This window comes from Lagopus leucura, unplaced genomic scaffold (genome assembly GCF_019238085.1).
Source record: "Lagopus leucura isolate 7727_CA_CO unplaced genomic scaffold, USGS_WTPT01 Super-Scaffold_100004, whole genome shotgun sequence".
In the NCBI taxonomy this organism is placed as follows: Eukaryota; Metazoa; Chordata; class Aves; order Galliformes; family Phasianidae; genus Lagopus; species Lagopus leucura.
The window spans coordinates 31934054-32006142 of record NW_024962264.1 but is presented as its reverse complement, the minus strand read 5'-3'; the positions used below and the strand labels follow the sequence as shown (position 1 = coordinate 32006142).

The 72089-nt window shown below is 35.3% G+C and overlaps 1 long non-coding RNA gene across 1 annotated transcript; it reads left to right on the top strand.

The window, feature by feature from the left end:
• Positions 1-39824: 39824 nt before the first annotated feature.
• Positions 39825-49702, top strand: LOC122180072. Its single transcript, XR_006178909.1, has 5 exons — positions 39825-39902; positions 42037-42146; positions 47841-48010; positions 48741-48823; positions 49586-49702. It is a non-coding gene; the product is annotated as an uncharacterized LOC122180072 (long non-coding RNA).
• Positions 49703-72089: the final 22387 nt, after the last annotated feature.

Sequence of the window (72089 nt, the reverse complement as noted above, 5' to 3'; positions counted from 1 at the left end):
CTTTCTGTACAATTCCAAATGTATTTTCCTTTTGTAGATGTGAAAAATTTTATTTCTACTACACACAGAAAACTGAGGAGTTCAGAAAACATCACGGAGGAGCCTCCTGTTGACAGAATCACAGTATTTTATAGCCAAGCTTACATTTACAAGCAGGAGTATAACAGAGGTCACAGCCCTGCTTCATGTCATGTGGCAACTGAACAAAGTTGAACACACACAGGGAGACATGGAGATGGCCAGCTGGCATGGGGGTAAGCACTGCAAAATCATTTGGCCCACCCACTTAGTGCATTAAAACCAGTAAAGACAAAGGTAACAGTAGCTTTATAGAAAGGTCAGACCATAAATAATTAATCAATTGGATAAACACATTTATATCAGAAAAGCAGAGGCTGCAGGCCAAGCTTTACCTTGAATAAAAATTTTTAGAGTGTGTGCTGTTTCCAAATTAATACAAAACATACAACTCTGAAGGTACCCAAACCGTTTGTTGTTTCATGCAACTAGCTACATGAGAAGGTTTTCTTAGGAGGCATGCTGTATTTCAGTTTACAGCTATGTTTGTACCATGGAAACAACTATGATACATGTCACAGTTCCCCTTAGGAACTCCATTCAGCAGTATTTTATTAAATGTGGTAAACATGATAATGAGTCTATTAGCAAATGTGAAAATTGCCTGTGTTGCTCACTTTAGCAATTGTATATGAGATTTAAGGGAATTTAGAGCATAATGTGCTTTTCTTTTCTTTATTCCCAGTAATTTGTCTTGTTGGTTTTTTTTTTGTTGTTGGAGAAAGCCATGTAATTTTTTTAATTATCATTCAAAAAAATAATCTTACTTTTACACTTTAACAGTAATATGCATTCATGATTTGCATAACCTAACTTAAGCTAGGTCAGTAGCTCAGAAATGTCAAAGCTCTAAATAAAACAGTTAATATATTCAAAATGTTTTTTTCCTCTTAATTATGAAAATTATATCATTATATTAATTAAATATCATCAAGGACAGTTATGGAAAGACTGATTCTTAAAGTTCAGTTAAAATATTCAATGATACATTTAATTTTACAATTCACTTTAATAATTTGAAATTTATATCACGTAAAGGCTACCTTTCCCTTTCCTATACAACTTCTTTGTTTCTTTATAGAGACAGCTATGCTTTACTAGGTTGAGATCAAAGGTAAAGAAGGGGCCAAGAAGAACTGATCTTTTTATACTGACAAGCTCAGAGATGACAGGAAAAAGTTTAACTAAATTGTTCCCCATGAGTTAAAAGGAGGCAACCAAAGCCAATGTCCAATTGTCCTTCTAATCCCTGCCTAAGGAAGTTACATGGTTCACAAATCAAATTACTGGGACTGCATGGGCCCCAGGAGGAGACAAGCTAAGATTAAAATTAGGGATTCCAATATGAACACATACAAACAAATCCAATTTTCTTCTTATCCATGTGAGTTCAGATGGATTCATTAATAAAAAGGTATTCTCTTAGACATTTTCACATTTTTAAGGGGCTATGATTTGACAACTCATAAAAAGAAAGAAACCAAACATACAAAAAACAAAAGTAAGAAAAAAAAAAAACCTCAAAATTTAAGCTGTTTTGGAGAAAAAACTTTATTAGCCAGCCCTTATTATGAAGCTTTACTGAAAAAGTTTAATACTTCTTAATGTAGTATACAACTAACCTTTATGGGCAGCAATGTAACATCAAAGCTAGAAATTAACTGTTATTCCGGAAAAGACTGGAGATTCATAAGATAGCAAGAATAGTGACTATCGTACTGAATGGGAAAAACGTGTTTTTCTAGAACTATAAAAGAAAGCTGCAAGTCTCAGAACATGATCCAACCTTTGTGAAGACAGGGAATTAGGAAAATCTTGAGTTCCTTAAGTCCTACAAAATATTTTTTGACAAAGCACAACAGGCAGTATTTGATCCCAGCCTGACTGACCTTTCAGACACCAGGCATCTTATATGATTATAGAAGGACTGTCCATGCTGGAGAGACGGGTCTCACTGGACCTGCACTGCTGTATTTTCTGCAGCTGCTCTGTAAATCCTGCTCATCAGATTTGCTGCATATTGCACACTCAGAGGCTCCTGGGATTTTAAAATAACTCTACACAAAGAACTGAAGTTTGATGCTCCAATATTCCAGGCTGAGTCAGGCAGACTGCCAGCTACTTGTAATTTTGATCAGAAAATATTTTTTTTTTTTTTTTTTTTAGAAAGAGAACAAATTAATTTTCTGGTTCTGTCTGAGGTTTACACACAATTTCAAATAGATTCTTTTTTAATCTTTTCTCAGCTTCCACCTGGTTTTGCTAAAATTCCTAATGTTTTACTTCATATTTTCACTCGCTTTATCTCTTTTAAATTGCAGGTATGGTTTCGTTCCTGGCAAGCTACACACAGCTACTGAAGCATGTTACCAATTAGAGAAGTTCACTATTTGGCTGCAAAAAAAAATAAAAATAAAAAGTACAGCAGATCTCCACATCAGGTGAAAACTGGTCATTACGTAGCTGACTCTTGGCTCTCCAGACATATCCCAGTGAGCATTTTGTCATAGCATATTGTTAGGAAAGAAAATCTTCTACAGGAGCATCAAACTGTCATAGACTATAGTCACCAGTCCTTCATGAAAAATAATTCCTATCTTCAAAGAGAACTCTAAACTGAAAGGACACATCAACCAAGGATATTCCAATAACAGTTTTAATTTTCCTCTCTTGATCTCTCTCTTGGGAGCTCTCAACTTTTCCCTGTCTAACTCCATTCCTCCCTGAGACCTCAGATTTTCTTTGCTGCAACCCAATTTCATGCCGCATATTTCTAAGACAAAAAACAAACAAACAGGGCTACACCTGTTTTACAGCTGGAGTATATTTCATCCTCATTAACATATATCAGATATAATTAAAGTTTTCAACAGCATGGGAAATGAATGTGAATGGAACCCATATGTTTAATGTAAAACTCAGTGTTTTGTTTACATACTTTGCAAATTAGAGCACTTTGTTTTTTCCTTAGCTGCTGGTAGGTTATCTCAATAATCATCATGCATGATACCTATTATTTGTCATTATATAAAATTAAATTATCACATCTAATCAACTTGGAGGTTTTCTCTGCAAGAACTTCACATCACGTGAGAACAATTATGTATTAAAAATCTATATAGATTTTAATGATAATAATGTTTAATTACTAGTCAATTCAGAATGAATAATGAACAAACTGAATCCTCTACTTGTACATTAAAAGCCAACTCCGCAAAGAAGCACGGTAGGATGGGGACCACAGGGCCATTAGGAATAGAAAATCTTTAAGACAAATGATAAGCAAGAATGTTTCAACACAGTTAGGTATTTCCCAAAATAACATTAATTAATATGAGAGAATCCAGTTCTCTTCTTTAAAAGTTGGATGCTTAAAGAAAATGTTTGTTCCCTACCTAACCAAATATTCAAGATTCAAAAGGAACTACTAGATCATGTACTTTAGGTGGCAATTCGTCTTGCTGTACTTTTGTACATTTCTCCATTATAATGATATTTTTTAAATTTATAAAATACAGTTTAAATTAGACATCAGAGGTAAATTACATATCTAAGTGTAGCTTATAGACATCTTACTGCACACACAGTTGAAGATATATTTATTGGTAATATATTTTCTTATTTTATTAAAATACTCCTTTATATCTGGGCTGCCTTGTACTTTCTGTCATACAAAATTATTTTAAGTTCAACAAATCTATATTGTTTGCAGCAATTTCTTTAATATTCACAACGGAGAACATCAACAGGTCAAAGAAATGATTTTCCCTATTAGCATGAAATTTCACATATACTTGAAAAAAGCTCCGAACTTAAGGCGTTTTGACCTCTCTCAAGAGATCTGTAAGTTCTTGCATTCATCACCGAGAGGGTTACATGTTTCTCAAGCGCCCCTTCTCTGGAAGCACTCAAGGTCAGGCTGGATGGGGCTTTGAGAAGCTTGGTCTACAGCACGGGGGCAGGAATTAGATGGTCTTAAAAGTCCCTCCCAACCCAAATTCTATTGGTTCTATTATTCTATGTTCAACTCCAGAAACAGCCACATCTCCAGACACTGAAAGAATGGACAGTTTTGCAGTTCATGTGATTAACATTATGTAAAAACTTCATAGCTAAATTCCCAGTAGTAAAGCCGAGCAGGATTTTTATGTGTGTACTTACTGGCATTTTAGTAACACTGGGTATTTTTCTTTCCATTAAAAAGTAGGCACTTTCACATAAAAGATGTTTCACCATCAGAAATGAATATCATTCCTGAATTTAGGATACCCTGTAAGTCTCATCCCAGTTTAAATCTGCCTCAATACCACTTTAAACAACTTCTCTTTCAGTTCTGCCTCTGCAAGACAAAAGTAGTAGCTCTAAATAACAGAAGTAGATAAATGCCTTAATATTTTCCACGTACCTAGCTGGCACTTTGATGAATATCCTGAAAGAGACCAAAAGCAAATGTGTAGTTCTGTATTTTGTTCAAGCCATAAAGATTAAAGTGTTTCACAGTGAATAATGAAAAGTAAGAATAGTAGGGAACTGCCTAGAGTATGTGTGAACATGTAATTAAAGACTACCTTAATGCAAAAGGCAGATGAATTAGGACTGCAAATCCACTTACTGTTACCACTCCTAACATCAGAGAACTTTTCAGATTAATGCCCTTTTAATGTATTTCCAAGTTATGATGTAGAAGCTTATATATACATATATATAAGCATTGAAATAACTATATATCAAGGAGAATTTAAATACATAACAACAGTAAGAAATCAAGACTGGATAAGAAATCTCTTTTGTACTAGAAATTAAGTTCAAAACAATAATGAATTTATTAATAAGGCTTTAACGAGAAAGAGAGATTTTGCTTTCCAAGTTAAAAATTAAATAAATGGATTGCAATTGTATGATTTATGTCTTCAAATGGGCAGAAGCATATATCCTTCATGAGCAAATAATTTTTTGTGGTAACCAGAGGGCAGATAGATTGCAATTAAAGTATTAATCTCATACCAGTAATTGTGCAGGGTAAATAGCACAATTTAGAACAACAAAACTATAAAAGAATTGACAAAGTAATAGGCTTTTAACTTATTTTATTGCTTACTCTCCCTATGGGGGGTTGGAACTAGATGAAGTTTAAAGTCCAACCTAAGATATTTAATGATTTAAATATTCATTATCAAAAGGAAAAAAAAAATAATAATCCAACCATTATCTTAAAACCGGTCCAACCAACTCAGTCAAGAGCTGCATTTATTACAACCTTTAACATAGTGGTCATATTCCTCTTTTTTTCTCACCATTATTACAATATTCTACTCAGCTATTGCCCTCTGCTCTGCATTCTCTCCGGGAGCATCTCCCTACCCTTCTGGTGATCCACTGCCACTCCTCAGCCCCACTGCTGGTTAGCGCAGACAGCTGCATGCATGTAGGCATCATGAGGCATAGGCATCCTTGCATCACTGGTGTTGTGGTGACATCTTTAAAAAAAACAAACAAACCCAAAAGCTTAAACAGTATGCTATGGCCTAGGTAAATACTCAATCTTCCTGAAAAGCTACTCATGCTGTTTCTTCCCTCTTCTTACAGATAACAGATTTTGCCGCATAACAGGATGCACACTGGAACTGTACTTCAGCTGCTGTTAATTCAGCTCAGTTAATTCAAAGCCCCAGTGAAGGAAAGGAACAAAGGGTAAAACAAATAAAAGTAATGAACTGGTTGCTCAGTTGGTGTAATTGCACTGGCTTCAATAGAATGACACTAATTTCCAGCAGCTGCAGTTCTGGTTCTTTATTTTTATTTATTTTACCTTCTGTTCTTAATTTCCTACCGTACCATTTGTTTGTTATTTTCATGTTCCATGTTGGCTTCATTTGGAGTATAAATCCCTCGAGGAATGACTTTCTTGTTTGTTTTTGTTCTTATTTTCTTCTTCTTTTTTTTTTTTTTTTGGCAAAACAATGCAAGGTTAGGACAAAAAACAAAAGCTTTCCATTATATGATAAGTATTTCGTAGGTAAAGGGAGAGTACAGAACTGGAATGCAAAAATATATTGAAATCCAGCTCCCCGAGTATTTTTTATCTCGGACAATATTTGGTTTCATTTACAAAGTTAATTATCCTATTTCATGTGACTTAAGAATGTTTTTGGGGGAAGGAGCTCCTTGTAAATGTGATTAGTTAATAGACGTGTTTCTCAGTAAGTATCATTTAAATTGACCCTTCCCCTTCCCAGCCAACTCTTTGCAGAAGATTGGGATGAACAACAAGACAAGTGTTCTTGTAAGACTCTCTGTTACCTTAGCTACTTGTAGCACAAAGTACTGGTATTAAAAAATACAAATTTATTATCCTCTTCCACTTCAGAGCAATTTTCTACTTTTCAAAAGAAGGTGTTCTGAAATAACTGATAGTTATTTTTTAACTGGTGTACAAACTTTGGTGATCTTCTCTTCTTGTATATGGATATATAGAAAACCAAGGGAAGGTCAACCAGACCATTATTATTTCCTGAAAACGTTTTGCAGAGAAGACCCTAATTCAAGTTCTCAAGTTTAAACCTGTTTAAATTTTTAGAAAAAAAATGCACTTAGTTCTTTCAGCTCCAGTTGCACAAAATATCTACTTCTAGGCCTCAAGTCTGTTACAGTCAAACTAGCTGCATTTAGTGGGTTCTGTAACAGAAGTTGCAATCATCCTCTACAAAGTTAATTTATTATCAAAGTGGTATTATTCAATTTTTTAAATGAGGTATTAAATACAAATAACTAAGCATTTCTACATCTCAGTCCTACAGCTAGACTCGTTAAACAAATCTGCTCATAGCTATCAAAATAACTTATTTTCAGATAAGTGGAAATATCAAAATAGCCCTGTTTAAAAACAAATAAACAAACAGATTTTAACAAACTCTCAATCAGTGCATTGCTTACATTCAAAGATTTTGCCAATGGTTATTTCTGCACACCATTTTTGTATAAATAAAACAAACATTTTCCCACTAGATTCCCATTTCCTTATGTAGAAATGCCATTACATGTTATTTTTTATTTTACTGAATATCATCTTGCTAATTTATATTCATTGGCAGCGTGGGTAGAACAAAGTGTAAAAAATAGTTTTGTGGAAGTAAGACTGAATGCAAAGGAGTCTGGTTCTACAGTGGACTCATACAACAGAAATTAGGTTATCTGAACAGTGGGTATAAATTAGATCTTTGACAGAAGAATATTACCATTATTTTCACATGCATATGTAATTTCTGGGGTTTTGCATTAAAATTTATGGATAACGTAAGAAGCATGAAATGTTGCAAAATTCACCCCATCTAATGCTTATAAGGATTAGAAAGTATAATATGTCAGAAAGCACTCTGAATATGGAAGTTAAAATGGAAGTTGTAAAATTTGGCCTCAGGACGATTACAGAGCCAGCAGCTAAGAACTTTAGCTCAGTAGTAAATCAGGAGAGGACTAACAGTGAAGGGACTCAGAGCTCAGTGCTGTCTATAGCATTGTTCTTGGATTTCAAGAGCTTTTACTTCGAAGTCTTTAGGGTAGATAAATTTGTTCAAACAAAATCACCAGGGAGGTTTTTTACTACTTTTTACTATCAGACAGGAAGAAAAGTCTAATTTTTTCAGTACAGATCCAGTTTATGTTTCTTCTGAAATGCCTTTATATACAGATATCTAAATATATTTAGTATAACTGTTTCTGACATAAAATGACTATAATTTTCTGAAAGGTATTTCTTTTATCTCCATTATTTTTTGTTGGAGGTTTTAACGTATTTCTAATGATAGCAGTCACTAAAGTCTTATTCTTAAAATCTGTGATAAGGCAGACAAAGCCCTCCTAAGTGACTATAGATCTGGTAAAGCAGGAGACAGGAACCTTATGCAAGACCTTTAAATAAAAGTTAATTGGACAGAAAATACAACCTTTACTGCGTTTCATATTTATTTTTTATTTTTCATCAGAAAAAAAAAAAACCACAAATCATGCAGGTACCTAAAAAGCCTTTAAAGAAACAAGCAATTTTTTTTCTTCTTTGCCCATTAACAATTCAGATTTTACATCAATAATAAAATGGACTTTACTGACCAAGGTTTACAGAAGACTCTTCAGCATAAGCACAAGTTATGAAGTGCTTTTTTTTTCAATTGTAAAAATAAAACTTCAAAAAATAATAAATGTTTAGTGATAAACATATTAAGATAAATCTTAATATTCCAGTGTTGGTATTGTTAAATTCAAAACCACTCTACTATAATTAAAGGCTGAAGAGTTCATTTGGAAGTTATAAATTCCACTGTCAGCAGCATTTCCTTATATTTATTTTTTACTTTTCCTAAAATGTATGAAACAAAAATAAAACAAAAATAAAACTTAAAAATAATTTGTTCTACATAACTTACTAAACTATAAATTCCTATCACACATATAAAGTCTACTAGTATATATCTTAACGTGTGAATTTCAGAATTGCTAATAATTAATTCTCACTGACACTACTAATTATTTCATACTGTCAGGTAAGAACTGAAGGTATAAATTAGGGCAAAGTAAGAACTTATCCCATTAGACTCAGTCTGGTCAGACAATCAGCACTTATTTATAGACTCCTCCATTAGTGGTGTCACTTCATTTATAGACTAATATAGTGAGGGGAAATAAAGATCCCATGTTGTATCAAGTCTACATAGAGTACAAATTGAAATTCCAGATGTATTGATAATGCCATTATAGTTAAGTTATGTTGTGGGGAAAAAAAGCAAAAAAAAAGCAAAAAAAAAAAAAAAGGAAAAAGAAAAAGAGTTCATTATTTCTATGCCATATATTTCCATTAATCTTTATAATACAGCTGAGGTATGAATATTTCTATGTAACTTTACCAGGCAAGGCAAGAGTCTCCAGATATTGAAGCTTTCTGATGTTTTAGGAAAAAAAGTCTGTTATTTTCCTGTAATGATGTAATTGTGGGAACCTTGAATGTGCCTTTATCTATCTATCTATGAATGTGTTTCAAGTGCCTCCAGTGCAAAATAAAAATTACATTTATTTCCATAAAGTCACTGTTATACTTCTTTAGTACAAGCCATGTTCCTTGTACTGCTAATAACTTAAATATATTATTCATAAGTAGACAGAGGTTTTTTTAATGAAAAATTCTTATTGTTTAATGACACCGAGCGAATAAAGGATGAAACCTCAGACAGAGGGCTCTTTTCTATTGCACATATTGTGTACTTAACCAACACTGCATGACATAAATACCTTTCAGTTTTTTTAGAAGGAACAGAAGAAGACTGTTGAACTTCAAGGGGTAGATTTTGTTACGTATCAGTATTGCAAATAAATAAATGTGTATATATATATATATATTCTGCCTGTACAACAGTGACATATGAACAAATATTTAAAACTTTCAGAATTTTAAAACTTATGTTTATAATTGCTGTTTATATTTTTTACCATATCTAATTTGAAATCTACATTCAATCAGAAATCAATATACTTTTGAAAATGATGTTGAAACAAAATAAATGAAGCAAATGAAAAACACAGACAAAAACTACATTTTTTGAATTCTGAATACATTCTTTAAAAACGTGATTAAAAAAATAACTGAATGCAAAGAGTGCTATAATTAAGCAACAACAACAACTAAACAACAATAGGAAAGCATCTACAAATATATCTTTTCCCTCTCTTTCAGATAGAATGTGAAAACCCTTCAACAAATATATCTGCATTTGTACAACAGTTTCAAATTATGAACTGCATTCCCTAAGTATTACATTGTATTCTGTGGTGGTATAAAATTATTTTTTTATTAGCCTGGTATGTGTACTAGTCAAATGAGAACTATTTGGTCAACCACACATAGAGGACTGTTTACCCATGATTAATATAGAACATATTAATCATGGGTGAGCAGTACGTGTAGACAGATAAGGGGCTGACTGCAAGCCCCAAGTTTACCTCCACGCTCTGTAAACTGTCTCCAGTCAACCACACAAACATTTCCTCCAAACACAAAGAGACGGAAAGACAGATCATCCCCGAATACTAAACAAACCAGCTTTTGAAGATAGCTTGTCAAATTTAAAGTAGTTCCTTCCACTAGAGTTTCCAGTTTTGTTGACCTTAGAGCTGCTTGACTGGGACAGAGAATGCAAACTGTTTTTTGTTCTTTCAGTGACTATATAAAGCAGAAGTGACTAAGGACCACAATCCTCAAGTACTCTGGAAACAGTTGCATTTTATTTTAAATCAATAGACTTTCAAAATAATTGCTGAAAGTACACATACACACACACACCAAAAAAAACAAAAACAAAAAACAAAAAAAAAAAAACCCCACACATAAAAAAGAAAATACCTTGAAAACTGGGGAAAGAAAAAAAAAAAAAAAAAAAAAAGTAGGCAAAGGTATAATACCCTTGTCTATTACTGTCAGCATCTGCTGTAGATACAGATGAATGGAAATTAGTCTGTAGTGCAGGAGAAAGAAAACCTTCACTGACTGAAATAACTGTTGCAAGGTGTACATCCTATAAGATTGCCTCTCGCAAGACTGCCTGGAACACTTACTGTGTGTTAATTCCACATGAAAAATGGTTCGCATTTCTCACATGAATATTTGTAAGATCACAGAACCATTAAGATTGGAAAAGACCACTGAGATTGTCTTGGCCAGTGGTCAAACTATTCCCACCATGCCCACCAACCATGACTCTCAGTGCCCCATCTACTCTGCTCTTGAACACTTCCAGGGACAGTGACCCCACCACCTCTTTAAGCAGCCTGTTCCAATACATTATCACTCTTTCTGAGAAGTTTTTCCTAATATCCAATCTGAATCTCCTCTGGTGCAACTTAAACCTTACATGAAAGACATTCACCTCATCTTAGGAAGTCTTTCCTGCTGTTAGCCAGTTTTGCTCCACAGGGCAGATTCAGAGGTGCAAGTAAGTTTTTCTAACCACCATGAATGCTAGGTTCTAGATGTGGTACTTTGAAATACCTCTAAAAAGACCATTTTATTTCAAATTTAAATGTAAAAGCATTATATTCCCATTTCTGCAGTGCCTGGGAAATTGTCCAAATAAAACCTAGAGTTGTACTATCCACATTTTGCAAACACTTCTCAATGTACTATTCTTTTTTTTTCCACAGTTCTTGTAGCCAAATAATTCATGACGGAATTAGAAACAGTGACATCCAGAAAAAAAATAAGATTTTGACATGTCTAAGTTTTCTAGCAGGAGAGAGTGAAGAAGAAGGAGAGCATTCTGTCAAACGTTTTTCTTCCTGCAGAAACATCTTTTCCATCACCCTACAGCTTAAATGGCATTGACACAGTAAAAACCAAATTTTGCACCTTTGTTCACCTTTAAGTAGGTGAGCCAATAAAGAAAGAAATATACACGTCCCTTGTAAGTCATACGAAACTGTTCAGCTATAAAATACTAGCATTCCTCTCCCTTAGCCCTAGACATAATCCCTTCTCTTTAGTGTGAAGCTTGGATCATTTCTAATTCTTTTTTCATCTCAGTTCCTTTCCCTCTAATGTGCCACCCAAGCAGGCTTTTTCAGTAGACCTAGTATATGTTTGGGTCACAGAAAATGAAAATTAATCCCTCTGCTTTACATGATATTGACAGCATAGGAATATGCTGAATTATTGCTCTCCTTTGAATTTTTCTTATTATTAGTCAAGACAGCTGGTGTTTGGACTTCTTCAGAGGTTTCAAAAGAGAATAATCACAGTCTCAGTCTCACTCCCATTTGAGCTAATGAAATACTTGCCACAGTTTCAATAGTATCCCAGGCCTTAAGGGAAAATTTTCAGAGTATCTAGATTTAGCTTTTGAAGTTCTGTGCAGTTCAATTCATAAGTTGAGTCACTTAGGAAGAAGAATTTTTCAAATTGTTAACACATCAAAATTCACATTCCAAAAATTGTAAAGATCTGTTTAAAATAGAAACAAAGCTATAAAGTATGTCATCCTTTTTTAGCCCATTTTTTTTAATGCTACCTGCTATTTACCATGAACTTAACAAGTGCACATGTGACTTACTATTATTTTATTAGGATGTGGTTGCTGCAAGAACAAGCCAACAACAGCATGCTCTGTGTTACTGAGTACCAGTTAATTTGTACAGATTACCTATCCAAAATTCAGGAGGTGAGGGTGGCTTTCAACTTTCTGCAGAGACAATATATTCTGGATAAAATTATTCTCTGAAAAGAACAAAAATACCTCCACACACATAATCTACCCATGAGATGTTCCAGTTAGTGGAAAGATCTGCTATTTAGACATCAAAATACACTGTCACTACATCTTTGCTTTAGAGTAATCATGTGCACAATCTTTTTGTGACATATTCTTTCACTCAAAAGGAATAGATTAGTACCATACTTATTAAAAGACACAAATAGGAATTTGCAAGGAAGAAGTCACTTTCACATGAATATCATTTCTGCAATCATTTCTACTACAGTGGAGGAATAGGATGATGTTCTCCCCTGATGCCAAGGTAAATATGGCTGCATGGCAAGGGTGAAACAGCTTTCACTGGGAAAGTTGACATATTATTTCTTCTGCAAAAGCCTTTAGAACTTTCTGAAAAAGGACTCAATATTTGGTGAAACATAAAGGACTTTTTTGAGAAACATGCTTTGCTTCATAAGAAGCTACTCAGAATGCGGTTCAAAATGTGTTTTTCTAACTAGAGAGAGATGTGTGGTGCACATGAAAAAATACAGAAAACCATGAAAGATATCTTTGTTAAATGTCAATGATATGTTTCTGTTATTTTTCTGTCTTGCAAGCTAATAAACTTAAGACCAGTTGCTTTACAGACAGGGTAGTTATTAGCTCTTGGTAGAAAATAATGCACCATGGAGAATTTACAGTATGAGAAAAATGCTCTTAAATATTTGGGGCCATCTAAGCCACCCAGGGTAAGCGTTTTCTGGCAGCAGAGGTGTTATTGTTGCCGTAGCCCTGCCACAGGATGTTATTCTCTTAAGTAAAATGCAGTTTTCCTATTAAAGAATTCGTCTTAAGCCCAGCAGCAAGTAGCCATGATTTCATTCTCATACTCGATGTGGAAGAGATGGTTTTGAGACTACACAGTAGTGGCAAAGGAGCAGAATTGTAATTTGTGGTTTAAATAAAGCAGGTGGACTGCAAAAGAAAGTCATGAATTTCTGACTGTGGTCAGAAAAACTGGAATAACTAGAAGACAATATTAATGATCACAGAGACTAAAATGCAAAATTGTTGCTTATGTCTTTCAGAAAGTTGTTAAGTCAGAAAATTAATGAATCACAAAAAAAAAAAAAAAAAAAAAAAAATCTAGTAGGAGGTATCTAATCCCAATGTTTTTATTTTCAAAAAAACTTATTTTTTGCTATTAGACACCTTGTTTTTTCTCCTAATTGTAACAAATTTATTTATTGATGATCTAGACTGACAATAAGAACAGTTACTATTGAAAGCCCAACAGCTAGACTATGTGATAATGCTTGGGATTTAGCAAACACCTTCCAGACAGAGAAATTAACATGACAAAACCTCAAAACAGTGTTTGGTTGTATAAATACTTTTTTTAAAACTCCAATTTTAACAATGTAAATACAGATGATTCAGAATTAAAACTTGAAAATTACTTCATCCTTCATTCTAGAACACTCGTACTGAAGCTGAGGTTTTATGAGTTTAAGTAGATTAAACCTTCAGTGTTAGTTCTACTTGTAAACTTATTCATGAGAATGGTCTTTTTAGATATGAACCAGCTGTAAACTACCTGCTTTGTGTATCTGCAAACTGAATTTAAATCCCAAACTGAATTTAAAGAAAAAAACAGATAACTATCTTTGAATAATAGCATTTATGTGCCATGCAATTCTTCTCTGTTATTCTTATGCAATGTTTTTCCATAACCAAATGATTTGTTAAACTGTTTCTTGGTGATTTCCTCACCTAACGTCAAAGATATGATATGTGATATAATCTGCCATAACATTTTGTTCAAGAGTTTCCAAAGGGCACCCAAGTGTTGCTGAGAGTAGCCCGCTCCTACCCTGGACCACGGATCTGCCAGGGCAGTGAAGACACAGGGCTGCATTTTTTCCAAGAGGCAGAAGTGGCAACTGGAGAGCTGGTTGATGGAAGATGGTGAGAGAGCCTCCCCACTCTAAACCCCTCCCCAATCCCCCAGTGCTCTCACCTATTGCCATGGTCACACACAATTGGTGCTTGCTGACAGAACCATACAATAGCAGCATAGATATAAAACCAGCAAATCATGCCAAAACAAAACAAGCTGTGGAAACAAGGACTGTAAATCCCAACAGAATTCACTGTCTCCTTGACTGTAAACAAATGGTAATGACTAATACTATCATACAAATTTGTGTATGGGGATGAGAAGAGATGCCTGAAGGAAAGCTACAATACTTATCTAAAAGTATTTTGCAAGTGGTAGCTACTGAATAAAGGTCAGAAGCAATATTTGATTGGAAAAACATTGTGCAGAGAAAAAATGTAGAGAAAGAAATCTACAGCAGTTGAGTCTGAGGGCTGAAAGTTTCTTCTAATAGAAAAAATGGATGCATGTTGATGTGGGGAAAGTATAATGTGAAACATGTTTGCTGAGTGAGAAAAATGTTGATTGGGCAATATCAAAAGCAGCTGTTGTGTGACAGTGGAAAACCAATTAAATAAATGTGACATGGCAGCAAAATAGTCCATGTGGACTGGGGTCTGTGACGTTACTAGAGGGAGTAGTGATGTAAAAGTTCCTTGATAAGTTGTGTTGACAGCATCAGTGACATATAACTTAATATTTCTAAATGTCTTACTTTTATAAATACAGTCCATCCCACAACTTTCCTGACTGACATAGCTCCTGACTAATCTTGATCAGATAATTCCCATGCAATTGTGCAGATCAGCTGCTAGAACATGTAGTTTTGCCTACCTGGAAGTTCCCTCTTATTCTCCAATCCCAAGACTTCTCTTTGCATGTCACAACACAAATATTGACAAAAAATAAACAAACAAACAACAAAAATCTGATAAGCAATGAGTTCTGCCAGACAGCAATGTTATATTGAAGGCATTCTGTTCTATGACTTTCAGTGCAGTAGAAATAAAAAGTGTCTGTTAATTTTACTATCAAGATCTGCTATAGCAGTACTCCTTTGAAAGGATATGCAGTGTCCGTAATGGGGATAAATGGATGACTAATTTAGTGTTTCAAATACTTTAAAAATGTATGGTCCTGACTCTTTTTTAGTTTACTCCTTCTCCAAGAAGACAACAGAGATCTCAGTGGCACCCTAACTTGTGTACCTGCAGTGATCTAGGCAAGATAACACTGTAAGATGTATATCACTAAAGGTCTTACTACTAGAGATAATAAACAAATCTGCTAATTAGATGTCCTTGTTCTTGTACAATCATCTCAATTCAAAAGTCAGTAATTGCTGGTGCAAAAACAGCCTTAGCATCTAAGCCACACAACTTTTAAGTTATTACCCAGCAAATGCATCAACAAAATAAGAGAGCAGCGACAAAGTTCAGTTCAGCAGGCTGCATCCTACAGATTAATGGCCCACCAGAAATATTCTGAAGAGAAGAGGATATTAGCACTTCAGAAGAGATGGGCACAATTAGAGGAAGAGCATCAGCTCCAAACTCCCAAACAAGATAAATCATTCTAGGTAAAAAGTTCTGTTATGAAACATTACATCACAATCTGGATGCATGAGTAATACTGGCTATCAGTGACTTATATAAAATGAGAAAATGCTTTGAGTGCCTGGAAAAACTGCAAAGCCAAAATTCAGACACAGCTGGAGAAGAACAAGGTTTACACCCTTTCAGGTTGGGGATTTTTGTTTCTTTCTTTGTTTAGAGTGTATTCTTAAACAAATAAAACAGTATTCAATTTTCCTATTTAAGTGGAACACTTGAAATGTTTTGTCAGTACATCGCTGTCAAGACACCAGATGAAAAAAAAATTTAATGAAGAGATAATGTGACAAATAATGCAACTTTGTGTTCGAGATTATGTAGGCACCTAGCTTTCAAAACAGGCTTGCAACAATTCAGTCAAACTTTTTTTGTTATGCTCCAGATGATGTCAACAGTTCTGGTTTCTAAAGCTTTCTACTTCACTATGGAACAGGAAGAACACTCATTCAAGCTTCCCCAACAGTCTCCCACCTTTTTCTTAAGGGAATACTTCAGTATGAATGCAGGGTGTAGTCTCTACAGCCCATTCACTCACTGATGGCACTATAATTGCAAATAAGTGACTGAAATTAGTTTTAACTGCAATGTGAACACCAGAAGAAGTTGGACACCATTAATTCATCCTTCAGTTAATGTATATTTCTGCTACTGTTAATCTGCTTGAACTAGTGACCTACAGCTAAAGGATTCAGTAAGCTTTTTGCTTAAGTCTGATCAAGATATTACTAATAGAGCTTTGCAAAGAGTGGAAAAAAATGCTTACAATTTTAATATGATTTTTTAATGACCTTCTCTTTTCTTAGTGTCTACAGCCCACTTGTTTTCAGGTCAGGCTAATGTCTAAAGCAATCATCCCAAGCTTATCATGGTGCCTACAGTCCGTTCTGTTTGGTGTGCTTTCCTTATTTTCAACAGCAGCTGGAAAAGCACTTGATGGTGGAAACACATGGACTCAGTGAGCATTAGCTTTGCCAGGACTGCATTAGACCATGTGGTTAACTTGAATTGCATGTGTTTGGATTCCCTGTCTTAATTTTGAACCCACAACATAAGGCGAGCATATTTTCCTGCTCCCACATCATTAATTGCAATCACTGTTATCCAAATAATCTGGTTCATAGATAAAATTTGTTTTAAAATCTTGAGAAAGACACAATAGCTCAGCTAACAATAGACCATCTGATTGTTTAGGAAAACTAATAAAAAAAATAGTGACATATTAGTAAACCATTCCAACTCCTGGCTTGTCAAGGATTTGGACTGTGAGGTAAAACAAATCCAAAATCCATCCATTAAATTCCACTGACGCTAAAATCTATAGGAGCTCTGATTCTTACATAGGGTGGCGGGTCAGCCAAGCACTAAGGCCTGAAATTTGGCTTCAGAAATCCTGACATGCTTCCACCTCTGAACGATAACAAAGGCTTACCAATGTCATAAGTAGACAAATCACAAGCATCTGAATGAGCAAAGAGAGAAGGAAAAACTGCATTAGGTTTCAGCAGCAAAAACATTGTTACTTTCTGCCTTACACAGATTTCCTACGTGACAAACATCAAAATTAAACAGTTGCAATATTCAGCACATTTTCATCCAGATAAATATTGAAAACATATTTAATGCAATATTGAAGGGATTACAGAATTCAGAAAAGGGAAAGTCTGACTAATGCCACAGCTGTGCAGCATTCCAGTGAATCCAACCCATTGCCAGCATTTATTAGCCACTCAGCCTTTGACAATAAACAATCTTCAGCTCACGATCATATATCCAGACAGATAGATGAACGGTATTGCTTACACAGCCATATTAACACTGTTTTCTCTATGTGCCATGAATATTGTCAACAATTGTGCTTAATGCAGTAAGGATTGTTACACAAGGTGCAGTCCTATCTTGACCTCATTTTCTACATAGAATTACAATACAGTACCTTTTTTTGCACATTTCCTTTAGTTTTCTGGAAGAGAGACTTCAATCAAATAATAAAAAAGAAAAGAATAATATTTAGAAATTTTAGCTTAGGAAATACTGTTCCAATAATATTTGAAAAACAAATGAAAAATCTAACTACTTAAAGGTAAAACAGTATTTTGAAAGGGAGCAGGTTATAATCTGTCCTAGTAAGTGCATTGCAGGAAATAAATAAATAAATAAATAGCAGTGCTTTGCTATTGGCCCAGTATTTCTCCAGAGGGAAAATAAAAAGGTACAATACTAGAAATAGCAATTAAATTGTCGTGATAGTGCCCTATTAAATCAAATGAAAAAAATCTCATAGATCATTTTCAATCATTTTGAGGAATAAGTAACACGACTTTTGAGAAAGCAAAACTTTAAGTATGCACTCCACATTGCTTTCAGGTCACACAAGGTGAACTAAGTTGCCTTTTTTATCTTCAGTCATCACCACATTATAAACTCCATTTAAGGGCCTTTTTTATGTTTAGTGAAGGCTGAGGAGGAAAAATGAAGAATTATCATTAAGTGCACAACACTTCTCAAAGCCTATATGAAAATGATTTGGCTTCTGATAACACCTGATTTGCACAGGAAATTCTCAAAGAATTTTAACAAGCAAGCCAAGACACTTCCTTTGACATATAGCATTAAAAATGGAATAATCACAACAAGATGACTCTCAGATCAGTATTCAGAGAATAAACAAAACAAAACCACAAGCAGCAACAATAAAAATATTCTGAAAGGGAAAAGACAGGAAAATACTTCAATACTTCCAATAATACAAAGCAGAAAGTTCGGAGTCTCTAATCTACAAATAAATATTTTCAGTACACTAGATAAAGCAATTGTTTGGCCCCCTTTCTTTTTATTTCTTTCAGTAAATGAAGAACGAAATATTACCAGTGCAATCCCGTTATGTTCTTGACAAAGTTCAGTATTATCAGAGAAAATCTCAAAAAATATTGAGAAAAAGATTATTGTCAGCTGGAGAGGGTTTTGTTGTAGTATATTGCTAGGACAGTTTTATAAACACAATCCAAGAACAAGTGGAAAAAGCAAGAGAATCTTGTAATATATGGAAGGATTAGGGGAAGAATAATATATCTATTTTCATTTATACTCAGCACTGAACATTCCAACATTAAATACAATGGGAAAGTATTTTAAAAGCGTATTTTTCATTAGTATAGAATTTTCCCTATAGTACCACCATCTGCGGGATATCCATACTTCTAAAAATGATATTTCTCAAAATGGGCTTGGATTAGGAAGCAAGGCAGCACCAGCAGAACCAGGGGATCAAGTGGCGACCCAACTAACACAAAATTCAATGCTGACCTACTCCACAGGTGGCAGAGCTGCCAGAGCTGCCAGACATGCAGAGCTGTGCATTTCAAGGCCAAATATTTTGATGTAAAGCAATCTGGGCAATGATGTAGATCAAAACAGCACAATAAACTTCACAAAAGAATTAGACAGGAAACTTATAATGCAGAAGTAGGATAGGCAGTTCTAGCTATTATTTTCAATACTCATCCCAAATCGTCTACACTTTCTAATCACTAAGCTTCAAAATATTAATCATGAAGGTGAAAAATTTTCATACAAGACACGTCATCCAGGCATTTCAAAAAGCTGCAGTTGTATTGATTTTGATCCATAAGACAGCAGAATAGTCATGTTAGAGAACAGCTGCAAGAAGGAGGCAAGTCATTGCTGAATTGCTCTTGAAGTTGAGCTACAAAAACATTTCTGAGCTTACAGATGGACACATCTGACATGAGATAATTAAACACTGTTTTGATTACATCATTTTCAGATATTTTTGATCATCAGGGCATCACTTCAACTTGAGCTTGTTGAGTGGCACAAAGACAAGAGATGGCTAACCAAACAAGCTCAACATTATAGTGTCTAGCAAGTCATAACATTGATTGCACTTGCATTTCATTTTTTATTGACTGAAGAATTCAGGAAATCTTAATAAATAAATAAATAAATAAATAAAATTAGCTTTGAAAGCCTAAACAAAGTTAAAAATTCACATTTATTAGAATTTTACCATTTCAAACAGAATTCCACTTTAAAGAAGCAGGATATCACCTCTGAGTTCATGTCAAGTTCAGCTTGAAAAACACAATGGTACAGTATGTGCTGCTGGATATAAACAAAATGAAGAAAATGACTACAGCTAAACTGAGATTATCAAACAGGAGAGAGTTGCTGGAACCAATGATTTCCAATTGAAAGCCTACCCTGGTGGTCTGATGCAGAGGACATTTATTACTGTATAAGGAGCACCGGCCTAAGAGCCTAGACAAAACTCAATAAACGCATTTTTCTTTTATGAGTGCAGTGATAACCTGAACAGTCAACTAAGATCCTTTAACAACAACAAAAAACTATTCATTTCTTTGGCCTTTTGTTAAATCTTTTTGATGCTTCATAGAGGTTTAGGAGATGCTGTGGTCAGGGATCAGGAGCTCAGATGCAACTGCCTGCAGGTGATAGTCATATAAAAGATAAAAGGCCATAATACCATACACATTCAATCAATCAAACTGAACATTAGCAGAGAAGAAAAATAAGACCATGAGGCACACAGTTCAAGTTGCATGCTTCATTTAAAAAAGAAATGGAATAAATCCATTAGCTTGTAAATAACTCTTCTTTTTTAAATCACACATGAAATAGTAAAAATTAAACACCAACAGGAAAAAGCAAGAAAGCTTCTCTAGCTTGTCCTTTCCAGAATAAAGGACAATAATTGCAACTAAGATTTTTATTAGTAGCTGCTTTGAAAGTGACATCCTAAATCAATCCTCCTCAAATAAATGCTACTATCTTCCAAACACAGAAAGCTACTAGGTTCTCTCTCCTCCTGAAATCAAGATAATTATTTGTCTTATTATTTCTCAGAAAGTGTAATCATGGAGTACTGGCACCTGGTGTAGTCTGAACTGAAAACTTGTATGCTGAATTGTCATATGTTGCATTGTCATTAGCTCAATCTAGGGTGAGACTCTGATGTTCAGAGTAGGTCTGGATTAAAGTAGAATATTTGTCTCTAAATGAGGATGAGAAGAAATGTTCAGAAGTGTTATTTATAAGTGAAGATAAGTGCTGACTAACTTTCCTGCCTTATGCTTACATCATCTAGTTACTTTGGCCTGGTGTTTCGCTCTTTCATGATCTAAGCCTGCTTTGTACTCTAGTAATTCACATCATTCCCCTTCCTATCTCTAACATTTTCTTTCTCCTCCCTTTAGCTACACCATTAACAATCCTAGATAAACTGAGCTGACAGGTTTTTTATATGCTGTACTACATTATTTCTGCTCCTAGTTACTTTTAATTTAGATTGTAAGACAAGGTGCTACACTAGACATCCTTTTAAAGGGATGTCTCAGACCACCTTGTACATCTTGAAGTACTTCAGAAATAGCAAGAAGAGATATGAATCCCAATGTCTAGGTTCTGTAATTTTGGATGGATGGGAAAATTCTAGAACTATTATTATCATTAAGAACAGTGAAAAATGGGGGAGGAGAAAAGGAAATTAAAAATTTGTTGGACAAAGTCCCAGGAGCAAATATCAGACTGGCCAGAGGCCATTAAAGGCTTTTAGGTATCCACACCAGTAATTTTGCTTGGAAGACAACAAGGCCATTTGGAAAACATGGAGACAAAAAAAGGTGGACTAATACAATTACGGCAAAATTTTGTCTTGCTTGGGATGTGAATCTCTACTGCAGAGTCCTCTGCACTGCTGCTGAAATATGGTGTCACAGAAAAAAAAACAGCTTGGTCAAGGAAGAAAGAGAAGAGCTTTGACCTCCATCCTAACATATTTGTCTGCAATGTTCCCTCGATACAGAGATTCCTCCAACTTGAGTTGTATAAATAATATTTTTGGAGAGGAAGTTAATGGGTTTGTGTGCATGTCTTAGTGTTATCTTCTATGGCACATTAGATTAAGTGTTCTTACAGTCTCAACATTTACAAATCCATGATGTCTAACAGGTTTTTTTAAATGCTTCATCTGTATCGTTTTCCTAGCCCTAACAAACAATTATTTCAACTTCACCATCTATTTGCTGTAGCTGAGCTTTTAAAGGCCTGCTTAAGGAAGCTACAATCTCAATAGAAATAGTAAAATTTCAGAAATGCATCTTATGTATAGAACACATGCTAATCCCAAATTATGGTAACAGGATTTAATTTCTCACTCAAGTTGTCTAATTACACTTTATTAGAAAATCACAAATGGTAAACTTCTTGAGGAATAAAAAAATATTAGGTATCTAACAGAATAGATTATGTTTAATCATAAATGTTTTAGCTACACTGCTGTTACTATGATTTGGGAAAAAGATTTAAAATGTAATGAAAATCTTATTGTGTCCAATTTTACACAACACTTTGGTTCTTTCACACACAGACGTGTATCTGGGTCTAGCATTAATTTGTTGAAACTAGATCAGTACCAAAGGGACCTTTGATCTGCACAATTATCAATTAGATAATTAAAATCAGGAAAGTAAAGATGCTTTGAAGATTTATTAGTAAGTTAATTTATTCACAGTTATTAATTTTCATTGCATAAACTTGAAAAACATGAAACAACAAAGCATGCATACTGGCTCTGCAGCAGTCTTTGAACTAGCAAGTCTCTTATGAGTTTCAGGATGTCTATTGTGGGTTCTTAAATTATATACTACACGTATTACTAAGAAAATCTAGGCAGAATCTGTGGGATATGGGCTTGTGATTTGTACTGTAGTAAATAATATATTTATAGTTTTGCTTTTAGTAAAAATCAGGCAAGCTTTGAAGCATTCAATTAAATTTTCTTCAAATTTACTCTAAAAATTCTTTCACCCTGGAATATGAACAGAGTGGATGCTATTATTGCAGCTCAGCTTTCTTTCATCACTTCTATCTATTGTAAATCCAATGATTGCACACAATATCCTTCTGCTCAAAATGAAATAATGCAATTTTATCCTTTCTTAATAAAGACAAGATTTTCAAACTTATGTCATCTACTTCTTTTTACCAAAGATGCTGCACAACGATATTGTACATGATCACACTATATGATTTTAGCTTCTTTTACTTTAGCACAGTGAGTACTCCATAATTATTCTTTCTGTGAAGGTCAGTATAATTAATTATAAGCTACTTGGACAACAGCCTCTGAACAGCTGAGGCAGAGGACTGACCAGTTAAAGAATATACAGGTGGGGAAAAATGTTTGTGAAAGCACTTGAAATATATATAAGCCAAAAGAAATTAGCTCAACCAACTTTAAACACCTAGATATGTGAAGGACACATCAGGCATGAATACAACCAGACGAAACCACTGCTTTAGGATTCTCAGGGTAATGAATTTAGATTTATATATATAGCATGCAAGTCAAAACAGTAGCAATGGATATTACATCTGCAGATTAAAAACTCTAGAAGCAGTTAAAAATTTTTTTGAGAAAATGAATTAAAAGCTTTCTTGTTTGAGAAGTATTATTTGATACAGTAGAAACATCAAAAGGCACAGATTCTTTCTGTTAAAAGTTATTCTGATCTTTTTTATCAGAATGTTCTGAAGGAGTACATATGGAAAAAGAAGGAAGTATGCCAGAATGTTTCAGCAGCAAGCCACCAACCAGCCTGATGCCTCATAGACTGACAGTTATCATCTAAATATTGTAGATAATTAGTATAGAGTAGAGAAGAAAAGAAGAAAGATAAGGAGAGCGGAGAGGACATAATTCAACCAAAACCAAGACCTCCTGTCCTCTGTATCCAAAGTCCTCCGGGGCACAGCAGTTCACCCAGTCCATCCCATACTCAGAGCTGTCAAAATCAGCAATGAAATGGCATAGCCAAGTCTTACCCTAGTCCTGGCTATGGATTATAAATACATGTATGGAGCCCTTTATCCAGTGGGTGCACGCTCACACAGGTTTACTGTAGCACCAAGGATCAAGCTGCACTGACAGATAAACCCACCTACTTACAGAGTTGCTCAGCAAAGATGGTAGAGTTCAGCACCCTAAGGGAGAAAATGGGTGTAACATTTTACTGAAGACTGCTAAGCCAGCACACTATTTAAATGCACCATCTAACATTGCTCTGTTCTTCTACTTCTGCAGCTACCACATGTGATGGACAAAATCCAAGTTAAACACTCTCACCAGAGCATGCTCCAAGACAGACAACCAGGCCTCAGGCTTTGCCAATACAATACAGTTCTATTTTCTATTTATTTTTGTAGTTCAAAGACCTGGCAGTAGCCCATCTGATGCCTGCCATAAGGACCAGTGCACTCCTGATTACCGCCATGAGATTTCCAAGCTTAAAGGCAGCATGTACTCCAGCATATGCCAGTCTCCAAGATAGACTATGCAAAAATAGCAGGGGGATTCTCTGAAAGAAAGAAAAAAGCCAGCTCCCGTTTCCACTTTGAAACCTTCGATGATAGGCTGCCAACTTGAGGACCTTGCTTTAATCACAGCAACCACATGAAAGAGTTTACTCCGTTTATCTTGGTTCGTTGAGGAAACCAGTGATAAGTCTGCCATAAAAAAATTCCATCCTCTCCCCAAAGTTAGCACACTTGTTCCACGACAGAGGCTTTGATTTCATTTTAAGTGCAGTTATTTACAGTCATATCAGAGAGTGCACTAGTTTTTTTTCATCCTTCCAGATGACTTCTTTTTCCTCAGAAGCAGGTTGTGTGTAAATATTTCAAAATACCTCCAAGTACAATGGCACCTCTGAATGGAAGTGGCAGGAAAACAGCAACAGATCCTTCCTGCAGCAGTGACTTCAGTGTACAGGCCACGTCCTTGAGGTGTGCACCCAACCAGGTGGCAAGAAGTGGTGGGAAAAGAGTTGTGCTCCATACAAAGGAAGCAATGAGGTGTGCAATGCAACAAGCCTTTTCTTATCCCATTGGGCTTTCTGAAGCAGACAGAACAAGAGTATTGCTTGTCACGGAGCTAACTAGATCAATCTATGCCCGTGACAGGGGAGTTGTAGGTCCCTGGGCTCCCCCTGGCCCCACAAAATGGGAAGAAAAAGGGGAAAAGGGATAGGGAAATGGGAACTGGGCTCAAGGAAGGAAAAAAAAATAGCTGCAACGATCTACAGAGAAAAACTTATTTTACTAATTATGATATTGGACTAATAAATAAAATAGGAGAGAGAGAGATTTCCTGAGACTGAGTCAAACTTGAAAAACTTGGTACGGGAAATCACCTTCCAGAACCCACTGCAAGGCAGTAAGAGACCGCCCCACCAGGAAGGGTCAGATCCCATGACTTCTGTGATGTACAGGGACACAAATTGGAGTATCAAAACTTTAACTCCCAGTGCACTACATGATGTTATGATGTGGAATACCGAAAACCAAAAATCACACAAAACCATGACAGTGTTAAATATGTAACTAGTGTCCAGCTACTGAATCCAGAGTATTACTTTGTCACGGAGTACCAATAACAAAGAAAAACAAAGACACAGACAAACTGCAGATAAAATCATATATTCCTTTTTTCATGTAATCTAGCTTGGCTGTGAAACGCTGTGAATAACTGAGCAGTTGCTTCTGTCTCATTAAATTACAGTACTGTATATACCTTTAAACTTTGCTTCTATTTAGAGGTTGCTGGCTTCCCCCAGCACTGCTTACAATCTACCCAGTAGCTTTGTTGCATTCTTTTTCTGGGTTCATCAAGTATTTCATAGGGTTTAAATGACAATGAGAACAAATCTCTCTACTCCTACTAAGTTTTAGAATGCATTAAATGGCTGACAAATTCTTCTGAACACAATGAGTGCAAGACAGTAGCTGCTACAGTGATGGGAGTATGTGGTGGAGAGTATTTAGGAAAAGATTACTAAACGACTTTGGAAGCTGACTTGTTAACAGGGAGATGAGTGAAAAACTTTTATAAGCATATTTGGTTCCTGATAGATGCACAAAGCCTCAACTTCTGGCAAAGATATAAGTGGAAATGGAGAGGAAAACTTCTCATATTTACAGAAAGGTGCAACCAATTTTCCTCTTGAAATGCAGGTTATACTATTACATTTATTTCTAACTTCTTAGCCCTTGGCACCTATAATTCATTTTCCTGTCTAGAGAAATTGCCTCTATGACCTCTATGCTGATAATTCAGCAAACATAATACTTCATCTCTAACTGTATCCTGTTTAGTCTGGATTTGTTCATGTTCACAAACAAATTTGAAATACAGCCTTGCAGAATATTCAGTAATAAACACACAAAACTGACAGGCAATAATTTCCTAGCTTTTATGGGAGATAACATACTTTGCAAAACTTTGCCATACTGTGTGATTGTGCCAATTTACCTCTCAGTAAGACAGAGTTATTCACATAGCAAAGTAATAGAAGATGCTGCTATAAATCTTGCAGTATCTTGCAAATGTACAATTACTCTTCACAAGTACCCACACTGGGATTATATCTCATTATATCAAGTGCTATGAAAAACAAAAAAATTGGCTGTAATTAATAGGGTTGGAAATTTCAAGAACAGATCTGCTGACGAAAAAACACAAATACTTTGAGTTTCAACTGGAATAACAACCCAAATGACTGAATGTTTATCTTAACCTTATCCAAAGTATGTAATAATTCTGAGAATGCAAAACTGGACTGAATCACTAGAATGGCCTTCCTTGCAAGCTTTCCACTAGATCCTTTGTCTATATATTAGAAATGTGGCCAAAAGTTTTCCTTTGTCATGTTACAGTAGCACTTTGATTTCTGACAGTTTTTAGAAACCGGATTAATGGAATCTTTAAAAAAAGAAAAAGAAAGAAAGAAAAAAAAAAACAATTTTATACAGTGTAAGGTTAGAAAAAAGTCCATTTTGGTGAAAACTTACTTAAGTTCCTGTTTTTTGGAACAGAATTCACTCATGAACTCACAGATGTAAAACAGCATTGCCAGATTCCCTGTAACAAGCACTAACCAATTCTTTGAATATAAAACATTCTCACTCCTTCTGCTTGGAACCTTAAAATACAAATCACTTGAATAGTCAGTTCCCTTCCTTTAATACTGCACTGTTCTGCAATTAGACTTTATCTAGGGATTACTCTACTTTCATTCTCAGAAGTGCATAAAGTACAGCAATTCCCTTTATTTTCTATTGTGAGAGAAAAAGGAGCCAAAAAGCAGAGTTGGGTAAATTCCACTTACCTACTTTTAATTTCACCCTTCCCAGTGTCATTTGCCAGTCAGAATCTAGGTCAGGATTTCACACTTATTCAATGAAGTCACTTGTATTGAATCCTTGCAAGTCTAGTAACGTGTTAGCCATAAAGCATGAAGGTACACATTCATTTTGAGTTAAATTTGCAGTACAAGCAGCCAAGTGAAGCACTGCTCTGCCTCACTTTCCACCCAGCTACCAAAACCTGCTTTCAAAATGTTCAAGGAATTTTACCCCACAAAAAGATTGTGCAAATGGATACCACTTCCTAAAAAAAAAAAACTGTCACAAACACATGATGAACCAGGGGAGATATAACAGCTATTTTGAGTTGATGACAATAGTTTCAGAGAAAAATTTCCTTTAAAAACAGACTATCGGATCACTCTTTCCCATTTGTGGTTGCATCAGCCTGCTTTTTTCCACGATGGAAAATAAGCAAGTGATGTCCAACATCATATTTGGGCTTTCTGCTACAAATAGAGAAAACATACTGCAGGTTATGAGGAGCAGTAGCGTATCCTTAGAAGTGACCCTGCCAATGGTGGGAAATTGCAACTCACTAATCTGTTCTTCTGTCTCAGTTTGCTCTTCTGAATGTTCCTCGCAATTTCTTCTATCTGGCCTACAAATAGTCAACTTCTCTCTCTAAATAGTGCTTAGAATGTGAACCTCATGCCTATTTCCTATTAGAATTCCTACTTAATTCACTTTCACCCACTCACTTTAATTTTGTACTTATTTCTGTTTAACACTATGTTTCTAGAAGAGAATTGAAATGCTTACAGTTACTGTAGCAATATTTGTCCTTAAAAGATTACTGTTGTTTTATGTTTGGGAGCACAAACACTGACAAGATATGCCAACACTTAATTTGTTCTTGAACTGTTTAGTGGGTGATTTGACTTTCATCACCCCAGCACTAAAAAAAATTAAAAGACTAACAAAAGCATACAAACAAAAAATTACTGAACAATGTGAAATTTTGAAAGATTTCTGTTTTCTGAGCTCTCCGTTTTTTGTTCTCTGCAACTCAGAGCAGGATAAGAGGCATTTTATGCCATGTCATTGTTTGTTCAAGAGGCTCTCCATTTAGTTATGGGTGTATAAATGGTAATGTATGCTTACCAAGAGATATACAACACTTAAAAGCTGTTTTAAATTTTACATGAGTTAAAAGCAAGTTAACAAGACAGAGCTTTGCTTGCAGATTAACTAAGAAGCTATTATCTGGATCTAATGAATTGCTCTTGCTTTCACTAAAATTGTGAAATAATGCAAACCAGAATAGAACTCTGACTGTACATCCATAAAATATATTTTTTTTTCCACCAGAAACCAGAGTAGTTTAATGTGTTGATTTTTATGTCCTGCTAGAGTCCGTTCATAAAACCAGCCTGTAATTTGGAGGGTTTGGCCATCGTATTTATAAGATAGCTGTATGCAGATTGTAAATTTGACCATTTTACGCTCTCTACAGAGCTCAAAAATAGTATTACAGCAGAAAGATCAAAACTGTGCTTGTTAATATATTTACATAATTTTTAACATGAAAATTTGCTTTGTTTTATCTTCTACTAAGTTTTCTAGAGAACAAAGGTGAAGTAGAAAAGACTCCTAGCACATGGCTGAGCCTTCTAATTCAACAAAGCACTTAAATGCAGAGCCAGGTTGACCAGTCAGCATCAACTGAAATACCCAAGAGCAAAACTGGAGAGAAATAACGATAATGTTACTAAGAATAAAGAAAAGGTTTTGAGAAAATAAACCCAAATCCCTAGAAACTCCCAGAAACCCTTAAAATATTTACTTTTTTCATAGAATGGAGAAACAAACAAAGTTCTGGCTTCCTGAATGAATGCCAGAAAAGCTCCTGCCATTTGCCAGAAAGTGAACTTAGTGCAGTGAAAAAGGTGGCTTCAATAAACCCAAGAAGAGAGCAACAAAACAACAAAATGATCATGAACAGCCTGGTAGGTAGCAATTACAGCCATAAAATTGTTGCTATTTACTCACTCTTTTTTTTTTTTTTTAATAGCTATCATGGCAAAAGAAATATGAAAGGGATGATGAGACAGTTTTGAGAAATTTTAATTATTTGAGAAACTTATCATTTTCAAGAAAGCTGATTGAAAGCTCCCAAAGGACTTACTGGGAAATTTGATAAATGAGCAATCCAGCGTGTTTCCCAATACAATTTCATGTGCGTGTAAAAAATATTGAGGTGGGGGGAAAAAAATTCTTTTATTTTTTTCTGACTGTTGAATTTAGAAATATTTCTTGCACAGAAAAAAAACAAAACAAAACAAAACAAAACCCACATCAGTAACTATGCAGCTCAATGATTGTACTAATGCATCAGTTTAGGCAAGTTGTTGCTAATTTCTGATAATGCCTACTGTCAGTAGCTTCACTGGGCCAGGGCAGTGAATGTATTTTTAAAATTATGAGTGAAAAAAAATCATAAATTTTGTTTGATCAAGTGTTAGTAAAACTATAAAACTGAAGATAGAGTTAGTCATGTCAGTTTTGAAATCCGAACAAGTTTAAGGAAAACAAACAGAAAAAATATTTATCTAATGCATGAAAACTCATAACCAAAAAACTTCACTGATTATCTGCATAATTTCAGTATTTTTAGCTTGATTTCACGACAATGCAGAAGATACAGATTAAATGGAAATCTCACATTTAGACTAGTTGTGATACTGTACAGGAGGAAGCTGCTAAAATTACAAATTCTGGAAGGAACACAAATTATGAAAAATTGTATCATAATAAAAACATTTTGTAAAATTTAGTAATTCTTTCAATAGTTAGTTTATAATGTTGATAGATGCATAAACTTAAATGCAAAATAAAGAAAAGACATTTCATAATTTAAGAAAACATTTTATCATGGAACCAAATCAAGAAAGCAAGACAATGGAATTTGCTCTTATTGGAAATGATCTTACAACTAATAACATTCTGTGACATCTGTTCCTTTCAGTGAGATTACTTATTCTGAAAAAAATTGTTATGTAATTTTGTTTGATCTACACTCCTGTTTAATAAATGTTGCAATAAGAATTTGATTGTGAAATAAAAATGTCACATAAAAATTTTAAAATGTTCTTATGATGCACTATATCAAAGATAGGAAGTATACTTTGAGAATCAGATGTTTTCAAATATAAAATTTTTTTCTACTTAAAATTCAGAATATTCAATATGCTCTATGTACGTCAACTTCTCGGTTAAAGATGGGATTTTTAGAGGCTAGTTCTTACTGTAGGTTTCTAACTTACTGAAATGATATTATGAAAATTGTAACTTCGTAACTAAGGAACTGGTTAAAGTTTTTATTATAATTGTCTTGTTGAAGATGAGCCAACCATTTAGTATACACATAATAACATACTGTGTGAAATGTATTATGGTTAGATATTTCCCAGAGAGCTAAACCATTCAAAAATTATTTGATTGAATGAAGTCACCAGTAGTTATTTTTCTGTGACTGCAGAAGTGCCAATAAACTTCTTGTATAATAGAACTAACTATTAACTTTGTATTTTCTTTCAATAATAATTCAATCTAGTTCTCCTTTGTTAAGATACAGATGGAAGATGGCCGCATTGCAGTTCCTTTATATTTGCTGTAGAAATTTCTATTGTTCAGGGGACCTGAAACTAAAAAGAACAATGTAAAAATAACCATTGACTGAAACTGATGGGAACATTTACTTCAAAACAATCCAAGTTCCTTCTGAAATATTTTTTATAACATCTCATTGACTTGGTATGTTGATTTGTCTTGGAATGAATATCTTCTCTGACCACAATGTGGTCACACAAGCCGTAAGAACTTAAATGCGAAGAGCTATCCATAAAATTGCTGCATGAATCTAGAGTCAGGATAAATTAAACATAGTACCAAGGTTACCATAAAATTCCAAGCCAGGAAAGACCTGCAACTGGGTGAAAAAGTATCTATGCAATTCCTTCATTTCTCTGTCCTTCAAGACAGAAAGGCTCAAGGACTTCCAGGCTTCTGCTTTCCATGACTACTTAACTTGCTATGACTAAGATAGTGACTTAAACAGAATAAACATATCTTGTTACTTTACATAGCCATTTGAAAGGAGTAATCTTGTGGTTTTGCCCAGAGGTGCTAGGAAATAGATGGTTGAACTTTTTCTAAAGATAAAGTAGTATGTAAAAATATAATACATTTGGATTGTGCTTGGCTGAAAAAGTAAATAAAGTTCCAAGGTTTATTTAAAAAAATGGGGAAGATTCCTCCTGTACCAATTTTACTTTAGAATTTGATGACACAATAGAAGGATTAATAAATGAAACAGTGATTCCCATAGTCAGAAGCTTTCTGTGCCAGAGAAACTGAATGTTTTGCTAGTGGGAGGAGACTGAGAGGAGACAAAGAATATGGTGCAAAGTCCATTTTTAGTAGTTTTTTTAAGATATTTTTGCTCATTACCAACTGGATAATGACATGAAAAACTATTCTTAATTAGTTTAATTAGGAACTAGTTTAGAAATCCAAAGTCAACCTAGTTCAGTAACGATATTAATATTCAATATCTAGGTCACATTATTTCCAATTACTTTAGAGATTACAGAGTTCCTTATGAAAAACATATTTCTGTATCATCACAGGACATGAATAAGATCTGGAATATGCTTTGTGCAGTAATGGATTCAGTCAAGCAGAAAGTTATCCAACACACACTGCATAGTAGCCACTAATCAAGTAACACAAAAACTCTTGCAGTGTGTCAGATATATGTTTCTAACAGACAGGGTTGGGAGGAACACATAAGGTTATTTCACAAAATGTTTGGAGAAAGTGAGTTTAACTCAGGAATGGACAGCTAGATGCTTTCATCCACCAAGCAGTAGGTGTAGAAGGTAGGTAGCAAGGATATGTTTCAGGCAAGACTGAACGTGCTTTATGTCCCTAGGACTTTTTGCTCCTTCAAAATATTTCCTAAGCCTGGTACAGGGAATTTTGGCAATTAGCAGAGGAGCCATCTCTGACACTGACTTCTGCATGTGGTCTAAAGAAATTTAAGAAAATTGAGATTGTGGAAGTCATTCTTATTTCAAATGTTTTCCAGCTGTTTTCTGTCAATTAGAGCACTTTTGCACGCCATGAAATTAGTATGTTACTGAGAAACTCCGATACTACAAAATATTTTCACATGACGAAAAGCAAGAATCAGTCAGAAAAGAGTGAATCATATTCCCTACAGGAAAACGGTTGAAGCAAAGACTATGCCTAATCTATCAAATATGAACATAATGGGTGTTAAAATCCCAGTCTCACAACTTCAAACACACTTCAAGACTACAATACAGTTTTCAGGATTGTTCTGCTTTGCCTGAAAACAGTAAGTTAGAGGGATCAAAGTTAATATTGGTTTGCTCATCACATGGAATCACAAGTATCCAAAGTTCCAGAGTTCAGATATAGCTAAAGAACACTTACATGAAATTAAGGTATAGGCATTCAAATCTAGGGTTAACCAAGAAGCAGATGTAGGAATCTCATGAGCAAGATAAGAATCATCTCCTCTATAACCAGCTATGCATATGTTAATAAGCAGTACAAGAGATTTAAAGATTTTTATCAGCGTAGTAGTATTGTGTCAAATATTTCTCACATGAAAAGAAACAAAACCACAGAAATGCCCAAAGGCAGCTGTTAGCAGTTGTAGACATGATAGTACACTTGTTAGTATACCTAGCTTAATTTACGCAGTGGACAGGACAGACAACTTCTCCCTCAGTGGGAGACAACTGCTTGCCCTTTACCATAAACTAAGATGTTATTCAGACTTCAAAAACACTTTGCATTCATATACATATATATTTATATGTATACATATATATATACACGCATATGACACTTTAAACCTTATAAATAATTGTAATGAACAAAACAAACAAAACAGAGAAATTGATCATCTTCAAACTCACTTACTTCTTTTCAAGACCTATGCTAGCTGTGATGATGTGACTTACTTTAATATATGTCATAAAACAAAGGCACGCCTGTTCAGTACATAAAGGAGATTATGTACTAATACAATAGACAAATGTCAAGGTCCTTACATTTTCTCTGAAGCTTCATTTCAGAAGTCAAGATTTTAATTACAAGATAAAAGTTCATATTTAATGGAATTATTATAAGGTTTTTCACTGCAGTTTACTCTTTAATGTAATGGACGTTAAGAGCTCCAGTAATGTGCCATTTTTCAAAAATAGTCTTTTTCTTCAATCTTCCTTGGAAACGTATCCTATTTTGCAACCTTATCCTCTCTTAATAAAATAATTACAAGACAAAAATGACATGCATCAGACACTTTTAAGAATAAAAGTAAAGCTGTTTTCCAAATTGCTTTCCTCATACTAAAGCACAGTTTGAGAGATGTGCAGTTTCAAATTTGTATGGTAGAGATGCAGTAACCAACTGGAAGGCATTTGCTGCCAAGAACATTTGGTGTCAATTACAGCAAGGCTGAAGAAATACATATACATACACACACACACACACACACATATATATAACTTTTAGAGAAATTGGTGAAATCTCACGTATTCCTAGTGTTTGTCAGAAGTGAGGATTTCCTGCATTTTGTGTTTCTGTCGAAAGACAAAGTTTGTCCCAGCAAAATGTCAAGATTTCTTTATCTAAGAAATTACCCCACTTGCATTCTCAGCAGACCAGAAAGTTGTACTATTTTCACAAGCAATAACGAGACTGCTAGAATGTGATTATTAAATGCAGATATCTGAGGGACAGAAATTGAAAAAAATGAAGGACAATTTTCCACTTATATTTCTGTAAATGGCTGCCACTATTATTTCTGGAACTGTCCCATGACTGCTGCCATCGGTGGTTACATACTTGGGAGACCAGGTCTGTCTTTATGTTACGTGTAACTTTTCCCATGAGCAGTCCTACCGATTTAATTCCATCCCTTCCAAAGTGGTTATGGGACAGAATCAGGCCTTTATGATCTAACAAAAAAAGATAAGTAGAGGTCTCTCACAGTTCTTAGAATAAATTTTTTAGGCTATAATAAAATATACATGGAGTGTAGTTTTCAGTTCATAATGAAAACTAGTGAATTCTGGATTGAAAAAATGACCTCCAATGAATAATAATGTCCTTGCTTTCAGATCTGACACCCCATCGGTTTTCACGTTTTTAAATTCCAAAGAGCAATTTATTTCCCCATAAACTAAGGCTCCAGCCCACATCTGCTTTATTACAAACCTTAGAAATGTCATTTTAGGCTAAAAATGTGCCAAATGAGCTTTAAGTATGTTATACCAATTGTATAAAGAAAGCTACACATAGACTTTCATAGATAATGTACAGAAATTGGTATAGAAATGGTAAAGGAAATAGCACTGCTATAGCTCTATAGCTGTTCATAGATTGTTGGAGAACAAAGATCAAGATATTCTCAGTTCTTCCTAAGAGAAGTAATACTTCTCTTCCAACCTGTCTCTGTGTCTCTACAATGTGGTGTTCACATTGGCATATGTAGCCAAAATGATCACTCCCAACATCCAAGCATGCTGGTTCACCACCTCGAAAGCACCTCCTGGAGATAACTGCAGGATGTGAGGATGTCACTGGCATAGCACTTACTAGCAAAAGACAGGTTTGCCTGCAGATTATGAAGGTCCATGGCCTGGCATTAACAAATTCAAAGCATACTTTTTAAAAAAGAAAAAAAAGCAGCAACTTTCTTGAGCTGGCACAGTCTCTTGTATAAGTTTTGCAACCCTGTATCTCACCAAAGCTATAAAAGGAGGCCCAGAACATGATCTCATTTCCACCACATGTGGAATGATTCCACTGGAGTCACTAAAATCCTTCTCATTCTGTCTCTAGATGAGCAGACTGCAATTACTTCAAAAACTGTTAGTCACCAGAAAGGATGACAGAAATTCTCCATTTCTGGAGTATATTTGGCTAAAATATACAAACCCCTGTTCCACACTTGTACCTAATTGCTCTGGGAACTAGCTTTTGGAGTTTCTATAGATCCATATTTCACACCACTGAAGTCCAGACTGTTCCATTTTTAGGTGCCTCATGAGCCGATTGCAAACTGCAAGACATGCAGTCTTTCTAGCTTTTTAGCTCCTGCTTCTAGTCACAAGGTACTCAGTACTGACGTGAAGATTTGTTGTACAAGAAAAGCTACTGAAGTAACTTTAAAATATTTCCTTCCCTGTCAGACAATAAATTTGAGTGCCACAGCAGTGTTGTTAACTTGAACATGAGTGCGTTGTGAGAAAAATTACAGCAAAGTACATTTCTACAGAAGTTCCTAAAATTTTCCTTAGAAGAAATACATTTTTTTCTGTATTTTCTTTCAAAAGCACTATGCGCTCTCATGAGGGAGTATAAAATATTGGATACCCTCTCTCACAATAAAATGAGTATTCAAAGTCAAGTTAAAATGGCATTCCAGTCTGGTGTCCTAATGGCACAAATCAAACATATCCAGGTTGTACATACATCTCAAACCAAAGGCTAACCCTTTATTCAAATTTATTTATTTATGAGTGTTTCTAAAGGAGCTTCACGTATTTCTCTGCACAGGACACACTTGTTGGTCTTATTAATATCCAGGAATCATTTCTATCCGTTATTTATCAGAAAATATGTGATGAAATTTTTTTCTTGACTTTGATGCTTCAGTGAAATTAAAGGTATTCGTTCAACTTAGGGAAAACTGAAGGGAACCCACACAGCAATTGCTCTGACTGCACATTGACAAGAATATTTTTATGTAATTTTACTTTGATGAAACCTGGGAAATATTTCATTGGCACATCTCTGTCTCTCTCTCCTAGCATTATTAGAAAAGAGCTGACAGTTTCATTTTATCTATTTTATTTAGACTTCCTTGCCTTCCCTTATTATTTTTTCTTCTTTCTCCTTTTACTCACTCACAGTCATAAAGCTTCCTGTAAATTCTGGTAAGCTTCACAGCTCTGTGGGTTTTCTTAAAAATCCTCATAAGAGAAAGGTCGTTTTTTTTTTTTTTTTTTTTTTGTTTTTTTTTTTTTTTTTTTAAGTAGAACCTGCAGAGTGCTTAAGAGAGATGTAAAAATACTCCTATTTGACTACCCTCATTTGTGAGTGGTTTTGTCAAAAGACTAAATTCATAAGGAAATCAATGAATAAATTAGCAGATCATCAACGTCTTTGCAGGCAGAGGATAAAAAAAAAGAACACTGAGGAACAGAGCAGGTGAATTAGTAGATACCTATTATACATAAAAGAAGAGAAAAGAGGGTGTAAGAGATTATTCTTTTACATCATTGTCTCAAAGCTTGCTGGGGACACAGATGAACAAGTCCAAGCAAGTCCTGGGCAAGGGTTAAGAAATCCTTTCTCTGAGGGACACAGATGGACAAGGCCAGGGGCAACAAGACAGAGATAAGCCACAGCTTAATGGCCGTGAAGCGGTCTTTTGCATGAACTTATCTAGAAGAAGATGGCCATCTCAGGAGGTGCTGCACATGACTCTTGCTCAAGCACCCAGGGATGTCACGTAGGCAGGAGAAAAAGGAGGGTAAAAGATGAATTGATGAAACCATGAGGCTTAGGTTTTCTGGCAACAGATTGCTCATGAAGAAGAACATAGGTTTCTGCCATGAGAAGCCTCACGACCTGCCTCTCTCCCTCCTGGACTAGCTCTGCACTCTACCAGCATGCTGAAGAACAAAGGTGTCTGCCATCAGATTCCTCACTACGGAATTCCTGCATGCTGACAGACTCTCCTGGGCCTGCTACCTGAGTCCTGCTGCTTCCTCCTGGATTTGCCTCCTGCTACCTGCTTGCTGACCAAGGCCAGCCATGCTGCTGCTGCTGCTCCCCCCCCCCCCCCGCTGCTTTGAAATGTTACGCAATGGGAGCGCTGCTGGATCCTGGTGGTGACTATCCAGGGATAGAATCTTTATGTGATTCTTGCTTCTTTCATATATTTTCTATCGTCCTCCTTCCCTTCCTTGCCTCCCTGATTAGGATTTATAATAAACTAGTTGGACCAACATTTGAACCATTGTTTCTTAATCTCATGCTGGGTGTACAGATATTAAAATAACTTCATCTCCCTCTTATAAATTGGAGCGAGATAGAGGGTCAGTTTGAACATGTCTTGACACTTTGTTTCATCCCACTGAAACTATTAAATACAGCTGTTTTTTTGCATTATTCTTTTTTTCCCCCACATTTCCTAACTGTCAGTGTCTCGCTGCTGAGTGCCTGTGTTGAGTCTTCCAGAGCCTGCTCTCAGAGCCGAACATTTACAGTTCCCGACAAAGTGCTGAAGCACAATCTCACAGTCAGGTTTGATATAGGTCAAAACAGTCACCCAATGTTAGTGGAAACATTCAGTGGCAATGGTCTAGTATAGCACACAGTGTGAAAAAGACAATAATGTTAAACAAAATTTTTACCTCCCAATGACTACATGTGTAAAGCAAGTATCCTACAAGCCTTGTCATATGAAATTGCTAAGAAGTACAAGGGATTTCTCCTTTCCCTGAATATAAAGTAATGTTTCCTTCTTTCAGCTTTCTTATTGTTACCAGATCAGGTGCTGCTGCAGAAACAAAGAGAATGTATCAACAAATCAACAAGGAAAGATTTAATATTCTTAATAAGTTAGATGGAAAGAGAATGATACATATGCAGTGGTCTCATGGTAAAACTGGGAGTTAAAACAAACTAGATAATAGGAATACAATGCCTTGATTCTCCAACTTATTAATTCAGAAATTCACCATATGTTTGACATATGCTAAAGGTCATAAGCAGCCAATGGCAAAACATAAGAGAGTTTCTGAATGTTATAAATGATCATCTAGCTAAAAAGGTACTGAATCCAGCACATAATAGATTTTTACACTAGAAGGATCTAAACCATTATTATCTTCTAGCCTGATTTTATGCAGCAAGTTTTTTGGATGGGTTGTAGCTGATAAAAGATGAATCACCCTGTTTTCTATAAATCACCCACCCTCAGATAAACCAGTATCCCTCGAAAAAAAAATACTGTGTAGATAAATCTCAGATAATGTATAAGTTTATGTATAAAACATCTGGCTCCAGACAATATGCAAGAGCTGGTGAGAGTAAAGGGCTGCAGCAGATCCCCTCCCTTGCAGCCTTGGGATTCTCTCCATAGGACACTTTTCTTCCCACTACCCCATCTCCTACATGCTCTTTCCTTCCCCTCCTTCCACTTATGGGCAAACAAATCAGTTCAATGTTGAGAGCTGTAATGGCCACTGAAGACAGAAGAAGGTTGAGTGCACAGAAGGAGGAGAGAAGGGGGAAGGCAGCACCAGACAGCCTAACAACAAGGCAATGAAAAGGGTTGCTTTCAGAGGGCAAGGGGACATGGGAGTTAAACCACACTAACCTTTATTTTCCTATGTTTTGACAAGTCACTCTCCTTGCTGGAGATGGTCGGTGCATGAAAGGAAACTTAGACATTGATAATCACCTTGTTATCATGTACATAATAACCTATGCTGCAGAATAATTTCTAGCTATTTTAAATACACAGGCATGTGTGAGCAAATTTATTTATGAAAGCAAATGTCTATAAATACTGGAATTTCATGTAAAATGTCAAAAGTTCACATTTCCATAATAAAGAAAGTAATTCCACAATGAGTCCCAATTTACTATGCTTTTGTGTGTAATAGTTCTCAGTGCCTGACCTTAAGTTCTCTCTTACCACACTTTTTTTCAATACTTCCAGTTTTTCCCATGTTTTCTAGTTTAATACTTTCCATATTCACAAATTCTTCTCTTTAACTAATTAAAAGCTAGACCGGGGTTAACATATACTCGGTTGGTTAATACAGCATTTAGATCAATCAGCTCATGAGCCAGTCAGGCATGACATCTACCAAGCTCAGACTCTACGAAGGAGGAAAGAGAAGAAAAGGAAGGAGGTATTAACTTGAAGTTCTCTCCTTTATTTTAACCTACTTATAAAAGCAATTTTCTTTGCTGAGATCTATCTACCTATTTAAAATATTCTTGGAACTGCCAAACAGGTCATAGAGAGATGAGAGCACCGTAAAATAAATGCTTTACTCAGCTCTCAGTTTTTGCCCAATGCTAAAGTGGTGCAGCCTTTTTTAATTTCTTTCTTCTTTTTTCTTTCAATGTTTCTAATCTTTGTGACCATTTTCCAGTCAGGAAAAAAAAAAAAAAACTGTTCTGTCATGTGCTTTTCTTCTGTACTTTAGCTCATCTTTGTTTGATGTAACACCCAGGTTTGTCCCTGAACTTCCTTTATAGCTGTAGGATAAGAAGGCCTTGTATTACTGAAGTTCAGATCTTATAAAAGGGGACACACAGAACACATTGTGTCTTGAATATCATGGTGTATTAAATTTGTCTATGGAGTATGTATTTATGTGTAATGCAATTGCACTAGAAAGGCATATGCATGTACACCACAAAACATTTTTCTGCAGGCTATATATTATGTTTTATAAAAGCATAAGGTAGGCGTAAATACAAAAATTTTAGTCTAAATTTTCACAAGTGACTCAGTAAGTTACAGGTTAGGAACAGATATCTAAACATGATAGCAGAAGATTAACTTAACAGCACATAAGAAAATAAATCTTTTTGGCCCTTGACATGAACTAATTCACCATGTTGGTTTTGGCTCCTTAGTTTACTGCCAGTAACATTATACAGCATGCCTAAAAAACAAGCTTATTTTTAGATTACTACAGGCTTGAACTTGGGCTGACATAACAAGACGTAAGTATTCAAATCCCTTTTTTTTACAATTGATTTTAACACCATAAACCAGTGGATTTCTTTTAGGTAGCAATGATTACTAACAAAATAAGATTTTTCTCTTCTAGCCTTTAGCAGTTACAACCAAAGTATTGTTCAATGGAGCAATGTGCAAGAGGTTTCTATGCTGTTTTGAGAAGTACATACCCATTTGAAATCTTTACAATACCTAGTCTTCCTTAGGATACAAATACTTCTCTCTTTTCACAATAAAGCTTTTCTTAACAAACTAGTTTCAGTGTTATGTGGATAGGTCCGTCCCTTACAATTATCTGTTTTGTTCACTGTATAAGTGAATAATAAATAATAAATAATGAGAGTTTATTAGCAGATTTAAAAATTAAATGGCCATTTCTTATTTTTTGCTTGTTTACTAACTGCGTTCCCCTAGCTGACCATGAGAATTCATATACGTCTCTCATATACATGCACTGAGATAATGTTATACATGTGGCTTTATGATAATATCAGTGAGGCATATGCTTCAGCAAGATTATAGCCTTGAGATTAATATTTTTTCTCCTCAATGTTTTTGCATGAACTTAACCAAGGTAGAGATTTAACATAAGCAGCAATTATCTAGACTCTTGATTTTTTAATCTATTTTTAAAAATCAGTGTTATATTTCATAAAATTACATAATTGTTAGAGTTGGAAAGGATCCTTAAAGATCATCTACTCCATCTCGCCTGTAAGGAACAGGAACACTTACAGCTACATCAGGTGCTCAGAGCCCTGTCCAGCCTGACCTTGAATGTCTCCAGGGATTGGGCTTCCACCACTTCTCTGGGCAACCTCTGCCAGTGCCTCACCACTCTTATTGTAAAAAACTTCTTACTTATATCCTAATGTAAATTTACCCTCTTTTAGTTGGAAACTATTTCCCTTTGTCTTATCACAGCAGACCCTGCTAAAGACTGTGTCCCCTTCTTTCATATAGCCTCACTTTAGACACTGAAAGACCACTCTAAGGTCTCCTTGGCACCTTCTCTCAGCTCTCAGCCTGTCTTCATAGGGGAGGTTTTCCATTCCCTGGATCATTTTGTTTCACTGTGAACCAGTAATCCAACTCTATCCACATCTCCCACCCTCTCATCCCATAATTTTATTAACATCTTGGGGGTAAATTAAAAGAAAGTAACTCAATCTTTCCTGGTGGCCTTTCAGAAGATGGTCATCTTTTCAACAACCTAAATTAAAAATATATATATATATCTTCTTATTTTTGTTATATTTTATTTACATTTTGTGTGCCACTCCCTCTGCAACCTACAATTCTGATTTTTAGGTGGAATTTTTATTTCTCCTCTTTTCTACAAATAATAGCTAAGTGCTTTAGAAACACAATCAACTTAATGTTTAATTGACTTGGAATACTTCCAATTTGAAACTTCATAATAAAAGCAAAAATATTTGTACAAATACTTATTCCTCATGAAATCTACAAATTAAACTCACATCAGTTTTTTAACACTTAATTTTATTTATTTTTGAATGTAGCTATTTTAAGCTGAACACAAGTCTTCTTGTGGCATTGTTTTTCTCTTTTATCTCATTGCATCACATACAATCATCCAAATCTGTGACATGGTCAAAGAAATATTACTGAAGATTTAAAAATGTGGTTCTTCACATTAAGATAAAACAAACTTCCTTGATTAAACATTCCTTAATTAAACATTACATTTAATGAAGAATTATATGGAGGAAACTCCAATAGTTAATAAACAGATATTAACTTAAAATCTGCTAAACATGCACTGCTCCGTTACTGATTATTTTTTTTTAAGCTTTATTTAATAACTGCATCGAGCACTATGTCTATACTACCATAAGTTAGACAGGACTCAGTCTGTTTCTTTCATAATGGAATCATTAGACATTTTATAAGATAGATATGTGGCTATTTATTCTTTCATTATAAGTGTAGTTTATTTCTTTCTTTTTTTTTTTTTTTTTCCTAATATTAAGCACAGTATAAGGGGAGATCAAATTTGTAATGGTGTTCTTCAAAGTAAATATGCCATCACCTTAAATTTGCCCACTAGGGAAGCTTGCTGTCCCACAAAGACCTTCTTAATTAACTCCATTTTAGGCTGCCAATTACAGCAAGGTTATTTCCTGAAGATAATTGGCCACGGCATAGAATCTTCATGAAAGCACTTCACATTTGCATGGAGAACATCAGCCAGCTGCAAGACTCAGGTAATTGCACCATTATCTCTCAAAAGAAGATGAAATTCAGTTTTATTTTGCAGTTAAATCCATGCTACCCTTTAAAAAATAAAAATAAAAAAAGGTCACATGCACGCAGCACTTTCTCTGTAGTGCCCTCTCCAGTAATTCATTGAAGTGCTCAAATTGAAAAGGTAGAGATTTTTTACTAGAAATAATACTGGACAAGTTTTTTTTTTCCTTTTTTCCTGAAAGTACGTGTATATATAAAAACATAGATTACTGTTCCCACTACCTAGTGCCAATTTTATGATAAAGTATTTTCAACTTTACCATCATTATAACATAAAAAGGCAAATACTACAGATCTGGAGATAGAAAACTTAGCACATTTGTGTTTGTTTTCCTCTTTTAAACAGAAATGCTTGTTCATTTTCTTCACCTTGCATATATTCTAATAATTACTTTATTTTCAATTATATTACTTCTAATTTTTTAATCACTATTGATTTTATTTACTATTTGTATTTGTTTTTGAAAGATGTTTACAAGAGTTAGATTCACAAAAACTCTATGGGTTGCAACTTGCGATGGAAGGAATCATAAAGATCAATGTCATTCACAGAAGTATTAGTTAACTCAGAGAAGATCTTCTTACTTGTATTTATATTCTTATACAAAGAAGGAAAATAGAAAGCAAAGGCAATCAACATACTGTGGCCCAGTGGATTAGTGTTATTTACAGACCTCAATAAAATTCAAATCTGTAATGTAATAATATTTCAGTTTTCTTTTATCCTGAGGTAGCTCCATCTCACAGAAGCTGAGGGAATCATTCTTCACATAGAGCACTGTCATGAAAGTGCTGCTCTAACCCTATATTTTTTGCGATTTATTAGCAATACTATGTTCTCAGTCTGGACTTCAGTCACTCAACTGGACTGCACTTCTCACCCTAGCATTGTGGTGAGGTCTATACAATTCAAACAGACTCTCTCTCTCTCTCTCATTGTATTTTACTAATACTATATTTAGTAAAATCATTTGTTCCACCTCAGATCAGTGCTGTTGTTTTCAAGTATTTTGGGGTCCCCTGCTTCCCCTTTCCCAGAGGCGCGGATCCGCAGATCCCTCCGCCCTGCTGGTCACGGAACTGGGCCGGACCAGCCCATAAACCGTTGACACAATACTATGTTCTCAGTCTCTTAAAGCACTTTGCAAATATTAACTCTGTTTTCTACACTCCATGCAAGCTTGAAAACACCAGTAAGCAGATTTTCAGCTAGAGTGAAATAATGCAGATTTGGTGAAGCACAGGGGAGACACATCTGAAGATGTGCCTTCCTCATGGCTCCGCTCATTTTCCCAGCAAACTCTGTCTCTTGAACTGTGGAAGCATCTCAAGGCTCATAAGAAGATATCACATTATACTTATCACATTCAAATTGTTCTCAAGATCTACCTCAGTTATCACTTTCCCTTGAGAAAATTTTACCAGACAGACATTTTTTTAGATATTAAAAAAAAAAAAAAAAAAAAAAAAAAAAAAAAAGTAGTACCAGGATATTTCTTAATTATCCTTCCAACTCTTCATTTTCATTTGGGAAGACCACTGGACATGTAATCTAATCTAGGTTTGTTTTATTTCCATTCTATATATACTTTCTTCTGCTGTTTAAATGCAGAGGCATTCCTAGGACTGAAGTTGTAGGGGTATTATCCTTACAATTCCAAACTTATCAGGGTCAGTGCTTCAAACAATTGCTCCTCCTTTGCCCCACCAAAATTATTAGAAAAAAGCTTACTACTTCATAAATTCAACTAAAGCTCATTTTTCTGCTGAGCAGCCAATTTAAAATGTAACTTCTTTCCAAAGTGAATGGCAATTTATGTTATTTAGCGTTAAATAATGGACTTACATTACATCAAATTAATGGACTGAAAACCTCAGTGCAAAGAACTCATTTGACATACAAGAAATCTCAAGAATCATACCTCTGCTTGTTTCCACTTCAGAAGGCTTCAAATACAAAACAATAGAATTCTAACTCTGCACAGCACTTCCCTTAGTGTCTAAAATTTGTAATAAGCACCAGGCTGTATATTCAAAGAACGTTAACTTTAAACTCCAGCTGCAAATATTTACTATAGATTAGATAGATAAGATTAACAACCTAGTCATTTTTTACAAGTTCCTCAGTTCACATAGTTGGTAATAACATAGGGCACTGGCATATCTCTACAAGTCATCTCACAGTTGCTCTCACGGCATCTTTACTGCCCTGACATTTTAGTTCCTTACTGATACCACACACTCACTGTCTAGTAAGTGAGATTTCTGTTTTTTCTTGACCATAAATGTATGGTAACGTACACATCAGAAAATATACATGGTGTCATTCTCATCTCAGTTGCACTGTTTTGTTAGAAGAGTGATTCTCAGTATCAGTACTTTGGAAATCAGGTGGCTAGGCAAAGCAGCGAAGTAGAACACTCCTAGCTGTGAAAGAACTGTGTCTACAAAGCAGAAATACAAATGATTATGGAAATTGCGGATAACTAAGTGCAGAGCAGGATGATGGTATGCAATCAGACAATTTTCTTGTAACGTTGCCCAAGGCTTCAACAGGAAGTCCTACTGTTGACATTCCCAAATATCCTTATGCTCATTGGGAAAGTTTCTTCAGCCTGGCTTTCATGACTTCCCATCTTTCCTGGTCTACTTTGTCTTCACTGATAAACTTCAGCTTGTAAAGAAATAAAAGTGTCAAGTTGAAGAAAAATGATGCTCTTCTTCCAAATTCTACAGCCCAAATATGAATAGTAATAAAATGGGAAAGGGAAAGACAGGAGCAGAAGAATTTATACAGTATTGTAGAAATCTTCTATTAATAGGATTATTCCTGCCAAATGGACATCCCCCTTTTCAAAAGCTGTTTACAGACTTTTCAAAAGCTACTTAATGGATTTTTTTTTTATCATGTCTACAATTACAGTACTCTTGCTAAATGGAAAGTCTGATTTTAAACATCTCCTGCTTTCATTTAGAAAAATGTCTCATTTGTATACTCCAACTGCTTCTGTTTCTTGGAACATAGCCTGTTGTGCCTTTTTTTTTTTTAATGTTTCTAGTTTTTTTTACCAGACATTAGCTGAGACAAAAACTTGCAGATGCACTTAAAATTAAAAAAATAAAAAATAATACAACAAAAACATGTGCTGAAATAATTGCAGTATGAAGTTGCTTGTTCCTCTTCCTATATTCCATTCAAGGTATTGACACATGGATTGCCATATCATGGCACAGACCTACTCAGAGAAATTTTCATGACTAACAGACAAAAATAACAAGTAATTGACCAGTCTGTAGCTTTCACTTTGTCTGAAAACTCAAATCGGACCATAAATAATCCCCGTAGGCAATCAGAGATGCTGAGCCATATATACAAGGCATTTAAAGACTTACTCAGGGGAGAAAAAAAAAAACAAAAAAACAACCATGCCAATGGATCTCTTAAATGTCCATGTAGAAGATATCCTGGGGTCATATTCAAGGAAGGCATGTGGTTAGAATCTGTGTTGCAACATTTAGACCCAATATATATGAGAACCATGAATCCTAACCTGTACAACAACACTGAGCAAATTCAATGTGCATAGGCAAAGCAAATTAGATGATACTAACATAATTTATTCACCTACCGCACATCACTACAGGTGGCTTTTTTTTGTTTGTTTTGTTGTTTTGTTGTTGTTGTTGTTGTTGGGTTTTCTTGTTTGTTTGTTTTTTACAAAAAAACCTTAATCACACAAAAGATGTAAAGTTGCCTTCGTGAAAAATCTATTGATCTTAAAGGGTACAGAGATGCTTATTTGCTTGCAGTTGAAAAGATACTCCACCTTCCTTCTTCACTGTTGTCATAGCAAAAAAATGCAGCTAAATGCAAATGCAATCTTACACATACTTTAAATCTTTGTCTTTATGCCTGTACCTGCTTTGCAAAAGTGGAACACAGGCTGAAATCTGATATGCTTCTACAACACTGATTTTGGTAGCAAAATTTTTGAGATATAGTCACAAATAAATTAAAGTGTGATATGAAGTTTAAAGGATCCTTTTTACTTAGCATGTGATAAACATGCTGCTCAAACCAATGACTCATTTAGAGATACTAAAACAGACTGTAAGCCACACGAGTAGATTTCTGCTCAATTCAGGGAGACAAAATAAAGAGCAGCTCAAAATGTTGGGCACACAGAAGCCCTGGACATCTCTCTGTTTCATTATCTGTGCCTCTAAATTTCTAGCCACATGCAAGAGCTGATATAGAAGCCTTAAGGATTCTGCATCTCATAAAAACTTTCTGAGCCTTGGCAAGCTAATAGTCAACTCTAATAGAGCTGATTCTAGGGCATATTTACACCACTGGTATTCCAATTGCTTAACAGTGCTATCTACTTCATATGCCAACAAAAGTACAGTCAGGAACCTCCCTAATTGAGGTAAAAAATATTTGATGTATTAACAGAAATACTATTCGTAAATTAAAAAAAAAAAAAAAGCTTGATATCAACTACCTGATACATAAACTTCTTTGCCCACTCTTATGTAGAAAAAGCAAGTACATAATAGCCAAAGGAGATTCATAACTTCATAGTTTTCCCCTGGGCTGCTGAATGTACTTACAGGAATCTGCTTCTGTCATATCTTTGTTTTGGTTTGCAGAACCAAGAGATTTTGCAAAGTCTTCAGCTAATGATTTTCCCAAGCATCTTCTTCTGTGACTATTCTGGTTTTGCAAATATTTGAAGAAAGTATCATGCAGCTTTCAAATGCCTGTCACTTCTTCTAAAGCATCTGTGGATCTTTCATGTCTTTGTCTGTGTGTGTATGCCATTTATTCTAGAAATAAAACCCTACTAGAGTTTTTAAACACATTGCCTCTGTATTGAAGGACGGCTGCACATTTCTATTTCCAGACCCAGACCTTGTCAGGGAAGACAGGATAGGAAGAAGAATGTCCAGGGGCAGTTCATCCCCTTTTAAAATGTTTTCTGAGCTGAGACCATGCAGCTTCCAAGAGATGCCTGTCTCTCTTAGCCAAGCAAAGAGTAAGCTTAAACAAAATATTCCAGTTTAGGTGGTTAAAAAATATGTGAAGTGAAATATAAACCAGTACAATACTATGGGTCACTACTTCTAGGGTAAGAGTCATACTCATGAAGCAAATATAGCTGTTAAACACCATTTACGACTCAATGTTTGAAAATTTATTAAGGGTTGCATTTTCTGTGGGCTGATTTTCTCTTATGCTAAAACTCCGTTTCTTATTTTTAAGCCAGTTATCTCAGTATAACTGCTAAACAGAGTTTTCCAGTAGAAACCGTACAAGTAAATGAAGAGATACTTTGACTTAAAATGAAAGTTCTTTTTAGCAACAGAATAATGACTATCCTATAAATGATTTCAGTTCAATTGCAGAGCAACAGTTTACTCCACAGCTGATCCAGCAAGACATACTTCTTAAAAAAACATAGTGAAGCTTTTTATCTTATATTCTAAAACTATACTGGCTGCTTTCATAGAACGGAAAACAAAATTACTTCCTTCAGATTCCAGACACAACTTAGAAGGGTGCAAAAAAGCAAAATGGAGTTTCATCTAAAAATAATTTAAAAATGCACACATCTTTGTAGTCTGTTAAGAATTTCCTTCTTTTTTAGTGATTTGAAATGAAGTGCCAGCAGTCATCCCTTGTACAGCTACTTCTCTGAAGTAACTCCAGTTCCAGTAGATGTCATTTCCTCCACATATCTCTGCCTGAAAAGTCTGATGAGGCTGTCACCAGAAAACTTCAGGAACTAAAGGTCCAGATCCTCAAAAACGTATCTGAGTGAGTAGTACACTCTTTTTTGCATTGGAAATTGGTTACTCTTGCAGACCTATGTCCAAGTAGTTCATAATTTAGCTACTTGTTGTGAAAACATTAAACAAATTGTCAAGGAAAACTATCACAGTGCTTTCAGAACTATTCATAATCACCTTTTACTGCACTCTGCTTAGTGCTCATATTACACATGAACTATTGTGATGCATGACTAAATTAATCTATTAAATGAGATTTGGACATTGGCAGTGTTTTTAGCATGGAACTATTTGCTATTTAAAATTTTCAGGTTTAAATTCTGTGAGAACAAGGCTAACCTTCTTAACTTGGACAGTTCTTCATGGGATTGGGCATGTAGAACAAAGGTGGAAGCAATTTAGCTTGTGAGTTATTACCCCCCATATCTAAATATGTCTTAAGAAGAGAAAGAAACTAAAATGCTGTTGTGGAAGAGGAAATTCTGCTCCATCCTGACACCATCTTATATTCTACCTACATATACTGCTTAGTTTCCAGTGGATGAGGATGTATACAACTTTCAATCATTCAGCACTTGAAGAGTGTGCCAGTATTAAACCACCACTGAAGTTCTGATTTGAATTTTGGCACCTCCAGCAGTGATAACAACTTAAATTCTACCACAATAGAGTGCGCATTTACAACTTCAGCAGTCAGTGAAAAAGGTAGAGGATTGTACTGGTGGCAGTTACACAGCACACCATGATTTTTTTTACAGGTTATTCCAGACGAGTGCAGAATGGACTACTGTGATCTAAACAGAGCAAAGTGCTCCAGGAACAGTTGCAACAGACCAAACAAGTATAATGGAAACTTCTGAAATACTCTCAACTCCCATCCTTTTTGGATAAGCTAAAAAGACAACTCCTGTCTCCCACTCCTTTAATTTAAAAGTTAATTTCAGAAAGAATTCCAAAAGGCCTTCCCATCTGATTTGTATAACTCAATTTTCATTTCAGATGTGGAGAACATGTAACCAAGCCCCACACTTGTTTACAGCAACATATTTCCAAGTTTACTCAGTTGTAACTAAATGGATATATATATACATTTTGCTATGGCATTATGTTTACTTGATTCATTTGGCTCCCTTCACAGTGTCTTCAGTCATATACTCAAATGTTTTCTGGTTTGTAGATGTTGTCTAGTTATCTTTAGTGACAGCTCAGCAAGGTTTCGTGTTTTCCAGATTTGAATAGAAGACAAAACAATTCTCATTCTCACTGACAAGCATTTTTCCCCTTTTTCTTCCTTTTGTTTTAACCAGTCTCTTTTCAAGAGCAGTTTTTTTGTTGTTGTTGTTGTTTTTTGTGGTTTTTTTTTCACTTCTAATGATTGAGTTTTCAAATTCTGATTTTCAATTACTCTTTTCTGTGCTTTGAGGTATTTCTCAGCATTGGCACATTCTTAGAAAGAGTTTCTAATGAAAATTTTTTTTAAAGAAATGATTAATTTATTTGATGTCCAATTAACTAAAATTGTTGTAATAAAAAACAACTCGTTTTACTCTCGTAAAAAGAAACAACTCTTGTTTTACCTCACTTCCTTTGCTTTCCACTTTAGAAAGGAGAGCTAAAGACAAAGGAGCAATACTGACAGAAAAACATTATGAAGAATTCTCTCTGAAGATGTTTGCAAGACAGACTCCCAGTAGTTTTGAATAGCTCTAGTCACTTGTACATGTACAATCTAGAAGAAAGGAAGGATTTATCAAGCCGACATCAGCCTCCTTGGTCAGAGAGCAGAAATCTATCAATTTCTATCTCTTGGCTAGTCGTTGTAATAAATATAGGCTTGGTGTATAATGAAAACCAGCTGAGTGTTTCTCAAGGTACATATGCTTCCTTTTCTTCTGATTCCATCTAAGATTGTTCTTACTCTTCATAATCTCTCACAGATGCCAAAAATCCATCTTTATCTTTGCAGGAGGTGAAGTTTCCATTAACAGCTATTACGGTAGCAGAAGTCAGGCGTTCAGCATCAAATGAGCTGCTAAAAAGAAACTTTGTACTAAATAGTACTGTACTAGGGAGGAAACCTCAGCTGAGGTGTGTTTTGTTGTTAATTTGAATATTTTTCATGTGCAGATATGACTGGACTGGGTTGCTGACAGACTGACTACTGACACCTCAGAAAAAGAGAAAAAATTGGGGTGTGGAGGAAGTGGAAATATACATCCACTTGGCTGACTGAGGAGGAATTTTAATAATTTTGATGATGTTCAGCTTTCAGCGTGTCAGCCAACCAGACTGACTGACTCTTTGGATTGGAAGGTTCTAATGAAGGAAGTTCTGACTATAAATACCACTTGCAATGTCAACACTCACTTCACTGTAGCTGAGGTTCCCTACTCCCAGTCTTAGTAGGGAGTCAGGAACTTATATATTAACACTGTATATGTGTGCATATAACTATCTAAATAATACATTTATGAAAGATTTAATCACACAGACTTTTGCACTGTGTAGGCACCAAATACTAATTCTATGTGCTATGCTCTGAACAAAGAGAGTAAGCAGACTAAAAAAATTAAGTAAACCTATGGCTTAAAAACCAACCAAACAAAAACCTCAAAAAATCCTCAATTTTAAAGTAATGAAATGCATAATTATTGGAAAATCCTTATAAAAATATTTGACACCTGAAAAGAAAGATGAATTTAGAATTTGCAGAAAACAAAATTAAAAAAAAAAAAAATCAAAGTCTCACAACATTATTCAATGTACAGTACCTCAATATTAAAATCTTTCTGTTCTACCATGCAAATTTTTCTAAAAGTCCCTTATCACTCATGTTTAAAGCTCTTGAATGTTCAACTCCAGACAAATTAAGCTGGCAAACTCTCCCCAGGATTAAAGGATAGAGCATAGAAGAACTTATGACTTTCCTCTCAGTTACTTCTTCATCATTTAAATAGAGTAAAAAGCATGAGCATTTAGGCACTGTCCATAGGCTAGCAAATACACAGTAAGTAGAATCATTTCTCCTGTAGTCTGAGATGGTAAACATACACTCTTATCAAACAACATGTGTGGTTGGACACCAACAATTTCATGATATCTCAGTGACATCCTGCTGAGCCCAGGGCATGCTTACACTCTCAGAAAGCTACTCTGAAAGTTTTTAGGTCAGACCCAATGTAGCAGGGAAAACAACCTCCTATACACAGACACAAAGACCCTGCCCTGAAGTCAGTCCCATGCCTTCACAGGCAATGGCACAATTTTGCAAGACATTAATTCCACAAATCAAAGTAAGCTGACAGGAGAGCATAGGAGAGTTGCTGTCTGCCAGGGAAGGCAAGTGGAAGAAGGTCACAGGTGTCACAGTGCCCTTCCCAACAAGAGTGGATCCACCACCCTATCACATAATTTAAACAATACTTCCATTACTGTTTCACTGCAACATCACTGCAGTAGAACAAATGGGCAAGGCTCTACTAGACACTTATAAAGTTGTCTCACCTTTTTCCTGAGCGCTATAACACTTTCTCTTGGATAGCTTCAGATTTTGACGGGGTTTTCTGCAAGTGGAGAGAAGTGTCTACATGAGTTCCAACTATTATTTCTTCAATAAGCATTAGTATTTCTTTCATGGAAACTTTTCATCTGATACAGACTTGTTTGCATTGGACTGTTTTCGTAGCCGTCTCTCTTCAGTGGCTCAGAAATGATCCTGTAATTTACACAAACAAGGTGATTACCCACATCACAGTTGCTAACTATATTTTTCTCTTCTTAGAGCAAAAATTCTCAACTTTATCAAAACAGCTAAAAATCACACAAAATCTCACAGAATTTCTGTTTGAGATGTAAATATTTTACCAAACCAGAGTGAGGCACCATCTGAGGGCTCAACACAGGTAGTTGCTTACTAATTACATTACTGAACTTAAAGAATTTCAGTCAAATATGCCCATTACAATTTATCTTTGGGGACTCCACCTCTGGCAGTTAACTAGAGCTATTCCAGTGCCTGCATATAAGGGACTATTTTTGGAAAACTCGGGCAGTACCTCACACCCAGCAGCAAACACATGGACACTCTGTTATGGTGTTCAGTGGCGCAGTCAAGAAGGAGCACTATTATAGAACCAAGAATGACTCGGGTTGGAAGGGACCTCAAAGATTCCAGGGGGAAAATAGGAAACAAAAGATGTGCAGTACCTCCCCGGTTCCCCACACATTGAAGAAAACTGCAAAGTAATCTAAGAGCAGTAGATCCAGTACAAAGTGTTTTTCTCTATCCTCCTACCACCGGGAACTATGTAGCAAGCAGAGGTGGACATTTCAGTGACAAAAACAAAGAAAGTATTTCTGAAGTAGTCTGCAGACACTCCTCAGCACAGAGGTATACTATGTTACTTAGTACATACAGTCAGAGAAAGTATTATCAAATCAGTATTACCTGATTTGAAAGGACGGTTCATTAAAGAATTCAGTCTTTTTTTAAAATGGATTAATGATTTTTCTTTTTCATTTATTTCAACTACATAGAACCTTATTTTATATAGCATGTGGTTGACCCATAGACACCAACATGTGGTGTTTTATCTTTTCCTAACTGGAAGATTTACATATATGTCAAGATTTCTGGTGGAAATCTGGTCTCTTTCAAAGTATGCTGATAATAGGAATACCAGATTAATGAGCATCCCAGGTAAATGCATGGCAACAAGGAATGAAATAAAAAATGTACAGTACTGAGCAGAATTAAAGAAAAGGAGATGCACTCTGTTATTTAGCAATGCACTTTGAGTAACTACGAGTATTGGATCTCCTAGAAAATTTCTCAAGCTGTTTTTTACATGAAGAACAATCTTTCATTTCTATGCTCTATTCCTGAAGATGAGATTCACCTTCAATGTAAAATTGAGGTTACAGAAAGATGAAAAATCCAGCACTTCCATTGTCCTCTCAAAATCACAAGTGAAAAAGCAGCATGCATCTCGCACAACTTAATTTTCAAGCGTTTAGCTCTTCTAATATAACACACTCTGTTCTCCCACACAAAAACAGAAAACCAAACCTAGCTCAAAGGCAGAATAAGGATGCCTTTATTAGTTTTAGCTTAGGAAGACTGCCACAGCTTTTGCCAATCAATCCTTTAGTGCGTGAAGTCTTATAAGCTGCCCATTAAATCCCAAGGGGACATAGTGCACTTGGCTGAGTTTCACTTTCTTCTCATCCTCTCTCTCAGCTCCCATCCCCATTCTTTTCTTCATAATGAAGGGAAGATTATACCACTCTTCTTGCAAGCAGATGTAGAAAAACCTTTAGAAAATGGCATCCAGTTTTTCAGGGTTCCTGAGCAACTATCCTACAAAAACAGTGATTATTTCACAATGCAACAAGTATGTTTGATTTTCAACAGTAACTACTATCAGAAGTTAGGGAAAACTAAACTAAAAATAAAATTATAAAAAAAAAAAAAAAAAAAAAAATCAATGTGCAACATTACTGCCACATGAAATCACAGAGATACAAACTGAAAAGGCTACACAATATACCTGAACCTTACAAGCTTAAAACATGAAACTCATGGATAAAAATTTTTGAATTGAAAAAACATTACCAAAGTTTTTGTACAGATGATGCCTTATCCATATCTACCCTATCACGCCTAGTGAATGTTTCTAACTTAGGAACCATACATACTATACCATCTCTTCTCTCGTTGACTCACTTGGTTGCTTCCATGGGGGTACCTAGGCTCCATCCTGAAGAGCAAGAGGAAAACACAGAGCACCCAACACAGGTTTCACTGATCATCATAACCACACCCTTATATATTTTTAGGTTATTGGGTTTTTCGTTTGTTTTGTTTTGGTTTGTGGGGTTTGTTTGTTCGTTTGTTTTGTGGGGATATCTTTCAGTTTCTTTTCACAGATAATTGAATTTCCAACTAAAACATGAAATGCACAGTCTTGAATAAAATAAATATATATATAAATAGAAGGAGCTTTGATGTAAAATTTCTGACCTGTCCTACTCATTATTATACTTTCAGTATTTCCATGTGTGCTGAGGAGATGGTATTATACATAGGTTAATCACGTATATACATAACTGCGTCTTGAGCAAGTTCTATCTGAAGAACTATCTGCAAGGCAGTTCTGATAGGCCTGGCAAATAACATAGGAGCTTTAAAAAAAAAAAAAGCATCTGATACATTAGGGCAGTACAGAAAAGTAGTATGAAGTAGTATGCACTGATGGGCTGAGTTGGTATAGTTCTTAATGTAAGTAGAAGGTTGTACAGCTCATTTTTCTGTCAGTGAGCTAGGAGTCTGTAGTCATGGGGCTAAGTCAATCCTCAAGTTGATGGAAGGGAATTTTCACTCACCACAGCATAAAGCTGGCTCCTTCTAGCATCTATATTGTTCATCACTACACCTCCTCCACACTTTTCATTATTGTTGCCACATTCAATAAGGCATCAACAGGTGCTGCTTTTCTTCAGTCCAGCAACAGTAAGTGTTAAGTAGATGATAGCTCCAAAATGCAACGTGCATCATATTTTGTAACTAACACAATCTCCCTATCAGGCCATTTTGATCTTTCCACTCTAACTAGGGACTTTTTCAGGAAATGATCTTTTTACATGCTCTCATAAACTCTCAGAATGTCTGGCTTTGTCTCTGCTAAAGAACACCAATAGTTTCTCTTTGGTTTTCCAGAGTATGTTTATTGAGCTGATAAATACTGCAGGATAGATTGAAAGAAATACTAGATTTATCTTACTTTGGCAAAAACAAAGGAGTGGAATCCAACTTGAAATCAGGAGAAAAATAATTACCATATTTCAGTTATATTTTATTATTTATGTACACATATATATATGCATACATGAATGCATACACATAGATTTTTATATATATATATATATATATATATATATATTTACTTTTATGGGTACCTTGACTTGCAGCCAATACATGGAAATGCTAGCCAGTTTCTGCATTTAATTGTATCAGCATATAATGTTAGACAGATTTTTCCTCCCCTAATACTGCAGCATGAGAGGAAGGTTTCAAAGGAAACAGAGTAAAAAAAAAAAACTTAGCTTCCCTTGTGCAACAAAAATAGACTAAAATACATACACATCTAGATGATATACTCAAATATAGTATTATGCTCTTTTTATAATCCATAGGATACATGCCTGAACTAATAAATGCCTCAGGAAACAGTCGTGAGTGGAAGCCTTGTTTAAGTACAATGGTTACATTAAAATCTGCCCAAACTAGCTAATGCTCTTTTTTTTTTTTTTTTTTTTTTTTTTAGGTACATGCAACACAGAAACTGCATTTGAAATCTCAGAAAATCTGCTGAACTTTCAGCCCTTTTTTGTGTCTCTGTCTCTTCTTTTCACATACACGCACAAACACACACCCCTTGGCAAACTTCAACCAGGAAATAAAGAAAAGTGCTTTAAGAAAGCAGATATTACTGCATTGTTATTCTGGCCAACATTCTGAAGAGCATGCAAAAAAAATACAAGTTGTGCCTTTCATGCATTTGTATTACAAACTAATGTTAAAGAATAAAAAAGGCTGAACCCTCTTTATCCATCATGATGAGTTGAAGGTAAGGTCATTGCTTGCCAGCAGGCTATGACTGACTTTGATTATATGTTAGTACACCACTCATCTGGTGCTGGGGAATATGTCATTAAAATACAGGAAACATTAATCTGTAGATTAATGCTATAAAAAGAAAACTTTTACACAATCTTTACTTCCAATTAAAAGAAGCTTAAAAACCATTAACCCTTCAAATACTACAATGCCACCACTTGAAAACTCCAGGTAGATGTTTGTCCTAACCCGCTCCCCATCCATCTAATCACTCCAGCTTTGCCTCAGTGTGAGATAAATGAACTAATTAGGTTCACTCAGAGCAAATATACTGATCAGGTCTTCTGCCTCATAATCACAGACCCTAAATGAGAGAATTGGTTCTGTGCATTTACTATGTGTTGTCTATCTGGAAGAGATTTCAAACACTTTTCAGAAAAATGGTGAGTGATCTCTACATAAATCCTTGTGTCTTAGGCTAGTCAAGAACACAGCAAATACTATTATTTATTCATTATTTATTTTTATCAACCACTGTGGTCCATCTTGAAGCAATTGCTTCTCTCTATAAATGCATCTCTACATCAGCTCTATTTGCTTCTAAGACCAAGTAATGTTTTCGTCTGGGTTGGGGGATAAGAGGCAAAGGGGGTTTATGGATGGACACAGATCTCTATGCTCTTCTCTATTTATCAAACACATACAATTTGCTATCTGTTGTGATATGCAATTAGTCTGCTGAACCTCCAGTTCCCTCCCTGAATGCACGCATTTATTCTCCTCTTATTTGTAAGGAGCCATTTTAATGACCAAGTCCTTACAAAAGGGGTTTATAGTCACCAAGGTTTTAAACACTTGACTGAAATGATGTAACTAACAGTTTTAATTATGTCTTAGATCTTTCAAGCCTGTATACATACAGAAAATGCATTCAGTACTTTTGTTAGTATAATATACCCTTGCTTGCTATTGATAAAGATATAAATATGTACACGAGTATGGAATATTTATATATAACACTATCTCAGTCTGCATATTTGGAAGTTTAGCACAGTTTCAACAGTAGCATTAATACTATAATGGATTTATTACAAATATTATATATATATAAATAAAAATTCTGGTATCCAGGTTTTGATGCTATACAAGCATTTAGTTAAACTAGTTAAACAGGAACCATGCTGGAAATATTTACACTAAAACTCACATGGCTTCAAGGATTGTTCCAGCACTGATACTTAGTTCTAGACACAGGGCAGAGTATGACAGTGATATGATTAAAATTTCTTACATGCAAAATATCTATTGCCTCAAGTGGAGTGAAACAAAAACACTACTGTTTTGGTTACCCATTCAACATTCATAAAATCTCTCACTACCTTTCAGAGGGAGGTTTGCTGTGTATGCTGACAAATACACACCACACAGTCAAAGGATTTACACAATCAGCTAAGAAGGAAATAAGTACGACAGGCAAGTGAAAGCACTACTGGTTGCTTTGGAAGTCAAAATGTCTGCTAAACTGGAACACGTAAAGTATATTCTACTACTTAACAAGCAACAGAAAGGGAAAACAGAGTCCTCTAAATCCTTTAAGATTTAAAAATCTGTTCTACATCATTACATTAACTCAGTGGATTTATAGATTAATTGTTTCTTATTGTCCATTAACCCAGTGACCCAGCTTTTACTGCAGCTCAGATTAAAAAAAAAAAAAAAAAAAAAGAAAAAAGAAAAAAAAAACTTTCTAATCATGTAGGAATGAAAAACCCTTAATGAAGTTTAAAGACATACTTTAAACCCGGCTTGTTCTACCACACCAGATTGTACATTGCTAATCCACAGCGAGTTACAGCTAGTTTGTCAAGATTAAACAAGAGAGGAATGAGAAAGTATTATTACCTCCTCAGAGGCTTCAATCAGTTTGCAGTCTGCTGTGATGACCTCGGCCACCTTCAAGGTTCCCTGGAGACAAGAAGGAAAGGAAATTAGTAAATAGCAATTCATAAATATGGCTGCAGCTCTAAGCAGCATGCAGCACTCTCTTTTTTCATCCTTATGTAAACTGTCAAAAAAAAATGCCTCATCCATATAAAAATGTAATAAAATACATATGTTTCTTTTACATATGGAAAAGGTGCATAATTAGTTTAAGTAAAAAAATGAAGACTGGATGAATGTACCTTCACAATACAAACAGAATGTTTCTCTCTTTTAAGTCTCTTTTTAAAAATCCAAGTAAAATTAACAGATGGGCTAATTTCATGTAAGCTAGAAATAATACACATCCAGAGAAAGCTAAATTAATCACACTTTGTAGAAAGTGTCAGTTGCACATTCAGAGGAATCCAATCCTTGTCCTCTTGGGATAGTGCATCAAGCCAGACAGATCACCTCTCATCACAGCAATGCAGTTTTTCATCCCAGTATTCTCTGGCACCTTTGCCTAGGAATTAAAGGGCATATCCTTACTGCTTAACAAATCATTATCTTTACATTTACTGCTCAAGCAAAGAGGACCAGAATTCTCATTTGAGTATTGAACCTTTTTATTGTGCTTAATTTTGAATTCACTCCTGGGCATCACTTTGGATTTTCCCAGACTTTCTTAAAAACAACATGGAATAGAGGATTTTTATCCTAAAGCAGCATGAACTCAAGGAGCTGCTGGCCTGTGACTTGGAGCTCTTCCATCGCCTGCTTTTCATCAGTCCTATAAAGACATCTAAATGAACTTGTGCAAGATATGACAATGTTTTCAAGAGATGAAAAGGGTTTTTAGGAAACTGTCTCCTTCTGCGATATTTTGGAATGTTAGAAAACCTGGTACAAGCTTGATTTGTGCATCTTCATATGAGACTAAGTCCCTTTCCAGTATTCATGTCCACTCTGTTTAACAGTTATATCATGACCCAAGAGGAAAAAAAAGAAAAAGAAATTGTGAACACTTTTATAGATTGCAATAATAATTTACTTTCTAGTGAAAACATAGATCTGCTCTGTCAAGGTAGCATCCGCCAGTTCTGTGTTTTTGCCATAATGAGACATATGTATTTTTTTTACTTAAACTAAGCATGCTTCTTTCAGCTCGCTCAGTTTGAAAGCTACTGAGAAGCACATTGTTTAGATACCTGTTATGTCACATTGCAGATATGATTGAAACGTATCATTTCTAATGAAAAAAAGAGCCACTACTCACACAGGATCAGAAAGAAAAAAAGAAAAAAGCCACTCTGAATCATCCTGGAAAAAGAACAACTGCACAAATTCAAAATAAATGTTCTCTTCTTCCCTGCTTCCCTGACAGGAGAAGAAAAAAAATTAAAATACATTTTGGATCTGCATATCATAGATAGACTGCAATCTGTGAAAGAGGTTATTTCATACTGGAAACTACTCAGATATTACAGGGGTAAGGATGCTGGGGAAGGGTCATTTTGCAGAGGTGGTAAAAAAATTACCATCAAAACACTCCTTTCACCAGTAAAAGCTTAATCAGAACTAAAGCACATCAAAAATACAGATTTTTCATGTTTTTACCAAGTTTTTTTTTTTTTCTTACATGTTAAATCATGGCTATGCAGAGTAAACAGATTGGGGTAGACTAACAAATTATAATTTAAATCATTGCTGAAGAATCTAAATGAAGAAAGAATGAAAACTAAGAATATATGTTCAGCAACATTTACTTAAGTGAATTAAATTAAAAAAAAAAATGCATATTTGCTACTGCTGCTGGAGATTAAATCTCAGCTGCAGTGTCTGAGTTATTTATGCATTGACTTACTAAATTAAATCAAATAAACACAGGGGAACACCTGTCCTTTCGTTTGTTTTCATTAAAACCGTATCAGGTTATTTCTTTTTACATAGCAGCACTTTGAGCAGGTAGATTACAGAACTGTTCAAGTGCCATACTCATGTTTTGGAGTATCCAATAAGCAATGATAAAGGGGAACATTTTCTATGCCACTCTTGCCAAGCATTTTTGAAATGTTTATTGGTATAATTATTAAAAATTATATTAATTAATACTGAAATACCCTTCTGATGCAAAGTTCTTGAATTGCAGTAATCTTAGCATTTTGAACATTTGCAGGACCTTTCATTCTATGAAACAATCAACCTAAAATGCTTATTGTCTCTGTCTTTTTCCCTATATGACTTCCTAAGTAAATAGTGCAAAACATATATAAATTCCAGTCATTTTTAATGATGTCTTTAGATTTATGTTCTCTGTTTTGCAAGATTTCCCATACACAAAAAAGAACTTCATCTTATTTTACTCCCAGTTATGCTTCTCAGGATTCAAAAAATCTTCACTGCTCTCATCTAATTTGTGAGAGAATGCATTTCAAGGGCTATGCCTTTTTGGACTGGACTTCTTTTGGGTTCATGTATGATTAAATAAATAGTCCAGACTTGTGTTGTTTCTCAAGGATGATTAAAGAGAAATTGTTCATATGTAGGACCCAAGCCAGTAAAACAATTTCCCTTTCATATTCTTTCATAACAATCTGCCAGTATGGAAACTTCATCATACTTGCTGAAGTTTTACAGGAAGTAAACCTTTTTTTTTTTCCTTCTTTTTTTTTTCCCATGCATCAGTACACTCCTTGATTAACCAAATGACCAGTTTCTATTATTGCCATAATATTAATATTTTAAATTATCATCTTTTCTGATTTGGGTCTATATTTTTGCAGCTGGAGAACCTTGGAAAAAGTCTACCCATTTCTTGTGAAGGCATTTTTTTTTACTGCTTTTTACTGCAACCCATTGTCATCATAGGACTTGAGAACACCTGGAATTAAAATAAATTGCTTAGAAATAATATTCCTATTACCATCACAATACGCAGCCAACTTGCACACTCCAAAACGGCAATGAAGTTGCAGTTACCTTTGAGGGGTAACGTGGACAAGTATTTATTGTATTTCCTACAAAATCAGGAGTTTCACGCAAAATAATGTTCGTACTAACAGTTTCATAAAATATTGACTTTTCATGAAAAAACAAACAAACAAACAAACCAAAAAACTACTACTACTTACTTAGATTTGAGCATTGGTCTTTAGGCAAATCTTGTAATTAAACTGATGAGTTTGTAAGGTAAGGCTCCCATTTTGTCATTCACCTCAAAAACATAAATACAGTAGGTTTTTTGTACAGGCACATAGTACTATATGCAAGTCCAGCACCTACTTTACTACTTATCTGTCTTCTGCATTATGTATACAAAAATAATCTGCATCTTAAGCCAACTTCTGAGTTTAAAATCCTATGCATTCAAATTTCCCTGAACCATTTTCAAATTCATAAGAAGAAATTGTAAAACCCTCAAAAACTTGCAATATTATGATAGTGAATTACAAATACTCATTTTCTAGTGCTGTACCTCTTTTTATGTGCCAGCATTTTATTTTGAAAAAGACAACCTCAACCAAAGAAAACAGGAAGTTTCACCAAAATAAAAGTTGCCATTGGGCTCAAAATTATTTATATAAACTTCCGTAGATCTTCAGATATCTTATACAAAAATGAAAGGTTTTTCCCTCTTTAGCAGAAAGCATGTACTATCTCTCCCTCCAACTAGAAAATGCCAAATATGCTCTGAGGAACTTATTTTCAGGTTGGCAAAGTAAAAGCACTGCTATAACATAAGATATCATCTTGCAACAAGAAGTATCCACCAATGCAATCATTGCTTTATGATAGTAATCCATTACAATACAAGTAAAAGTAAAGAATGGCAGTATGCAGTGCATGCAAAATTTGAAGAGCATTGTCCATTATTCACTTGAACAACCAGCAAAAAAGCCAAGTCTTGAACACTGTTTCCATTACAAGAGGAAATTGGTGAGGGAGTTAGGTGTTCTCTGATGCTGCCTCATTTATTTACAGGAATTTACAAGGTGCTCTTGCCCTGAACACAAGTAAAACCAAATGAAAAGAGACAGCTCACTTTTCAAAGTCTCTGTTAGAGAAAATGCTTCCCCAAGGACTCTTTTTCCATGTTAGACTATACTGCATCTCCCTGTCCCTTTACTGGATCCTTTTTTCATCTTTTCCTGGTCTCTCTCACTGACATACAGTCACAAAACACCAGCTGGGAAATTGCTTCCAATTGCCTTATCTCAGAAATTTTAGATGATTATTGAGGGAAAGGCAAGAATATTTTCTAGTTCACAAAGATGAACAAGGTGGGCAAACTTATGAGATCCGATGCGTTATTAATAGATTGTTTTTTCACACTATCAAACAGTTTTGAATGGCAAGACTCCCACTTCATCGTTCATCTCCAAAGCACATGCACAATGGACAACTGTATGGACCTTACATAAAATGCAGTGTATACATGGCCATCAGGCTGCTTAGCAGCAATGTAGAAATACCCAATTTAATGATGAAGATTGGGTATTTGTATATGGAAACAATATATGCTTTCATCTTAAATTTTTTTCAGCCTTTTCAGTAGAGCTGCACCACTAGCAAATTTTGCCTATTTTATTATATCATCACTTCAGTTTGCAATGGATACAAATACTTCAGCATGCAATTCTGAAAAGTCTACTTGTAAAACTATGCCATGAGCCTGCCATTGGGCAAGCTTGTTTTTCTCCTGAGCCCTGAAAGCAACCAATAATCTGAAAATGCAATGTGCATTTTTCAGAGACAGCAGGATCAGTACTATTCAATAAATTTGACACAAAAAAGTGTCAGTTGAGAAGTAGTTACCTCCACTTTAAGACAGATCTTGTACAAGCCCAGTCAAACTACCATCTCATTTCAAGCTTGCTGCTGAATTTATATTGAGTGCTAATGATTTCCAGCTAATTCTAAATTGGATTTAAGAGCTCACAACAGAAACTGACCCTCACTGCCCCAGAGAAAAAGTGGAAGTGAAACAAATATTTCAGGCTGTTTGTTAGGTTTGAAAACCCACTTAACGTGTCAATAAATCAAACAGTGAAAGAAGCTGGTATTGAAAATAGGTGTGTGGATTTTGGTACTAAGTAGGTGTTTCATGTGAGGGAATGTTGAGGGTTACTAGAGACTGAATAAAATAATCTGAATTGTATCCTGCAAATCTCCAGAACAGTATGACATTTGTTCTAACTTTGCTATCATCGTTCTTGTAAATATTCGGTAAAGCAGCTTTGTGCGAGTATCTTCTGTATAATCTGTATAATTCTGTGTGTATCAACATAATAAATGTGTAATATTTGATAGATTGTAGTATCAAATATGTACTGTAAATACAGTACATTAGTAATATATAAGGATATGAGTATTTACATAGGTAGAATAATCAAAAGCTTTCAGAAAAGATCAAATATAGCTTAATACTAATATTTAGGTTATTTTCTACTTAATATATGTTTACGTACATACCTGAGCTGCTGCAGAAGAAAAATTATGTAGAAGGCAGAAGAAAGACAAGCTTTCTTAGGAAAGTCAAGAGAAAATTAAATCTCAAATCTCAGCTTCTGTGATTGTCATAGAATCATAGAATGGCCTGGGTTGAAAGGGACCTCAGTGAAAATCTAATTTCAACCCCCCTGCTGTGAGCAGGGTTGACAATCACTAGCCCAGGCTGCCCAGAGCCACATCCAGCCTGGCCTTGAATGCCTCCAGAGAATGGGGCTTCCACAACCTCCTTGGGCAACATGTTCCAGTGTGTTTTCACCCACTGTGTGAAAAATTTCCTCCTGATATCTAACCTAAACCTCCCGTCTCAGCTTAATATTACTCCCCCTTGTCCTATCATTATTCACCCTCATAAACAGCTGTTTCCCCTCCTGTTTATATGCTCCCTTCAAGTACTGGAAGGCCGCAATGAGGTCTCCCCAAAGTCTTCTCTTTTCCAAGCTAAACAATCCCAACCTTTCCTTATAGGAGAGGTGCTCCAGCCTTCTGATTATCTTTGTGCCCCTCCTGTGGACCCTGGCCCTCCTCTGGATTAGTGCACGGCATATTATCGGAGGGTTGTTAGAATTAGGGTAGTATGATTAGGTTGCGGTTGGACTTGATGATCTTTAAGATATTTTCCAACCTAAGAAATTCTATGACTCTGTGATTCTATAAGGGCACTTCAGAGAAAACCGTTTTATCCAAATCACATCTGGTTCAGCAACAAATGTACACAAACCACCACAGTAAATGCTGCAGAATCCACACCACTTGTCCCAAGACTCCTCTGACTCATCAATCAATCAATCAATCAATGAAAGTCTTCATTAAAATATTGATATCTTAAAGGACTAGCAGAGAATCTGACCAAGAGTCTTTTACAAATTCTTCTAAAGTACTAAAATATTTAGAATTACAATTTTGCAGTTGCATGTGGGACCTATATGCCAGACAAACTTAGCAGAAAAAATACTGTGGTCTCTGACAACACAAAATTTTATTTATCCAAACTTGAAGGGTACAGCACAGTATGATTTGCTATTATGTACAGCATTACAGTGCTCAGAGTGTTCATTCAGGAGAATGGTTCACTCAGTAAAATAAAACTTTATCAGATTCTTACTTCATTGTATCTTTATGTATTACAGTGGAATAACCCAGAGCCTATCGTATTCAGTGTCAAATAAATAAATGCAGAACAAGTACATAGCATAAAGACCTTAGTTTTTACATCATAAGTCTATTGACACAACATATGTATGTCCTTCTTCATGAACAGGGGAAAAATGATAAAAAAAAAAAGCCATCTGGCAAACAATTCTTGAGGAAAAGTCAAATCCATATATATTGGCACCACAGCACCTTTCTCCAGAAGAAGTTGTTCCTACTCATCACAGATAGTAAACCTTTGAGCTAACTCCCAAGAATCATTCTCAAATAACATTTTCCAAACACTTTTTAGTCCAAGACAATCAATTTCTAAGAATGCAATTACTAACTATTCAAAGCACATTGACCTGGAAGAAGCTGATAGCCCATTAGGCTGTAGTATAATCTTGGAAAATTAAAGGTAGCTTAGAAGGTATGGAGTCACATGAAGTTAGCTGAGAAATACTTAGCTTCTGTCTGAAGAACTGTACACACAAACAGAATGCAAAACAATTTACCAGCTGGGGTTGAGAAAAGACTTCAAGGGAGGTGGTGAATCATAAGCTGAACATAAAGCAAGACTTTTGCTCTGTGGAAAGAGATAGAGTACTACATTGGGAGGATATTTTATAGTACTCTCTATGAAATACTGAAGGAGCCCTTTCTATGACAATGCCAAGAGCTGTTCGGAGGCTTGGCCCAGAAATGACAAACTGAGAAAGGTTACCATTAGAGTCTGGAGAAGAGATGACAGGAATGAGAAAGGATGGAGAAGCAAGGGGAAAGGGGTATGAAGAGAGGGAAAAGGCAAAGGAAAGGGGAAAAAGCAAAGTTTGAAACTAAACTAAGACGAGATGAAAAGAACCTGAAAAGAGAATAGCTATTAAATTATCTATAGTTATGACAGTAAACAGACATGAAGTTATGGGCTTAAACTTCACCAGCAAAGATAAGTGATGCACTGGGGGAAAGTTAATGAAGTTATCTGGTCCATCAATGGAAGCCCTTAAGACAAATGTGTTAAGAGAAATGTAGGTGTATGTGATTCTTCCACTGGGGCACTGGGAGATCTCAGGAGGCACTTTCCAGATTTAAATTCAATTATCTTGTGATGCTACAAAACTTCTGCCATATTATTCATTGCTTTATAAGCTACATGGCCTTGTCATTTCCGCAGAAACAGAGCAGAGTATGAAGAGGGATGACAAGGTTTTTAATATGCTTGTTGAGATTCCTTCGAAAGTCACTGCTAGGGTTCTGGGTGCCTATTCTGGAAAGCTCCAGAGGGATGCACCTCTAATATTTTCCATTTTGTCTTTTTTTTTTCTTTTTTTCCCTCATTTAGATTCCATTTTGTTACTATTAATCTTTGTGCATCACATCCTCCACAGCAGTGTTCAAATACATCCCCTCAGAGTAGTCCAAGAGATTCCCTGCATGATAAAGAAGCACCAGAAATCTTTTCCTTCTTTCCCGTTTTTTTTTTTTTTTTTAAATGAACATGTTTTGGAGTTAATAATATGCTGAGGGAGCAGCTGCAGTCAGCAGAACTGCAGCTATAAAACCCAAAAAATCTTGTGGTTTTTTTTCACATCATACTGCAGCCAAGCCAGCTGAGTCTACATCTGCCTCAAATCACTGGCAGGTAAAGTTTGTCTCTCACTACAGGGATGTAGTCCCACCGGGTTATTTTATTTGTTTGAGGCAAACTGAAACATTTGGTATAGTTTGCATTTATGTTTCTCCCCAAAGTTCACATGAATTTCAAACTTTTTTTTCCTTTGTTTTGTTTCTACATATGTTTTTTAAAGTAGCTATTGCAGCAACAAACAAAAGCCATTAAACTGACGTAAGATTACAATGGTCAGTTACTCTGCCAGATACTACAAGGACTGTGATAAAGTAAATGCAGTTTCCATATTTGTAAACTTGGCACAAAAACTCAAGATGATCTCCACTTAGGCAAATTTCAGCCAACTGAAAAATAGCAGGATATATATATATATGTGTGTACATACATATAAATATATACATACACACTTGTGTATGTATGAAAAATCCATTGTTTTTTTCTTTATCTAGCCCCAACCCTTTTAGCTATAATAATTATGACCTTCCTTTTGCCATGGGTTCACATTCCGTTAAATCATTTCTCTTTCCATAAATCCTTTCTGTATCAACAGCACAGCATCAGGTTTGTGTTTACAGATTGCTATTCAAAAATGTAGTATGTAGAATGTATGTAGTATGTAGTACGAAAAGTTGTTTTCCAGTCTCTTAATTTGTGCATGTCCATACCAAGCATTACTGACCTGGGGAGTATTGCCTGAAAAAAATCATTAGGCTACAAATATCAGATAATCAAGACAATGATCAAACTTTGTAGTGTGTATCTGCCCTACAATCCTCTCTGCTCATTTTTTGCTTTCGTTTCTGTTCCCACCCTCTTACAACTGAGGGTCACACAAATCTGAATGCTGTCTTAAATAAGCCTTTTTCAGTTATCCCTTCAGCACCTCTGTCTCCTACACTAACTACTCTACAATAATTTCCCTTCTCTCTTCACTCAAAGACTTCAGATAAAACAGATTCATGAGAATATCAAGAAGTCATCCAGACCTTTTCTTAGCCCACAAATAACATGAAGCATGTCTTGGTCATCACTTACATACTTGTATCTTCAAAGAAAGTCTCCAATGTAGGATGAAGTCCTACTACTCTCACTGTGGTTTATGCAAATATTTACTTATATATATAGCTTAGTGATCTAAACTGAGAAACTTTTTTTTAAATTTTTTTTTTCTGCAGACCAAGTCAGTTCTTACCTGTCTTATTTTAAATGGACATGACCCTGTTGTTGAATTTTATGTTGCTGATCTCAGAACATCTATTCAGTTCTCAAGTTTACTGACATACTTGAAATTACTCTCTTTTCTTAGCCTGCCAGTTTTACATACGTTTTATGATTATATTATGAAAATCATAATCTAATACATAACCAGAAGGATAAAATTACTCTGATGCTAGCAAAACCTTCAGAGCAAAACCTCAGTGACTTTCATACCAATACGGCCTTGAATTAACAGGAACTAAACTCTGATTACATTAAAGCTAATATCAACTCCCTTTGCATCATTCCCCTAGTCTGTTTTTGCAAATATGTTGCAGAACTGTTGCAAGTACTTTGGAAATGAGTATAAAGCACAATCATTGCTGTCCCACCCAGAACAACTTGTACTCTGGAAAATCAGGGGCGGTGCTACGCTGCATCATGTTGTTATCATCTGAAGCATTTGGGACTTCATCTATTCCCAGCTGGTTCAGAAGGTAACTGCTAACAGTTTAGTGTACACTGAAAGCATTTATTTGTTATTCTCATCTTCTTCAAAGAATATACCTGAATTATCTATTTATTTTTTTCTCAAGCTGACATTTGGGTTCTTCTAGTCCTTCTTCTTCTGTATGCCCTTCACATTACCGCATTGATCACAATAATCACATTAGTCACAATAATCTTTTTTTTTTTTAAACAAAGATAAAAGATATATCTTAGCACCCTACTCTATGTTCCATTCCATCTCTACCAAAATTATCTTCAATAAATATTAGACCTGTCAGTTCCTTTGTCTACTTTACCAAACCAATTTCTGATATATTTAGAGAATTTGTAAGAAGCCATTACGTAATGGATTTCATGTATGTTTTCATAAAGTAATTGACTGCTTTTGTTAGGATTTTTGATTTTTCTGTTGTCAGCTTGTGCTGTATGTGTTTTTACTTTAACAGACTTGAATTTTCAGATCTCATGTTTCCTTTCACTTCTGTGCATCAGGCTTTTTTTTTTTTTTTTTTAACAAGAAGATATGTATGCTATCCTGATTTTCGTTTTTTCTTCAGTTTCCTTTCACGGACTCTAAACTAGCAACTTTGATTTTGCTGAAACAGGTTTTCGTGCATCCCTTATGACTATCTGGTTCTGATTATTTACATATTTTTTAAAGATACAGATACAAAGGATAAGGCTGGAAAATCACTTTACTCGTTTTGCAAATAGAACACTTCCAGTGTGAACACCCTGTCTTCTTCAGTGCAAAATCGTAACAAGTATCTTGCCACCTGCTTCCTTGAGTTAGTAAAAGCCTCTTTTTATATTTTTTAATTTATATGTGTTGGCCTTTAAGATTACAAACATAAACCAAACAAGCAAAGGCTGAGGTTGTGTAAGAGGGAGTTCCTGGATATATGAAAGGAAAAAGGGTAAATCCCAAACAAATCCTACCCTGACTACCTCCAGTGGATTTGGTATGAATTATAGAATTTTCACTTCTTAACTTTCAAAAATATTTAGTATCTTCATTCTGACTGTACAGAAAGTTCACCGTATTTATTTGTCTTCAGGCACGAAAATGCACCACCACTGCACAGATGGCCAGTTTCATATGCTTTTGATTAACTTTGTCCTTTCTGAACACACCTTCTTTGCTCAAGTCAGTTTATGCTGGGTATGTTTTGTGACATGATGATTTATAAAATTTCTGTCTGTGTTTGATCTTTATAAGAACAATCAGCACAAGTGCAGCCAGCTACAGTTCTCCATCCAAGCCAAGTCATAGTTACATATTGTACATGATACAAGGCAACACAAAGACTGATTAGCACACAAAGTGCAGTGCAGTGGTCTTTACTACTCATCATTAATGTCACAGTGGATTTTAAGAAGCAAGAGACTTCTCCCACAGCCAAAGCAGTTCTTGCACATAACAACAGGAAAGAAAAGTGAGCTAGAAATTGTGCAACATGTGGGAGCGTGGTCTTTGCATATAACCTCCTTTGCAGAAATCAAAAGACTGTTCTGATCACGTTTTCCTGCTAGATTCTCCTGACTGTTCAGGAAACACTTGACATAACAGCTTTCCTTAAGAAGGAGCAGTGAACTTTTCCACACATTTCCTAGAAGAGTTTTGCTTCCTGAAGACACTGTAGCATCAGCATCAGAATACCTGAAGCCCTACTCAGAGTTTACAAGAAAAAACAGAACGATGATCACTGCCACTTTTGGACTTCCTGCTCTAAATGCATATAAATGCTAAGGATAATTATGGGTCACACATATAAAAGTTTAGCAAAACAACCTCATGATAATTCTAAAATCTTCCTGGTTCTTATTTTCAGGTTTCATAGCCGAATTTTCAAGTTTTATTCTGACTATTTTTAGTTGTTTAAAACGTAATTCTGCAGTGAACTTTATCTATTAAACACAAATCTTGTTCAGCACTGGAGGACATTGATGAAGCACGCATACTTGATAACATTAAAGCAGGAACTATCAAAAACTGCATCCTCTTGGAATCTCTCACAGAAGGACCAATCTTAAATACGTTTCTTGCTAGGCAAAAATCTCATTTTTAGCAGCCAGAGTATTCATGTGCTTGACAAGAATGAGCAACAAGTTACAGTGTATTTCCTGCTTCATTGGTTAATATAAGTAACTGATATTCATGCATGTCAGCCACATCATCGGAGGAACTGCTTGCAAACCCTTTCAGCAAGTACAGCTCAATCACAGCCTTTAACAAATGTGCATATGACACCCTTTCTGTATGCAGTTTGAATTTCTGAAATCCTTCGGGAAACACTCAAGACCTCTCATGACTTTTTGGGGGTGTGGAAAGACAAAGAAAGGCAAGTATTTCACAGATTAAACAGGCAATGAAATAGAAATAAAAAAAAAAAAAAAAAAAAAAGAGGCTCTCAAATATCATCTCCATCAGATGATGTTCTTGAAGTGCTTGATGAATCATAATCAAATATATGTGATTAACAGGAGGTGAATCCAAATGTATGGAGACCAAATGAATATAGTGGATTGCAGCCACAACTTTTTGTGTTGTGAGCCAGTCAGACCTCCCAAGTTAAGCAGGGCTGAGCCAAGTCTGAATTTAAATAGGAGATCCTCCAAGGAAAACTGAATGTGTGCACTGAAGGAAATAGTACTGGTAGCCCTCGTCTGTCTGAGTTACTACTGAACTAAGGCTCTTGCGTGATGCCAACAGTACAGGTCTGGGACTTGAGAAGAAATACAGATCTTTGAATCCTAGTACTTACTGGTCATTAAAAATCCAATGGCAGTTTACAGAAGAGTAACGATGTTCATGTAGCCAAATTTCATACTAGATAATTAGAACATAGAGACATACAACAAATATCCTGACAGTTTGAAGTGAATACAATGTTTTTCTTCCCCATCGACTTTCATGGAATGTTATTGTAAGAGACTAAGAAGTTCTACCCAAGAGGTGATTTCATTCGTTCTCTAGTGTTGAATAAAGACAGTACTATAACATATCATGTGGTAACCAGAAGTTGCTTTTTTTTTTTTTTAATCTCCATGTTATGCCTTCTTTTTTATTTCTTACCTACATGAACAAATTTGATGGTCTCTTTCTTTGTATTAGTTTAAACTAACTGAAGAACTCATGAATCTTGGACTCAGAGTAGCTTAGACCAGAATAGCTGTTAGGAATACATGTAGTTCAATTGTCTTTCAAAGTACAGCCGTTACGAAAATTTAATGAGTGTTATCAAGGTCTCATAAATCATGTTCACTGTATTCAACATGTGGGGGAAAAAAAAAAAAAAAAGATAGCTAGGGCTGAATATTGGAGTTTTATTTGCTTTCAAGAATTTCTGTACAATCCCTATTCAAACTTAGACAGGTTTTTTCATACTTGAACGTTTTTGTGAATTCACAGCTTAATTTGGTGTAATCACTATTAACGCTAAGGCCATAATAGTAGATGAGAATGTTCACTGTCACGAGCCTGTGAAACATTCACAAATAAGCTGAAGAGTGAAAGACAAAGAAATATATAAAACTGCTAAAACTTTGTAACAGGGCCTTAAGGTGAAAAATAGCAAATAAGCTATTTTCTTCTGGAAATAGCATGTAATTATCTCCTATGGCTGCTGAGTAAGTACATAAATGTATCTCTTGTAAAGCACAATGCTTGTTACAAGTAAATTAGATTGGATTAGATTAGTAGATTTTCCTGAATACAAGAACTGATGAACAGTAACTCAGGAAAAAAAAAAGAAAGGGAATAAGGGAGTGAGATTTAAGAGGAGAAAAACATGGAAGAGAATTTGAACTTGCATACCAAATACCATAGAGATGACTGATATTCAATACATTTTCCTTTACATCACGTTAATAAATTAAATAAATAAATAAAATTAATTAATTACTTATTTATCTCATCCTTTCTTTGTGCTGGAACTGTGCTCCTCACTGCAAAAGCACAGAGATGATCTGGGTTGTAAGCTCTACCTGTAGACTTGGTGGAGCCACAGCACTTCAGGAATCTGTGGGATGGGATCATTCCAAGTGGCTTTATGCTTGATTGTGTTGGTTGCTACTTGCTACTTAATAGTTCTTCAAATTGCTTTTACTACTGGACAAAAGGAATTTTATAGGAGTACACTGAGTGAGAAAATTATGATTCTTTCAGCTTTGCCTAATACACAATAGCTAATATCTAGCCAGAAGCATTTCCTGACATTACACTACCAGAAAACTTACATACATCATTTCCCTGACCGTCCTACTCTTGGTGCATGGAAAGAAAACTGAAAAATGCAGGTCAGAAAGACTGGGATGGTGGGAGAGATGGACAACTGAGCAAGATGCAAAGAGCGCTGGCCCCTCCTTAGAGCTGTGGAAGACTCAGGTTCTAAAAACACTTCTGATCAAACGGTGTAGGAAGAAAAATGTACAGAAATGAGTAAAATTAAGTTAAACACAGCACAGGGCAGAGAATAGAATGACTCAAAGAAGTTGCCAGGACTACCAACAAAGTATTTGCAGCAGCAAGTAAAGCATAGTTTAACCCAAATTAACTAATGTCATAGTTATTTGTTTCTCCCCCTC